At 51.2% G+C, this 70,791-nt stretch overlaps 1 protein-coding gene across 3 annotated transcripts; it reads right to left on the bottom strand.

The window, feature by feature from the left end:
* Positions 1–4,875: 4,875 nt before the first annotated feature.
* Positions 4,876–47,288, bottom strand: LOC144180266 (thyrotropin-releasing hormone-degrading ectoenzyme-like). 3 transcript variants are annotated; one of them, XM_077708645.1, is made up of 13 exons: positions 36,805–36,992; positions 36,676–36,741; positions 28,920–29,083; positions 27,858–27,952; positions 27,636–27,766; positions 27,005–27,060; positions 25,307–25,454; positions 23,485–23,564; positions 23,173–23,286; positions 10,360–10,533; positions 9,828–9,971; positions 5,375–5,447; positions 4,876–5,236 (listed from the first exon to the last, which is right to left on the bottom strand). In XM_077708645.1, the coding sequence occupies exons 1-13, from the start codon at positions 36,883–36,885 to the stop codon at positions 5,087–5,089; spliced, it is 1,476 nt and encodes a 491-aa protein (XP_077564771.1). In that variant the 5' UTR covers positions 36,886–36,992; the 3' UTR covers positions 4,876–5,086. The 3 variants fall into 3 exon arrangements, with proteins under 3 accessions (XP_077564771.1, XP_077564770.1, XP_077564769.1); XM_077708644.1 differs by lacking the exons at positions 4,876–5,236; positions 5,375–5,447; positions 9,828–9,971; ... (6 more) ...; positions 27,858–27,952; positions 28,920–29,083 and adding exons at positions 40,443–40,556; positions 42,042–42,199; positions 42,321–42,444; ... (1 more) ...; positions 45,356–45,511; positions 46,384–47,288 and having other exon boundaries at positions 36,521–36,741; positions 36,805–37,106; XM_077708643.1 differs by lacking the exons at positions 4,876–5,236; positions 5,375–5,447; positions 9,828–9,971; ... (6 more) ...; positions 27,858–27,952; positions 28,920–29,083 and adding exons at positions 40,443–40,556; positions 42,042–42,199; positions 42,321–42,444; ... (1 more) ...; positions 45,356–45,511; positions 46,384–47,286 and having other exon boundaries at positions 36,521–36,741; positions 36,805–37,106.
* Positions 47,289–70,791: the final 23,503 nt, after the last annotated feature.

Genomic DNA, 70,791 nt, shown 5'->3' on the forward strand with positions numbered 1-70,791 from the left:
TTTATGTCCTCGATTTCACAGTGCTCCTTGGGCCTACGCCCTCTGAAGGCGTTCCAGTCGACCAGTTTGTGCGTGTGTCGTTGTATTCTGGGATGTTTATTTCAATTATAGGATGGTCGCTGCCAACCTCGGCACTTGTGTTGGCCCAGGTGATTACTCCTTATGATCGTTCTTCAAAAACGAACGTGAGGTCACGTGTGGTATCCCTAGAAACCGAGTTCCGATCCGGGTCCGTAATGAGCGTTTAGCCGAGGTCCGTGGTCTTTTGGTGCAGGTCCTTTCCCTTACCTGTGTGCTTCCTGTAACACCCTAGCAGGGTGCATCCCATTGAAGTCGCCGCACCCTACGAGCGTGTTTCGACACGCTGCAGTGTGACGTGAACGGATGGTGAGGTTGTCTTTACCAGCTCAGAGAGATGGACGCAGGAAAGCCGTTGACGGTTTTAACAACACATACATTTAAAGCACACTCAAAACAGCCCTAGCGCAAACCACTTAATAAATCAATGGCACAAACTCGATAACAATCAAACCTCAAACTAAATATCCCAAAGTTCAATTCAAACCAAAACTCCAAAGTCTCTACAACAAAGTTCTACGCAATTAGTCCAAAGGCCCTTATTACATCCAGTCCTAGTTAACTCCTCTGGTACCACAACTCCGTAGTTGTGTCCTTTACTACTGCGTCCCTACTGGACTGGCCTACCCCGCTGTCGTCGGCGCTGCGTGTCGCACCCGCTGCGTGGCCGCGACTCGGTGGTAGCCGTCCTGGCCTCGCCTCGGTGCCGGCGTTCGATGCGCGCGGTCACTCCTTGGACGGCGTGGGCTCCGCGCATCCTGACTTGTTTCCTCGGTGGCTACCCCCTGGTAGCCGCTGCCGCTGGAGATCCAAGGTAGGCTCGGCACGACGGGGCCGTCGAGACGAACGTCGACGGAGCGTGGACGTGGCCACTGGTGCCCGACCGATGCCGCTGGGGCCACGAAGACACAGGTTCGTGGTGCATCTAGGATGACGGTGCCGATGCGAAGTCGGCCCGCTCCCGCCCAGGCTCGGATGGCGTGGTCGATGGCCTGGCCGTGTCCCCCTGGCTCGCTCCGTGAAGCTCACATGCTCCTGCCGCCTCCTGGTTTCTTGCCTCTTGGTTTCTGGCCTGTTCCGCCATCACGCCACTGGTCTCCTGCGCGGCGTTCTCTGATTGGATGACCAGTGCGCTGCCATATTTTACCATGATGCCTCGGGGTTTAGGCGCTGGCGTTCTCGCGGCGGTGGCGGTGACCGCCGCCACGGGGGAGCTGAAGACCGCGTGCAGCGTGTGCGTACGGGGAGCGAGCCAGGCGGAGGAGGTGGCAATTGCCCTGGCCCTGAGCGCCCCGGGTGTGCACACGATCCTGAGCGACAGCAAGACTGCAATCCGCAACTTCGCCAGAGGAGCGGTGTGCGAGGCTACAGCGAGGATCCTGAGAGAGGACCGGGGGACGACGCCGGTCACGCTCAAGTGGTTCCCGGCCCACGCGGGCCGAGACCTGACACCAGACGCACCGAACCGCAACGAGGAGGCGGACGCCGCGACCCGTGGTCTCGCCACGTGCCGGGACGCGGCGGCCCTCGCTTCCGAAGAGGCGGCGACAGTAACGGCAGAAGAGGATCCCCTGACGGACTACCGCGGAATCCTCAAGTGGCACCGCGAACAGCGACGCGGCTTCCCGCCCCCACACCGGGACTTAACCAGGTGGGAGGCGGTGAGGCTGCGCCAACTACAAACAGAGACGGTGTTGACCCCGGCGCTCGCGCACCACGTGTGCCCGGAACTCTTCGAGAGTGAGGTGTGCAGCATGTGTGCGCGGGCGACGGCTACCTTGGCCCACATCATGTGGGGCTGTGACAGTGTTGAGGACGGTGCGTACCCGCCGCGTGTGAGACAGTGTATGGGCTCTGCGGAGCCGAAGGACCAGAGATGGGCCGTCCAGCAGCTCGAGGCAGCTCTGGCCCTGCAGAGGCGAAAGGGAACCCCTAGAGGGAGCCCGAGTAGTCCGAGCGGGGCCGGGGCACGGTAGCCTCGGGATCTAGGCCCGACACACGCCTATAGGACTGTAGACGTAGTGTAAGACGGGGGAGCACCGCGCCCTGCGTGGCCGGATTTACTCCCTCCCATGCCGGACGCTTTGAATAAAGTATTTTCTCTCTCTCTCTAATTGGTGCGCTCCTGGCACGCACTTCAAATACCCATTCCTTTGTTATGTTTTTCCCCTCTTCTGGGGGTTTTGACGCATCCCCTCTCGGGGGGTGCCCTGACACGTGACACAGTGCAAGCTCCGAGAAGTAGCGTCTTGAACTTGTGTGTCCTTTGTGATGGTTTGCTGTATATGTTGAGAATGTATAGGCTTCCTTTCTTCCTGTGGCCGGGTATGATCTCGGTTAGTGTGTGCCGAATCTTTACTTGTTCTTGTTGTAATTCATGTTCGACGAGCGCGAGCCCCTTTCTGACCAGGGCACAGATGCCACTGCCATCGGCGGGGCCCTCGTGCACTGTCACAAAGTTGCCATCCGCTTGCTGGCAACCAGCTACATCCGGGAAGGCGTCCCCGAACCGGGCTCCGTCGCCTCCGTCATGTGAGGTAGCGTGGTGAAGAGCAGCCAGCAAAGATCGCAGCCTTGGAGATGACGAAAAGAAACCGAAGGCAAACTTATCTGGTTTACTGCATGACGAGAGATGAGCCGAAGTAATACAAGAACAATACTTTTCCGGTCGAGGTAACAGTACAGGACTCGAGCAGAGCGACAGCATGAATTCACTGCTCCAAAACCAAAGCGGTTCTGAGCTCGGGCCGCGCGTACTTATGCCCCAAGCACTAACGGCCAAACAGTATTCCTAGTGCTTTTGCACACGCCGCGAACATAGTACAGACACACACAGCGCTCCTTTCAGAGTTCGTGAGGGGTTGTTAGTAGCGACGCTGGCTGAGTCTGAAAGGGGAGAGCGATCTCGGCTGCGGCGTCTGCCCGCCGAGACAAGTCACGACACGCTGCGTTTGCAGCCGCCGAAATTTGAATCACGCCGACATCGAGGAGCCCGCGATCCGGCCGTTCCAGGCACGTTACAACTTGTCCGAGGCAGGCTTGCACTCGCAACTTGCACGACGCACGAACATTGTAACGGCGCGCAGACTCTTAACAGCACTATAGCCGAGAAGAGATGGGACGTCGGTGAGTGTGTTTTTAAATAGCAATACATCTGGCTTCCTTGTGATGAGAACCCGTCTCGGTACGGCGCCCCGTACACGGTCGGCGCACCTGCGCATGCACCGAGCCAGTCTCTCCCCCTCTGCGCACGTGCAGGGGCACCGCTGGGCTACCTGGTACCGTACCGGGACCGGTTCCCCGCTCTGCTATAACTCTCCTCTAATAAGGGTATACTCGGGGACAAGTTAAGGACGGCAGCTTGTGTACAGTATTACTACACCGCCTAAGCGACGGACCCGGATGTCAACGGGCACGCGCGTTTTGAAAGGAGACTGCTATGAATGCGTGGTATCGTCTTCCTTTCTTCACGTAGTTTGTCTGTCGTCGCTGCAGTAGTTTATAAGCATATTAAGTCCAAAAAACAACTAAAGCGGCTCGTAAGTCGTTCAAAATATTCCCAGTAACGCATTGCTTGCGCTGCAGTGACGAGGCACAGTGGCAACTTCCGTTGCCGTTCTTAAGTTGTCACCGAGTACAGCATCCTGGGCATGTTGGTACTCCATAGCAAAAATATAATTGCGCAAAAAAGGGGAGACACGGACGAAGTAAAGAACGAATACACACGGTGCAAACTTGCAACCACATTTATTGTGCCTCGGTGGGCACTTCATGAGCTTCACCAGGCACGAATGCGCATGCGTAAGCATAAACAGATTAATTTATTGTAGGGTTTAACGCACCGACGCAACGCAGGCGATGAGACGCGCCGTAGTGGAGGGCTCCGGATTAATTTTGACCACCTGGGGATCTTTAACGTGCGCCGAAATCTCGTACACACGGGCGTTTTTGCTTTTCGCCTCCATCAGAAAAGCGGCAGCCGCGGCCGGGAATCGATCCCGCGCCCTCGGGCTCAGCAGCGCAACGCCTTAGTCACTGAGCCACCGCGGCGGGTCATAAACAGAGATTAGACGCCCGGTGAAGTGGCGACGAAGAAAGCCAATTCGTTACCGGTGAGCGCAAGCGAGGACATGCTGACACATTTATCTCCGAGTCTTTCTATCGCCTCACCTTCCGTAATTTCTCGCAAAAGTTGCGTCCGGCCACGGGATAAAATCGTACACTTCTCAAACATCGGTTTACAGCCGCACCTTAAACAATGTGCAGCCAAGAACCCACCAGTGCCAGATTTAATGTTATGGCGGTGTTCGCGTAACCAGTCATTCAGGCAGCGCCCGGTCAGCCCAATGTACTGCCTGTTACAGTGGAGCGGCAGGCTGCACACCACCCGGCTCGCGCAGGCAACAAACCTCTTCTGGTGCCTCTTGTTGCACTTCTCAGGGGTGGGGTGATTGGGGTTTGTGAGTTTACTCAGCTTCCCAAGCTTGTTTCATTTTTATTGCATGTTTCTTTATTTGAGTTTAGATTTATTTGCCACTGCGTTTGGCTGCGCCCTTCCCGAACCCGAACTACCCGTATCGTTTTGGATACCTCGGTTTCCCAAAATAGCCACCAGCTTCAACTTTAGCGAAAATAGTTTTTATGCAATTTCTAAACAAGCAAAACACCGCCACATTTTTTTTTTCGCGTTATACAAAATAGACCTCGAAATATGACCTTCGTGTGAAGTTTGGGCATGGACAAAAGAACAGTTTTCTCGGGAAAAATGTTCAGAGAAGATTATTTATTGTAGCGGCACTTTGTATGCATCAACGTTAACAGTTTTACAATTTTCCAGCGGAATTTTTAGAAATTTAGTAATTTCATCCACGTAAAACAATAGTTTTAAGAGAGCGACTCTGCTTTCAAACCGCGTACACTTTTTTGCGAAAAGTATGCCCTGTCTTAGTCACTTCTTTTATTCTTGCGAGGAGCGTTGTTTCGGATGTTACCTCCGAAAAACAGCTGCCTAGTACCCATTTTCCGTAAGCCATTTTGAGATCTGCCTGTACTGAGAACGCATCCAAGCAGTCCTGGCTGCAACGCTTCTGTCCACTTGCTGGAAGGCCCAGGTCACTTCGGCTGACGTGCCATTAAAGTTGTAGAACAAGTTTCGAACCTACGAAGAAAAAGGAGGAACGTGTTGGGAACTTTGCAGCAAAAGTAGCAGCTTCGTTTCGCCTTCCAAGTAAGATTTTAAGACGTAGCAGCTTCGTTTTATTGTCCGAGCAAGATTAAAAACAAAAATTGAACTTGCTTGATCGAGTTCCTGGTCGTTCACAATGTTTTCAGCAATGCGGATAAGAATCTCCAGGAACCTTGCCCGCCACCTGCGTGGAGAACGGTCCAACCGTGAGCTTTGCGTAAACCCACCCTGCGCATGCTATAGGGCCAACGTACAAACCTACCGACGTTTAAAGGGACCCTGCAACACTTTAAAGCAAAGCTTTACTACTTTCGTCCAGCGATTTCGTGGAGGAGGCGCGAATGACCTTTTGACCGGAGACCCACCCCTGGCGACACACCCCTCGAAGCGCATTAAGTGATTCGCCGGGCCCGCTGTTGGCGCCTGCGGGCGCCGACAGCGGTCGCCACCACCGCTGCGGCCGAGGCAGCCAACCACCCCCGTAGCCTCCCATGCATGCGCCGCTGGGTCGTTTCGGGCAACGTGACTCGCCTAGCGCCCGGCGAAGAGAACGATGCGTTCGCCATGAATGAACCCCGCGTTCTCCCGGCCTCCTCCTGTGAGAGTTGCTCGGAACCGAACGGCTTTCAGACATGGTCGGAAATACAGCAAAATCAAAGGTTTAACCAAGCAAGACCAAGACTCAAGCAGGCCAGGCCATGCTTTTGCTTTGCATATCCACGGTTAGCTGAGCTAAGCCGTTACCATTTTTTCAACTTTTTTTTTGAAATCTTACATGCTTGCAGGACGTAATCACCCAATACGCACAGTACTTAGGTTAGGGGGTCGCAAAGTACCTAATCCAAAAATTACTGTTCTGTGCTCATCAGATAACTTGGAAACTCACTCAAAACATTTTTCTCTCTTCCTCGGTCTTGACGTTCTTTGATGGCCCAAATGACGTCACTGAGGCCATATAGCGGCTGTTGACCAGTCTTCCTTCAGTTTCAGCAATGAACGCTTTTCGATAGCAACTTTAAAAATAAATCCACAAAAACAACGCATAAACAGAAGGCGTATCTGGTGCGGCGAGCGAATCACGCAGCGCCGCTCCGTGCTGGCGATAACTGCAGCTTTCGCAATGCTTCCAGACGCAAAGGAAAGAGTGAAAGCATTTATTGAAAGTGTTGCAGGGTCCCTTTAATCGCAGTAATACTCACAATCTAGATGAGCAGCCCGTAATAAAGAACCACCTTCGCTACCCGTCACCCAGATGGTTGTAAGTCAGTGCCCGCGTTCGTAAGTTTCTTGATCCCTCTGTCCCGTTTCTTTGCGTTCTGTTTTCCACTTTTTCGTTCAGCGCGAGATGCTATCCCGTTACGGAGAATTTCGCATTTAAATAGACATATTTCGGAATACCCGTTCTAGTTTTATGAGGCACGAAAAGATTTAATGACGTACTCGGCGGAGTAGAGAACTGATGCGACTGACTGCCTACATGAAAAGCGACGGACCACATAGCGACTACATGAAAATGAATGCGGCGCGTAAGTAAACGTATACTATAGATCAATCTACAGTCGAACACGGATATATGAAACTCCAAGGGGATAGCGAAATAATTCGATATATCGATAGTTCAAAATATAAAATATGCCCATCTGAAGCTTATCTGAAAACTCCGCACATCACTGGGAGCTTTTCAAAGCCGCAACAATCGCTAGCTTACCCATTTCCTCCTCACAACATAAAAAATCCGAACCACAGCGCAACGATTACCCCACTTAACATGACACATGTTATTTAACATGAAAAAGGTGAGATTCGCTTGCTTCTTCTGAATGATAAAGTTCACCAGACTGTCTTCAAGCTTACTAACGCCGTCCAAATGAGAAAATGAGAAACACTGGCGAACCTGAACACTGACGCAAGCTCGGCTGCAACAGGAGATTGGGAATGTCGTTGTCAGGGCCGCTGGTAGGGTATCGGCGTCATCACTTGCGAACTCGTGTGCCGTTGTGTCATGGAAAATGACATGTGGGAATGCTGACAGCTCTCTAAATTCACTGTCGAGGCACTCGGTGCCGTCGCCTTCAGTATTCGAACACCTCTCGTCTGGAGCCACCCAGGGGTTTATGCAGAATTTCGATTTTGGGGGGGTGTCGGTGGGATGTTTGGGGGAAGGGGGGGGGGGGGGTGTATAAATCCCTAGGCAGGGTGCTTGTGGTTGTGGAATCTTTTTTTTTTTGGGGGGGGGGGGTGGGGGGTGTTGGGGGGTTGTTAGGGGGGGGTGTATAAATCCCTGGAGCCACCCAATATAGCCGCTTCTCACACGACACGCACCGGAACGGCCGGGTGGGACCGCGCGGCCTTCGCCTTTAGGTGAGGTTTGATGCGCCGTTTCGCGCTCAAAAATGCTGCGAGAAATGTAGGCGATATCTTTCCCCGGCTTGTACACGTCAATTAATGTCTGTTTTCGTCGGTAAATCGAAATTCTTCCGTCTGAAACATGGCTCTGAAACGCGTGTAGAGGACAAAACAAACGTGTACCACGCCACATAGGCGCCCCTGCGCGAGCCACCACTGATAACTGCTCAAGCACGCAGAAAAAATGCCAGAAACCCAGCGCTTGCGGTCGGTTTCCCCTGCCATTCTATTGCCTTTGCATCTAATTACTTCCCTCGTACTCGCTCGCTTCCATGCGGCTGCCCCCCATGGTATAGGGACCGGGCGGCCGTTGCATGGCACCACCGTCGTTTCAGCGAACAGCGCCGCCCGTGGCGAACCGCTCGTCAGTGGAATGCCGGTGGCGGTCAGCGCAGCGTAGTTGTGCATGGCTTTCTGTCGTTTTTCTGCGGTTCGGCTTGCAAAGTGAACGTAACCCCACGTGCATTTTCAGATCGGTAAATCTTGAGTGTAGATGTGACGTTTACGAGTCATGCCATGTGTGTTATTTACGCCCATACTCAGTATTTACAAATAGCAGACGACGCTCAATGCGCCAAGCTGGAAGTCAAGCTGGAAGTGAAAGTTCATTGCTTCATGCAATTTTTTCATGCCTGCATGCAGTTTCGCGAATCGAGGAGTATATTGCCGCTAAATGCTCTCACAAAGCCGGTGTGTGCGGCCGATCTAGGAATGCTGCGGCGCTGGGCTTTGCAGTTGATGACGAAACGGCGCCGACGTCGTGCACAAGCGAAGACAAAGTTGGAGGGCGTCTTCGAAGATTTACCTCAAAACAGAAATTGTGACGGACGACGCTTCCGTATTTTCATTACCTACGGCTGAAACGTGTTTAATGTCATAGAAATGCTCTTACTACAGTCATCGGGAATCGTTGATAGAATAAATACCGCATGATAGTAGAATGTCATTACTTGTCGTGGAGAAGCATTTCTTTACATGAATTGCAATGGTTGCTGGCTAGTTGGTAAATGGTTTTTCAAAAACCAATTGCTGCGGGGCTGAAGGACGCAAGACAGGAGGGTGCCCGAAACCTGTACACAGCTTCACAACTGAATGCTGCGGTCGGTTTACAAGCTGCCACCTACGCTTGAAAAATCATGCACACCTCCGTCTAACGACGATGATAGTTTATCGCAAAGCTCTATCGTATGAGTTTCCTTGGTTGCCTTCTGGATTTAATCTTTGACTAGTTGAGCGTCGAATATGACCAGCACGCAGTTTGGTCTTTTGATCGCAGTGTCTTTGACTTTGACCATTTCCAATTCGATTTCGCACGAAGAAAGCTTTGCGTTCAACCATCATAATCATTAAACGGAGGGCTAGATGATTTTGCTGTTTAATTTTGAACTTCCATGCCCCCTCTCCAAATCTAAACTTTATCCAGCGTGTCGGAAATGTGTCTGTGGTGGAGGACTCGGGCTCATTGGGGATGTTCAGACTGTTGGATAAAGACAATAATTTGATATATCCGTGTTCGACTGTATCACCGTTTTATTGCTTCACCCTACCAAACAATGTAAAACGTTTCACTGCGGCCACTTTTCTCGTGAGTGCGGCAACCAAGGAAAGTCAAGGCAAGGCTTATTTGGGGTTAGAATTTCGTTTGGGCCCAACTAAAGTCTCAATTCCAAGGTCATGACATTTATTCCCCTTTTAACAGCACACGGCCAACTAGAGCGAGCGGTACTTTTGAGTCGCTCAATTACAAAAGCCACACAGAGATGGCACTGCGTCCTTTAAAAATTTGCATTTTTTAACAGTATTATCAGCCTGTACGGGCTGGTCGGTGACGTCGCCTGGTGACATCAATCAGCGATAGTGTTCATCGAGGTGCCTCCACCCTACCTTCAACTTTCCTAACAATCTAGCTTAAATAAACGCATTGCTTAATTTGACATATAGGCAATGTTTTATGCTGTCCTTAATTCGTATATTACCTTCTTTCGTATTCTTCACATGGGATGCTTGAAATCCGTGCTTGAATCAGAGCGCTCCCTTTTTTTTAACATCTTCAATGTAAATTCCACTCGTGCACGTGACATCTCTCACCATAGTGTTGCGTAATAAGCAGGACGCCGGAGGGCGCCGATAAAGTACGTTCAGTCAGCAGCACACGTACATGAAGAACATGGACGCCCAATTCTTGCGAATGAATTCCAGCGCGAGGTTCCTTGCCTCGATGCTTCGCTCTGCCACAAGCGTGAATATGCGGACGCAGTCGTCCACGCTGAACGCTTTCTCATTCAGCGTCTTCTTCAGGAGCCTGCGAAACAAAACGGGCACCCATGCAGAACGTTTGCACCCATCTGTAACTGTATACCCCATGAAGCCACCAAGAATCCGGGGACAGTCCTAGGAGCTTCACAAGAGCACAGCAACGTGGTAATGAGGGTCGCTTCATCGGAGCGTTCTCCTTTTCGAAATGGCATTTTTACTCCAAGGTTTTTGTTCTTGCTGCGGACGGCTGCTTTTTCAAGCATGCTTAGCGGCTTTACTAATGCATATCGTCACTTACGCCTTCACTGCTTGCCTTCTCGGACGAAGACAAAGACACTTTCAAAACTCATCGCGTGGTTCGCAGTACGAGGACACACAGACGCGTGCAGGCGTCGCGTTCGCTATCGCAGACCGGCATACAAGGTGCTACTCACGTCCTGGTGATCCTCTGGTTGGTGGAGCAGGTGAGCGCCCAGACGAGCTCAGAGCGCTCGAATCCTGGCTCGCGCACGTGCTCCAGGAAGCGGTCCCAGACAAACTTCCAGTCCGTGTAGTCGCCCCGCTGTACCGCAGTGCAGTACACGAAGCCGCGGTGGTTGCGCGATATCCTGCGCACACCGACGCACAAAGTTGAAATGACGCCACCTCGCAATCTCAGAATTAGCGCTACTTTGCGGTCTTCAAGCTCCGCATAATCTCTTCTTTTATCTCCCTCTGGAGGACGCTGCGGCGCATACAAGATAAAAGCGTGCCTCATATGTAACAAGAAATACGACTTCCACCAGCCTATAAATATTTTGTGGCTCGAGTAAAGCTATTTCGCGTCCAAAGTTGTGCATGCAAAGCAAAGTGAGTTTTTAAACAATCTATCATTGGTTAGCTATTACAACCTTTCTCTTAGTGGGGGTGGTGGGTAGAGTTTAACAGATTCACTGAAATGTACTATCGTGCCAAATGTACTGTCACACACGCTTCACGCACTCATGGCACCAACGTGTTAAATACGCCCGCACACCACACGCCTGAACGGAGATCAAGAACTTTTCAGCAGAGATCTCTCAGTAAAACCTAATGATATATTTGAAAAATAAATACCCCTATTAGCTTTAAAGGGCTGCAGAAGAGCTTTTCAAAAAAATGTGTTGGGGCATTACTTTAGTTTTCCTAACGCTTAATTTGAAAAACAAGTTTATTTCATGTGTACATACACCCAAACCACCTTTTTTTCGTTAAAACAAACTACCCCTGGCCGGGGGGCGTGGTCAAAGCCCTGGCTGCCTTTCGCGATTGGCCGGCGGTAGATGACGTGATATTCGGAAGTGCCGGCGCTGTGGTGACTGCTCGGCCTGAAGAGCCCATTTTGTTCCCGTTCAGATACACCCCAGGAAGTCCTCTGGGGAATGGAAGAGTCACAAAATATTTCTTTAGAGTAGGAGAGCTTGAGGAAATCATAAGCGGAACAAGTTCGCTCGCGGCAAGCTTTAAAAGAGGGTTTTCCTCTAACGACTCATGGCCGACTTCGGTTTCTCGGATGCAGGGAATTTGTACCGATACTGGATCGTCGCGTTCACTACCAGCCCTAATAACAAATGTTAGCACAACTTTTTTCAACACACCATCATCTCCTTCCTTGCATGTGTAACTTTGTTCTCACATTAGGGCAGGCGGTAACAAGCTGTGTGCAGCGGCCAGCGTCAATTTATGCGCCCAGACAGCAACGATGCGGCCGCCGGTCACCGTGTCGCAAGTATGTGCTGGTGCCGGGTCGCTCCGTGGCCGGTCAGCGGAACGTTAGGCTTGGCAATGTTGCACATACGCAGTTTTAGAATAGGGGAATGCAGAGTGGGGTTCCCCAAAAAGTTAGAACCAAAACGCAACACACTCGCGCGCGACGAGTTTAGAAGAGCGTCTTCCGCAACAGCTCGCATGTTTAAAACTTCAGGCTTAGCATCGAGGCAGACATTTGGTCGCTGCTATCACTACACTTGCGAATGACAATCCTTATTCTTAACACAGTTTTTCACCACACTCCCCTTTATCTAATGTGGAACTTTATTTTCACGTTGATTGTCAATTTAGCAATCGGTGTTCATTCTTGAGAGCAGGTAGCGCCATCTTTCAGCACTTCGCCGCATCGCATGCTCGGGCAGGTGCACTTGCCGCCGTCGCTCACCAGCCTCCGCGGCCGTTCGGCGCAGGGCAGTGTAGGCTTTGCATCGCGGCACAAATTTGATCACCACTTTTACAATAACCTCGGCTCACAGTCCCTAGCACAAATTTTCACCACATTATCATCCACTCCCTTGCATGTTTCCCTTCTTTTTCGCGATTCCTTTGATTCTGGGCAGAAGCAACCAGCGATTACTGCCACGGCCTGCGCAGGTTCGAGTAGCTTCGTGGGCCGTATGTATGGGCATGCATGGCCGGCGTGTGCGCGGTGTGCTTCCGCGTACAGAAAAAAAATTATGCTTTCCAGCTTCTTTTGATTTCTTGCTAACGACGCTCGAAATCTACATAGTTAGCTAACCTGCCGTCATAGCCCACAATATTGGCCGGGAAAACGAGCAAGATATTTGGGAAACCCAGAGCGTTGCGGTCCCCTAAATTTTCGGAACCCGGCCATTCGGTCCCTCCTCGCGGCTGCAGCGGCGGAGGAGCCCCGCCCGGTGGTGACAATCGGCGCGCGGCCTGGGGACGTTCCGGGAAGCAAGCGAGCCGCCCGCCGCAACTACGCGGACGCCCTGCGGGCAGAGCCACGGAGGCAGCCGCGGGGAAAGGGACGGCCACCACAAGGGAGAAGCGAGAAGGTGGCCAGCTCCCGTCGGGACCCTCCCGCTACCGTCGGAGGAGAAAGCTCAGTTCAGTTCAGTTCAGTAAACTTTATTGATGGGAAAGGGGATAAGGGAAGGGGAAGTGGGGCTAGAGAAGTGAGTGGAGCCCTCTTTCCAGGGCCCCAGTTTCAGCTGCCCCGATTTTCGCTCTCCGGATCAGCTCTCGCTGAGTCCCGAGGGCGGAGTTGGCCAGGGCTGCCTCCCATGTCTCTAGTGTGTTGGGTTCGTGGGCGTTCTCCGGGGGCCATATAACGGGGCATCCCCAGGATGCGTGGAAGAGATTTGCCACCTCTCCACATTTTTTGCAGTGTTCGTTTGTGGTGTTCGGGAACATCAGAGCAAGTCTAGACTTGTGGATGAAGGTGTTCGTTTGAATTTTCCTTAGTGTTTGGCTTTCGTAGGTGTTAAGGCCTTTGTGTGGAGGGGGAAACTTCTGCCTGCTGAGACGACGGGAACCGGCGGAGCGAGTGAGGAATTCGCAGGTGGCGCTGCGAGCTCTAAGAGCTGCCCACGCGAGGACGCAAGCGGAGCGCGGCCTCCTGCCGAGGCGGCCAGCGGCGGAAGCCGTAACCAAACCACACAGGACGGCTGGCAGGAGGTCGTGTCGCTTTCTAAACGTAAGAAAGCGGCACGAAAGCTTCGCAACGAGGGGAAAAAGCTTCCCCCATGCCCCACAGCCCTCGGGACAGTCCTTTTTCGACCGAAGGAACCGAGGGCAACGTTCGCGAAGCTGGCGCGCGACGCAATCGCTGGGCAGCTCACGACGCAGCCTGGTGTGTTGGACGTGCGAGTGAATGCGCGCCGTAACGTCGTGGCGGCGGACGCGGGCACCGAGGAGGCCATGGAGGCGCTCCTGGCCATTACCACCATCTGCGGCATCGACGTGAGCCCGCGAGAGCCGTCGTCGAGCAGCACGGGCGTCATCGTGGTCGACGACATGGCGATCACGGCCGAGGCAATTGCCACCGGCCTCGAAACGCCCGTGCCGGTGCAGTCAGCTGTTCGCAGGGGAACTGCAGTATACCTGCGCTTTTCGCCGACCATCCCCCCTGCGAAGGTTGCGCTGCACAAGCTCCGACGGCCGGTGAGACTGTGCCGACCGCGACCACTACAGTGCGGCAGGTGTGGCAGGCTGGACCACGCCACCGCGAGCTGCAATCGCGAGAGGAGGTGCTGGCGATGCGGGGGATCCCACCTGAAGGCGGCGTGCAAGGCCGCGAAGCCTTATTGCACCAACTGCGGGGGCCCCCACGTCGTGCTCGACCACTCCTGCCCGCGCTGGCAGGAGGAGCGCCGTGTGTGTGCAGAACTAATACGAGCCCCGGCGCCTGCCTCTCGCTTTGACGTCCGTGCGGCCCTGCGAGCGGCCACCCAGCCACAGCCAACGCCTGTCGCTCCCGATACGACGCGCCAGCAGCCAGGCAGCAGCAGCAATGCCGCCGGGACGCAGCAGACAGCCCAGCGACAGCCCAGCAGCCAGGCAGCCTCGGCGCGGTCGAAGCGAGGTCAGAAGAGCGGATGCAAGCAGCCGCGCTCGCGGCCACACACCGAGTCCCCCCATGGCTAGGAGCCGCCGCACACAGCCACTCGTGCCTACAGTGCTGCAGTGGAACGTCAATTCTCTGCGACCGCGTCGTGCGGAGTTGAGTGCGTTTCTGCTGCAGCACGAGCCCCATGTCGTGGCTCTACAGGAAAGCTATGTGCGTGCGGGAAGGGTCGGCTCGGGGGGGATTCGCCTGCCGGGCTACATCGGCTATCACAGCCCCACGGCGTGTGACAGTGCCCAGTGCTCGGCGGTGGTGTGTGGCGACCCGTCCCACCCCCCAGGAACCTCGCGTGCCTCATTGTTTGTGAGGAACGATGTGCAGCACGCAGAGCTGGATACCAGTGCGGTGACGACAGTTGTGCAGGAGTGCGTGGCAGTGACGTTAAGGCTGAGTGCGGGTGGTGCAGACATTACAGTGTGCAGTGTGTACGTGCGCCCTGGTCAGCGCTGGGACGCGTGCCTCCTGGATCGGCTGGTGTCCCTGTGCGCAGCCCGCCATCTCCTCTGTGGTGACTTCAACGCACACCACACTGCGTGGGGAGATGGCCGGATGGACGCTCGCGGTGAGCATCTGTTGGACGCCATGCTGCGCCTCAACCTGTCTGCGCTGAACACTGGTGAGAGCACTTTCCGGCGTGGCAATTCCGCAGCCACCGCCATTGATCTCACCCTAGTGTCAGCCGGGGTTGAGGCCACCTGGAGGAGGGAGCCCAGCACGTGGGGCTCCGACCACTACCCACTGCACATCGCACCACCCGACAGGACAACCAAGCGAGCCGCACTGCACCACGTCACCCACTGGGACCGGTTCCGGCGCTGCCTCGCCGAGCAGGACCTGGGGGAAAGAGCCGAGCTGTTCCGGGGCCTGGTTTGCTGCGCCAGGCAATCCACACAGAGCTGCACAGTAGCCGAGGGGGCCACCACGCCGGACCTGAAGCTGCTGCAGCTGCGGGCGGTGCGCAACCGTGCGGAGAAGAAGGCCCAGCGCTCGGGGGAGCGGGCGGACTGGACGGCGTACCGGCGAGTGGATGCGGCGTGCCGCCGTCACGCCAATCGCCTGAGCCGGCAGCGCTGGGCCGAGCTTTGCGTCAGCTCGGAGGCCGACCCACGCTGCCGCCGCCTCTGGGGCATCTTCAACTCCATCCTGAAACCCCAGAGAAACCGCAACCCCCTGGCTGCCATGGCCATCCGCAAGCAGGCCAGCTTTGCGGAGTTGGCTGACCTCTTCGCTGCACAATTCCTGCCGCCACACCAGGCGGAATCAGGGCCCGCTGCTGCTGTTGCTGGGACGGGGGAGGTGCACCACCCCCTGAACAACGCCCCCATCACAGAGACTGAGCTCCGCAGTGCCCTCCGCAGCTGCAAGCGTAAGTCGGCGCCAGGAGCGGACGGCCTCACCTACCAGATGATGCGCAATCTGGATGAGGTGGGGTTCCGCCGACTCCTGGCCGCCTACAACGTCATATGGGACACGGGCCAACTGCCACCTGAGTGGCTGCTGGCCATCTGGCGGCCCATACCAAAGCCAGGCAAGGGCCTTGTGGCAGTCACGGCGTACCGGCCTGTGGCCCTCACATCCTGCGGCTGCAAGCTGCTCGAACGGGTGGCACTGCGGAAGATGGAGGCCATCGCTGCGGAGGAAGAGGCCATCCCCGAGCAGCTGACGGGCTTCCGGAGGCACCGAGCAGCCACCGACTCCATCGCCGACGTCGTAGCGGCCCTTGAACACGCCAGGGCCACCAAGCAGGTGGCGGCCCTGGTGCTGCTGGACGTGAAGGGCGCCTTCGACAACCTGCAGCGTCATGCCATCTCCCTGGCCATGGAGGAGGCTGGCATTGCGGGCAAGCTGCGGGGCTTCGTCGAGGCGTTCCTGACGGGCCGCACAGCGCAGGTGCAGGTGGGGGACGCCCTGTCGGCTCCCCGGCCGGTGAACGTGGGCACCCCACAGGGCTCTGTCATCAGCCCCTTCCTCTTCAACCTGGTGATGGCAGCCCTGCCAGGCTGCCTGCCCAGAGGAGGGGGCCACCGAGTGTACATTTCGGTGTACGCCGACGACATCGCCCTGTGGGTGCTGGGGCCGAAGGGTCAGGGCCGAGCCATTGTACAGCAACTGCAGGCGGCCATGGAGGCAGTTCGTGCCAAGCTGGCAGGCGTCGGCCTACAGCTGTCGGCGACAAAGACCGACGCCATGCTGGTGCATCCGGATGCCGCCGCCCGTGGATGGACCCGGCGCCTGACCATCGATGGCGAGGAGCTCCAGTGGAGGACCAGGGTGCGGTACCTGGGGCTCACCCTGGACCACCGACTGAACTTCCGGCAGGCGGCCAAGGAGCTCCGAGCCAGGGCGCAGCTGGCCACCACAGCAGTGCGCAAGATGGTGGCCCGGGACAGCGGCTGCTCGCAGCGGACGGCCCTCCGGCTGTACAGTGCCTCGGCGGTGGGTCTCCTTATGTACGCGCTCCCACTGGTGACCCTGCGGAAACCCACCTGGCGGCAGCTGGAGGGAGACCACCGCAAGGGGGTCCGCGCTTGCCTCGGCCTGCCCCAGAGCTCGCCGTGCGAGAAGACGCTGGCCGAGGCGGGGGCGTGGACCCTAGAGATGACAGCTGACTTGCGGGCACTTGGCCAGATTGACCGGCTGAGACGCGCCGAGGGGGGCGGTCCGCTGCTGCGGCGGCTGAAGAGCCACCACCACTCGCGCATGGGGCGCATGCTGATGCTCTACGAGGAGGTGGTGGGCCCCGTGGACGCGGGACCTCGTGGCCCCGCTCCAGCTCTGGCAGCTGACGTGCGGCTGGACCTTCCGGGGCTGCACAGCAAGCGGCGGACACCCCACTGCGGGCAACTGCAGCTGGCCCGGGGTGTCGTCTGGGGCGACCTAGACGGCCACGCCCTAGTATACACAGATGGCTCGGTGCGGGAGCAGCAGGGGTCAGCCGCAGCGGCCGCCGTGCTGGGAGAGGCCACCCGACAGGCGCGGCTGTCCTATGCCTCTTCCTCGGCCACGGCTGAGCTGGTGGGGGTCGGACTGGGCCTGGACCTGCTGCTGGAAATGGAGCCCTTGCCCGAGCGCTGCGCCCTGCTGTGCGACTCCCGAGTGGCCCTGGTGCGTCTTCAGGACGGAGACACGCACTCCCTGTTGGTGCGTGGCATCCGGGAGAAGGCGGCACAGCTGGCGGACCGGGGCACTCAACTGTGTCTGCAGTGGGTCCCCGCCCACATTGGTCTGGATGGCAACGAGCGGGCGGACGAGCTGGCCGCCGGGGCACACGCGCTGCCTCCGTCGGACATGGTGGCTCAGGCGGCAGCGGACGACGCCCGCCTGCTCATCCAGCGACACATCCGGACCAAGCATCCGGACCCGCGGCTGCGTGTCGGAGGGGGCCTACCGCCTGTGCGGGCCTCACGCCTGCCTCGACGACTGCGCTCGGCCATCCTGCGCCTCCGAGTGGGGGACGTGTGGACGGCGGAGCGGAAGCACCGTCTGGGGCGGGCGACCAGCCCCTCCTGCACCCACTGCCGAGCGCCCGTGCAGTCCCTGCCGCACGTGCTATACGAGTGCCCCAAGTTTGCGGCAGGGCGGGCAGAGCTGCTGGTCGTCCTTCACGGAGCGCGGCCACTTGAGGACCTGCTTTGGCCCCCGGGCAGTGCTAGGGAGCGAGACAAAGTGCTCGAGGCCCTGGGTACATACCTGCGGGCCTCGGGGCTGCACAGCGCACTCCACTACAACTCTGCCTAGCTGCCCAGATTGTGGAGGAGTGCTGCTGCTGAAGCAGCTTCTGTACTTGTGTGTGTGCGTGTGTGACCCCTTTTACAAGTGTGCTGTGTCCTTTGTAGATTCATGTGTTGTCTATATCTGTAGTGTTTCTCTGTAATGTTAATTTTCCCAGTGTGTAGCCCTTTTTTTTTCTCTCTTCTGTGTTTTATATTTACCCTTATTCCCCTTTTTCCTTTTTTTTCTCTTTTGTGTTTTATATTTATCCTTGCGCGAGTTACATGCATTGTAATGTCAACCTTCTCCCCCTATCCTCCTATTCCTATGTATTCTTTTCTCCCTATCCTCCCCCTCCCCCCCTACACCAGCAGGCGTTCCGGTGTCCGCCCCCTAGGCGAGACAAACTACGCCTGTTGGTGGCTTTTCCTTTTCCTAAGTACAATAAATACATACATACATACATACATACATAATTGATTGAGAATTTGGGGAACCTACGCTTTTGTTTGAGCCCGTCGCTTCGCGTTAAAGCCCAGAGCGCCCGTCGACACGGCCGGCCCGGACTATTCGTGAAGGCATTGCAGTAGCAACGGGCGCTCAGATAATTTCTAGGACTCCTTTAAGGAAACCACTAAAAACACAGTAACATTTTTGCTAAAAACCCTCGCGGGGAAACTCAAGACAACAAAGGTTAATAAAGTGTAGATTACACGGCTACTTGATTCTGAACATCGCCCAGAAAACTGGGAAACAGCGAAGCGGTGGCGCAACGTCGCTAGCTGTCTTCCGAATATCGCTTTACTTCCGGTCGCTGCTTCTCGGCCTCTTGCTCTTCCGGTGGTGGAGGAGTGAGAAGTAGGTGCGGCGTACGGTCAAGTTTATCGACAAATACCGCTGTCCCAAAGCTAAAAATGCCCCAAAAAATGTTTACAGGCACATATTGACCAACGTATTAATTGCAAACAATAGATATTTACCGAATTTTAAAAGCCCTTCAACGCTGCTTAAAAGGGGTCATTAAGGCAAAATACAAGTTGATTTTATTCCGAAGATTTGTTGTTTGGTAGCGCCCTCAGAGCTAGTACGGCAGCAAACGACGCTAAAATATTTAAGTCAAAAGTTTCAATTCTCCCGCTGCATCCTGTATTTCACGACGTTGATAATGATGTATCCAGGGCACGTATTTAAAAGGAATTTTGACGAAGGCTGCCGCCAACGGCAAAAACAGGTTTTTCGTTAGACTGGTTACCGTCTGCCTTCGTAGATGGCGTCACAATACCGCTCCAGAATCACTGTCCGCACGTGGTTACTTTTTTTACCGGACTTGTACGTGGCTTATTTCTACGGTTGATAGTAATCGTTCGAGAAAGACTGGGTACACGCTCGACAAACAGGGTCACTTAAAGGGACACTGAAGTAACTGGTAAACATTGCGGGATTCATCAGCAGCAGCAGCAGCAGCCTACTCAGGTCCACTGCAGGACAAAGGCCTCTTCCACTGACCTCCAACCACTCCTGTCCTTCGCTGCTCGGGTCCACAGTTTAGCCCCGAGTTTCCGTAATTCATCTCTCCATCGTCTCATCGGCCTTCCCCTTCTTCTGGACACATCTGTCCGTATCCACTCTGTTACCCTAATTGCCCACGGGTTGTCGGTTCATCTCACTACATGGCCAGCCCAAGTCCACTTCTTTTTATTTGAACTGATATCTCCTACTCTAGTTTGTTAACTCGTTTCCTGTCTCTGAGTGTTATTCCTAACAGTGCTCGTTCCATGGCCAGTTGAGCTGACCTAAGTTTGTTTTCTAGCTGTTTAGTAAGGTGCCAAGCTTTAGCTCCGTATGTAATCACCGCCACTGGTAGTGGGTAGATCTTTCTTTTGGGTGATAGAGGTAGCCTACTTTTGATTATTTGGGAGTGCTTGCCAAGTGCTCCCCAACCCATACCTGTTCTGCGCCGGACTCCTTTCTCGTGGTTGGGGTCAGCACTAACCATCTGTCCGAGGTATATTCTTTTACTTCTTCTGGCGTTTCGTTTTCTAAGCTGAAGAGGACGTTTTTGACATGATTATTCCACATTACGTTAGATTTATTCATATATATTTTTGGCCCCAAGGCCGTGCTTTATGATTGGAGATCCCAAACCATTGTTTGCATGTGTTCTACAGTCTCACTCAGCAAGGCTATGTCGTTCGCAAACCTCAAACGGCTCAAGTATTCCCCGTTTATCCTTAATCCTATGTTTTCCCGGTCAAGCTTTAAATACCCCCTCTAGACATGCTGGGAATAGTTTTGGAGAGATGGCATCTATCTGCCTTACTCCCTTTCGGATCGGAAATTTATCCCTTAGCTTGTGGCGGGTTCTCCTACCGTGCACTCCTTATACAGGGTGATCAAAGTTGAGTCGACAGGTTTTTTTTTTTTTAATTAGGCGCTTAGATTTACTTGAAGGCCACCTCTACATTGAGGTTATGCGCCCTGAGGGACACAGAATGAGGTGGTAATTATTGATGTTGATGGGTTAATTAACTTAAATTTAATAATTAACTTTTTATTGGCTGCAGTAGCAGGCGTGCTTGTATTGCAAAGTTAGACGCAATCATGTTTCCACGCAGTTTCATTTGGCAGAATTTTTCTAGCGCATCCGTTCTCCGAGATATCGAACTGCGAAGTTTAATTGCCGTTCGCACGATTACACATGCGAGACAGTGAAGACCGGCGCTTTGTTAGTTTGTAGACTGCATCAAGCTCTAGGTCCAAGTCGCTGCACACTAGTAGAAAAACGTAAGGCCAATTGAAGGCGGCAGAAGAGTCAGCGAAGTTAATATAGGTGCTAAGAAAATTAAATCAACCGACATTTTTCTCTTACAGCATAAGACCAAGGTGCGAGAAGCACTTTTTGCGCTGGGTGAACTGGCACAGTGGTCAGCAGCATGACCATACATCTGCGAAAGCTTTTCCGCCTAAAGAATGCAGTCGCTACAGGTGAGATATTTGTGGAAATTTGTGGGACGCTTACTGCACGAGCCCTATTAAATAAGTTTATGTAAGTTGCTTAGAATGCTAAAACTAAATGAAAATCTAAACTGGCTATACATTATATACTCTATATTTCCGCCCCTGGCAGCTCTGACTTATGCCCTCGGCGTGGCTGATTCAGACTCCGAGCTGCATGCAACGCGCTTGCACGGGGCTCGCGAGCTCTCCTGGAGTTCAAGACACAGCAGCAAAGAAGATGAGACTCAATCCGAGAGCTATTTCCGGGAAACACTGTAGCCGACTTCCACCGAGAAATGGCTTTACTCAAGAGCTGCATTTTCTTCGTTTCCCTCTATCCCGCTAACTTCAAACTTTGTGTAACGACACAATCGCCCTGTAGTCAATCTCGCTAGCATAAATTTGACAAACAATTTGCGTAGCAATACTCCTCGACTGGCTCACACTTCCCTGGCAAAGCATGCTGATCCTTTCCTCGCATGATACCCGAACGCGTGTTGTTTATGTATAAGTGAAACCATGTTTTATTGCACTCTGAAACCGCTGCAATCACTCGATATGGCTCTGTATATTTCTAAATAAAGTTACTGTTACAAAAAAGATGGCCAAGTGGTCTAGGCCCGTTAGTTCGCAATTCGCAAGTTCGAATCCGCTACAGCGCATTTTTTAAGTTTTCATTTGTTTTTGGGCAATGTTTTCTATCCTCAATTCACAATTTTTGCGCTATAACGTTCAATGTTCCGCGAGCGAGTTCGCAGAACGTGTGCAGACTGACACTGACGCGCTGGAAAGTTCTACTTGACGTGGTGTTGCCGTAAGCACCGACTGCTTGCGGGAACAGTCCCGAATCAGCCGGGCCTTGGCCTGGTGCGAACACGCCTCTTACGATACAGGTACGAGCCAAACGAGCTCCAAGGGTGGGGGAAAGGGGCATCGAATTTGAGCGTCTCCGGTGACGCGGAGGGCGTTCATCCACTGCGTACGCCTCCGCTAGTAATTGTTACGATTCCAAGCCATGCTGGTATGCTTAGCTAACTCATTTTACAGCTGACAACATGGCAGAAGATGCAGTATGCTGATTACTGAGATATCGAGAGTTCCCACCCAACGATAACGTCGGATGCTAAGCACGTTGTTTCACAGAACCTAAACTTGTTTGGGGTTTAACCTTGGACATCGTCCAATCCCGTAGACCCTGGTATGAACGTCACTGATTTAGTTCGTGCAGCCGCCGCAGACCGCGCTTTGTAGTTTTTGTTCTTTCGGGCTTTATAAATACCGCCTTATCGACCCGATAAACGATGAAAAGTGTGCCTGTTTGAGCCAGTCTACGCAGTGCAAGCAAAAACAGGAGCTTGACTAATCCACTTCATTGTCCCTTTAAGTGGCGATGTCGCTTATTCTAGTTGGTCAGTGTCGTGTAAGACAGGCTCAACGTGTCTGACGGCTGTGCAGCGTTGGCCGGCATAGTGCGCGGTGCACGCATTAGTGTATAATGTCTACGGGCTCGTCCGTAACTTTCATTGTTTACCCCACGATTCTTACTGCTATAAAAAGAATGTGCACTAAATTTAGGCGCAAATAGCTCGTTCTGCACGCTTATCCCTTTAAATGTGAGTTGGAGGCGATAAACTGCCCATTATACGTCATGAGTTCAGTGCGGAAAAGTCGCTAGTGAGTCGCATGGCTATTGTCCGTTTTCCTCATTATACAGTTTATTTGAGTTAAGTTTGTAATAATAGGGGTGTCAGTGTTATTCGAACGAGGCCATCTTTCGAGTGAACCAAACTTGCATACTGTATTTATGGCCCCTTTAGAGTTTGCTTCACAGCAAGCAGTATCTTATGCAGGCAGAGCCGCCTTCAAGGGAGCTCTTATCTGCATTAGTAAATAAAATGTTGCCACCGGTTCCTGCGAGCATAAAAGGCTAAAGCTGGCTGTACTTGCATATGAATCGTTCCGTCTCATTTGACAAGTTTTGTAAATTGCAAAGGCACCAAAGGGCCTCGGGTTTGCAAAGGCGTGCCGCGTAGTGCTGCTGTGTTGGCGCCTCCCGGTGCGTGCCGAGCAGCAAGCCGCGTCGTGCACGGCCCAAGCTCTTTGCGTTCGCTCGCACAACGCACACAGAGTGGGTGCTTATACACGTCGTACGATACTCAGCTTGTTTTGGTGGTGAGGGGCGCTTTTGAGTGCCTTGAAATAATTCACCGCATTCGACACGCAGGGGGCGTAGTCGTAGCGGCAGGCCAGAGCGTAGATGTCTCTTCGCAGCAACCTGCGAGGCTACTCTGGCGTCAGTTCGGGAACAACGTCCAAGTGAACGGCATTTGTTGTGCCTCACGGAGCCTGCATATTACTTTTCTGCCAGAGTAACATAACGCATGCAAGCATTTTGGCATTTGCGTCACATATAAAATATTTTTGCGCGTTTTGCAAACAAATAAGCAAGCTAAAGAAATGAAAGGACACTTACGTTTTCTGGACATCATCAGATGGTTTTTCTTCCCAGTTGAGCGCAGTGTACACGGAAGTGATTAGGCGCACGACGAAAGCCTGAAGAAAAGGATAACGAATGATACGACACGTCCCCCTTTTTCTCGCGTAGATGGGAGCATTCTAGGACAGTTTTTTTCTTCTTTTTTTTATATTTATCAGTGGTTGTACATGAGAGCGTGCGCGCTCGTAAAACATTTGTATCCCTGCCACCAACTCGAGGATGATGCGCTCTTTTTGGAGCTTGCGTATGCCGCGCGAAAAAGCAGAATTTGCTACATTGATTGATTTGGGGGTATTACACAGCGATGTTTCTCCTGAGCCATGAGGCGCGCCGTACTGGAGGGCCCCGAATTAATTCTGACCACCTGGGAACCTTTATCATCATAATCATCATCATCATCAGTCTGTGTCTACTGCAGGGCGAAAGCCTCTCCCAAAGATTTCCAGCCACGCTTATCGAGTGCCAGCTGAGTCCATGATTGATTTTCCCCCAAATTTTCGTAGCTCATATCGCCAACGAGTTCTCGGCCGACCCCCAGCGCGTTTGCGGTCTATTGGCAGCCACTCTGCCAAACGGATGGTCCGCCTGTTGTCCCTCATTCGCATTACGTGACCAGCCCATGCCCATTTCCTTCGCTTAATTTGAACTAGAATGTCCTCCACCTTGGCCTGTTCCCTAATCCATGCGGCTGTTTTCCTGTCCCTCAACGTGACCCCTAGCATTCTGCGTTCCATGGCCCGTTGTGCCGATCTAAGTTTGGTTTCAGGTCGTTTGGTGAGACCCCAAGTTTCTGCCCCGCAAGTCATTACTGGAAGAACCGATTGATTAAATACAAGCTTTCTGAGTGACAGGGGAAGCTTACCAGTCAGGATGTCGGAGTTCTTACCAACGCAGCCCAGCCCATGCTTATTCTGCGGGTAATTTCCCGTTAATGGTTTGGATAAGCAGCTATGACGTGTCCAAGATATACGTATTCAGTGACTGTTGCGCTTCATGCGCTGCAAATCCGTGCGGTTCTGACTGAACAGGACAATGTCATCTGCAAACCGTAGGTGGCTGAGATATTCCCCATCAATTCTCACCTCTCTTCTCCTCCACCTAAGCTTTCTGAACACACCCTCCAGACAGGCCGTAAATAATTGTGGAAATATTGCATCCCCTTGCCGGACCACCTTTTGTATAGGAAATTTACAAGTTCTGTGATGGATCCGTATAGTTCCCGTACGTACGTCGTATATATCGCTGAATAGCGCAATGTATGCCTCGACGACGCCGTGATCACGTAACGTGTTTATTACTGCTGAAGTGGGCACTGAGTCAAATGCACTGAGACAAAATGCTATAGGAACCTTGAACGTGCGCCTAAATGCAAACACACGGGCGTTTTCGCCTTTCACCCGCATCAGAACAGCGGCCGTTGCGTCCGGGAACGGAACCTGTAGGGTCCTTGTGCTCAGCTGAGCCACAGCTAAGGCGGGTCAAGTAAACTGTAGAACACGTAAAAGTCGACAATCCGCGCACAAGCCGCAGCAGAAAAAGCGTGACGAAACTGGATGAACCTGTACAAGGGGTCCGGCCACAAGCTCCTGCTTTGCAACCCACTATGCAAACACCTTATTTCTCTCTTTTTTCCCCTGAAAATAGTTTTAAAGGAAATCAGAAAAAAAAAGTGGTCAATCCAGGCAAAGCCAGTCGGCCATATTTAAGTGCCCGTTCTTTTTTGCGGTGCATTGCACGTTTTGAAGGCTCGCGTCGCTTTGAAACAGACGAAAGCTACAGCAATTCGATTGCCTCGCACCTTCCAGGAGCTGTAAATGTTTGTTCCCGCAAGGAGCTTCTCAATGCTTCTCCAGGAATCCAAGGCCGCTCTCCAGGGCAGAAATTCTCTTTCTTTGGTCAAGTACCGGCTGGCAGAGAGGGCCAGACTCATCTGGACAACGCCCGATCTGCGGACCGGAGGACACGCGTCGCAAAACATTGCAATTAAAAACATTGTCCTGCAGTTAGAAACCCCATTTGTGTGCGCAGAAAGCGTACCATTGAGGACAAGAACCTATTGGGAGTGAAAGCTGCGTTGTAAAGTGCAGGTGCTTCCTTGTGCAGGCACCACGCCCGTCCAGTCACATGTCCAGCTGCCACTATCTGCGGAACTTAATCATTATTAAGTTCCGCAGGTAGTGGCAGCCGGACATGTGATTAGCTCGCCCATGAAAAAATGCAGGCATGGAGTCCTTGCCCGTATTTTCATGGGCGAGCTAGTCAACCATGGAGAAAAATAGTTTGAAGAAAGAGATGTACGCACAACAGCAGGCGGTACAGGGTGCTACTAAGAACTTCATTGTCATGGTATGACAAGGCAGCGTGAGGACAGGACTGAGCAGGCGGGCCCACACGGCGTCGTGTGCACCCTCCTGCTCAACTGTTCCGTCAAGATGGGCCAACGGCTCAACACCGAACTTGTTTACGTTCACTGCCTTTCGCGAGGAAATACCGAGGGTTTTAGGGAAGATGGAAGCAGAGATTAAACCAACAATTTCTATCACTGACAGGGCACAATTTTTCTTCGACTACAAAATCCACTCAAGTCGTGACAGCCAGTTATAAAGGCCCAAACCACATTCAAAGGTGGTTTGTTTTTGTGTATTTTATTCTTTTAAGGACGATAGTCTTTTTTGGGCTACACAAACCCTAGCATTTTAATCCATTCGTGCGTCCGTCCGTCCATCCGTCCGTCTGTCTGTGTCGGTCCCTTGATTCAGCCGCCCGACAAAGTTACAATGAATTCTTGAGAGAAAAATTTACACAGGGAAAACCTTTACAAATAACTAAATCTGGACACACAGTTCATACTTGTCAACATTGTTAAGCAAAAAGGAAACATTAGGCGTATTTGAGGCAGAACAATAGATAACTGGTATTTGTAGTGTTCTTTTATTTAAAAATGCATGGCTGCTTGATTTTTGCCATAGAAAATAAAAAAAATCCGGGCTGAATACACTATTTTGACCCAAAAATTACAAAAAGTGCTCGCGGCGCCATTCCAAGAAGTCCAGCAGTACCAAAAGGTTCCAGCAGGTGGTGCGTGAACTATAAAACGCGGTAAATATGAACTGACGTGAGCAAACCTCCACCATGTTTACAGTGTGGTGAGTAAAAGATGAGCGCTTGAGAAGGGGTACGGGAGAGAAGATAGTCATTAAAGGGGCAGAAGCGCAGAAGACTGTCGGCTTTCGACGACATGTGCAGCGAAGTGAGCAGGTACACGGTCTTTTCATACGGGTGAGCTCGCATAATACGCGGCTCAACTCGTCTCTGTTTCGCCATGTGGATGCCCTGATTTGTGGCACTCACCTAAAACTGGCACCGTTTTTGTTCGAAATAGATATTTTGTATTTTCCTAGAATTCGGTCCCAGTTTTCCGCACAAGCTGACGTTGCAACGCGATAAAGAAAATAAACCTTCATCCTCTTGGCCGGCGTCAAGAGGTTCCACTTACCGGGCGAGGTCGTACACGTCGTTGAGTATTTGCGCCCTGTTTTCATGCGGTATTTCCTGCAACATAAACCACTGCGTAAGAACTCACGCAGCTAAACAAAAAAAAAAAAACGAGAAGCCTTCACTCAAGTACAACCACATAGTGACAAAGAAAACTATCGCCACTGTTTCTTATAGCGCGGCAGTTGCATTGACATTGACAGTCGTCCTGACAAAAAACCTAGACACGGAGCCAGCTTCAGGTTGTATGAAAGCATATTAATCGATAAATGGAGATTACAACTGACGTACGTAGAATATTGCAGCACGCTACTCGGTTGTAACCCCCAATTTAGGTTCTGAAAATGTATACCTAACCAAGCTATGAGAGAAACGCTTAAGATCTCATGGCATTGTGAACGGTTTTTTTTTTTTTTTTTTCATAACATTCTACAAGGATTTACGCCATAGTTGGCTTGAAAGTACCGCAGCTGCCGCTCAGCTCGTAGGTATTTTGCCGCAATGCGGCAGTGGTCCAGAGTTTTATTCCTCAACAGGGACATAATCTTCACTAGAAGAACACTGAGAAAGTCGTTTCGCATCCATTTGATGCAGCACATGGCACGTAATTTAGTGAACCCATCTAGACGCACCAAATGGCCTTTCTTGAGCTGTTCGATGAGCATCATCCAGTTTTTTCTATCGTAGTTCACACGATAGAATCCCATGGCCCTGAGGTTCAGCAGGAGCCACGTCCCGTTGTTAGCGATGTCTCTCAATGTCCCTGGAACGACAGCAGTTGCAAAAGCCAGTGAAAATCTCCCCAGCACCAAGCTTAGCCTTGATTTTTCGAAATGAGACTGCGAAATGCACACCTTCAGCGTTGGACAGCCAGAAGACGGGAGGGTGGTCCCTGAACTGGGAAAACCGACCACCGTTGGCAAATGTGATCGGGATGTGCCACAGATTGCTGTAAAATACGAACGTCACCTGAGGGTGCGGTTCTTGGAACGACGATCAAATTGAATTGGGACTTCGTGGGCATTTTTCCTACCAACCTGGTGTCGTAGTAATCTTTTTGCAAAATCAGAAAGAATCTCTTCCGATGTTAAAAAAACCTTGCGGATGTACAGCCGAAGTTTATGACAGTAAGCAGGGAGAGCGTGTCGCTAAGTGCATACGAGGCGGTGTAGCGATAGTATGGCGAACTGTCATATTTCGTACATTTGGCGAATAGCCTCCCTGGCAACGGTTGATTGCGCTGTTGTCTGCTGCTGTAGCTACGTTACATATCTGGGAACGATTCCAGAGAATAGATGTGCCGATGAGGGGCTTTTTATCAAGCGTGAAACGGGGCGAACGCATTAAAACGTTTTGGTGATTTATCACCAAAACGTGCCCGATTTCGTGATAAATGTGTTATCGTCGTGACGTAACTAATGCAGCAGGCAGCCGCGATAAAGCGCTTTCAGGGGGTGCGCCCGCCAACCGCACAAAATGCGAGAGCAGGCCATCCTCTCACCAGAGCGCTCTGCATGTATTGAGCGGAAGGCCCTCCCGTGTTTTCTGTCATAAAGCTTTCTACTGTACTGCCCTAGCTGTGCTCCACGATGCCATTACTTTCTTTTTCATGAAGACGGTTGCCTGCACTTCTGCGGTCAGTATGGGTGCAACACACAAATGTGTAATTTCTAAGCACAGCTTTACTTCGCTTCTCAAGTTAGTGAGCAGCGAGGTTAAACCTCTGGTCGTTCGGGTGTTTATAATTGCCAGCTGGCGAGGTCAACTCTTATCCGTTTTATGAGGCTGCTGATCCGTTACACTCGATCACCTTCGTTCCACGCACAATAGCATTCCCAGGCCCCACACACTCATTAAAGCTACACGCAATGAGATCTTGAAGGTACGGCTGTCCGCTCTGGAGCGTGGTGAAGCACCTGCTTTCCACGCGAGGTTCACTGAGGTAGTAGCGGCTCTGGGTGAGCTTGGCGGTACCCGAGGCATAGAACCTCTTGACGGTCACCAGTGGGTAGCCCTCTTGCTTCGTCCACGAGTGCATCACCGAGCTCAGGTCCATCGGAACGCCCGAGACGTTCTCCACCTGTGGCAAGGCGTGAGGCCATACGCTTTGACGTGCCGCCAACACATGTGCCTTGGCTGGCACCAACCCCTCGCTACTCCAACTTCAAGTGTCAACAGTTTAAGGCGTCAACTACACGAGGTTTGTGAGCAGGTCCTCTGGCACAGCAAGGATGTCAATGCTTACGGCCCCCATCCTTGTTTTTCATTTTTAACCTGTTAGCGAGCTTATTTGTTTTTGAAACGCCCGGCTTTACGCTCTTGGTAAGAGGAAGAAGAAATAGCAAAGGCGCCCAACAGTATCCTGTGTCTGAGTGTAGTTGAAAACTCAAATCTGTTGCATTATATTTCGGTGATTTTATTTACCCTTTCCTCCTTTACTCGTGGAATATTCCAGTTGTAGGCTAACAAAGTCATCTCGCATCTGCGATGCTATGAAATATGAATGACCCCTCTTTTCATGCTGGTAAGCTGGTTCTTGTATTTGGAAGCACAATTTAGGTTTCCCTGGCAGCGAATGAAGTCTATGCAGCTTTCCGTCCTGTTTATTTTTTATTCTGTAATTAAATGCGATAGTACAGTGCGCAATACGCTGGTCCGAAGATCATCTATATGTGAAAATTGGTGAGGCAAATCTCTTCGAACAGGAGGCTCGGGACAGAAGCGGCCGGGTTGGACTTCAGTTTTAGCGGACGGACTGTCTTAACTGCTAAATGCAGTCTTAACTACTGTCTGCTACCAAGGCAGCGAGACATTCCGAGTGCGAGAAGCGATCGGTCCTGCTCAAGGTTGTTACCCTCTGTACACTTTGCAAGCCATGATGGGAGGTAGGGTACGGTACAACAACTATTGATAGTGCCTGCAGACGCTTGTCGCCCTGGTCTTGTTAGGGTTCTTCGCCGCGACGCGACCTTAACGTCGTCTCGGTTGATGTCGCCCGTACTTCTGCCGCGGCCCTGCTACTCCCTCGGGTCGACCTCGCCTGCCCCTGATCTGGGGCGGCAGTCTTCCCTTGATTTCGCTGGGTCGCTGCCTTTCGAGTGCGGCCGAGACCTACTGGACGGCCTGGGTCGCCTTTTTGTAGCTCCTCATCGCTGCTTCTAGCCGCGGCGGGATCGTCTTCCTCGTTGCCGCTTCGTGTGGATTCTTGCTGCCGTCCCATAGAATGTGAGACCTCGTGGCTCTCTCCTTCTGGCATGTGCGCCATAGATCACTCGTGTATACGTCCGGGCACTCGTGCTTCATTAGTACTGGGGTAGGTAGCGTCCCCGTTCAGAGTTGCCGATGTGGCACCGCTTCCTCCCTTGTCAGGCCCGGGTGGGGCGGTGGCATTGTTTTTATCTCGTGTCTGTACCACTTCGTTATTTCGTTTTATGTGTTCATGTTTCTTTGGTCTCCCGCCACGGTTCGACGGCGGCGGTTGCCGCGGCGCGGTTGGTGAGTTCTCGCTCCACTGCGTTCGCCGTCTCGTTGTGGTTTGCGTTCCCTGTTTCCGTTACCTCTTCGCTTATGTATGCTGGGAACCATTTGATCGCCACACTGCGGATCTCAATCTTTGTGCTCTCAGTATCCGCGCGGCTTGGCTGCTCACTCTTCCTGTGGCGTAGTTGCGTATTTCCGTTCTGGAGTCACTGAGTATACGATCGTGCACCCGGGGTCGGCGATGGCCAGGACGATGGCCACCTCCTCTGCCCGATGCGCCTTCCGTGTGCGCACGCGCACTGCTCCCTTCGTCATCCCGGTCGTGATTTTGACTGCGACTGCTGCGTAGGCTTTCTCGTCTCCCCGGTATTCGGCTGCGTCCACGTGTATGGCTCCCTCGTCCCTGGAGTGGAGGTCGACGACTGCCCAGGCCCTCGCCTCTCGCCTTTCCCTGTTGTATTCCGGATTCATGTCAGTATTGGATGTACTCGTTGCCTTCGTCTAATGTCTTCTGGGATTGTCTCTTCTATTCTATCTTGTTCCCTCAGGATTATGCCCAGGTTACTTAATACTTGTCTACCCGTTCTTGTTTCCGTGAGGCGCGCTAGTTATGCCGTTATTTGCGCTTCTGCTATTTCCTCCAGCGTGTTGTGCACTCCGAGGGCCAGGAATTTCTCCGTGCTCGTGCCGTCGATGAGCCCGAGTGCCGCCTTATAGGACTGGCGTATCAGCGCGTTGATTTTGTTCCGCTCGCGCATTGCTTCCAGTCGTGGAATGCTGTCACGTACGTTACGCGGCTTATTGCAAAGGATTGTACGATTATCATGAGGCTTGATCTCCTCCTTCATTCCTGCTTTCTTGTTTGACACTCGCTTTATGAGTCGTATGGCCGCGTTGACTTTGGCCGTTAGTCTGTTGACCGCTTCGCCGTTCATCAACTTTCGTTCGAATAGCATGCCAAGTACCCGAATCTTCTCGACCTCAGGGATCGTGTGGCCGCTTCTCGTCTTCATCCTGATCCTTTCTCGCTTTCTCTCGAGCTTGCCTCCCTTTGTACTTCCGGCTGTTCTCTTCGGTGGAATCACCACTAGCTTGGACTTGCTTGGGGAGCAGACGAGCCCGGACCCGTCTAGTTGCTCTTCGATGGCCTCGACTGCCTCTTGCAGCGGGCTTTTGATGTACCCGTCGGTTCCTCCCGGTACCCAAAGCGTCACGTCATAGGCGTATATAGTGTGTCGAACCTTCCCCCCCCCCGACTTGCGAGAGTGTCTCGGCCACCCCGATCATTACCAGATTGTAGTGTAACGACGAGATGACCGACCCTTTGGGGGAGGGTGGGGGGGGGGGGGGGGGTTCTGACGCTGCCTAGCTTCTCCGGTAGCCGCAGGTCACCGGCGTTGGTCTCAGTGGTTCTGTTCGTCAGGAAGTCTGATGTACGCATACGCTATCCTGCCCATGTTTAGCTTCTCTACTTGCACTAGGATCGCAGGGTGCCTCACTTTATCGAAGGCGCTCTGGAGGTCGAAGCCAGGTATGGCTTTCTTGTCTCTCATTCCCGTTGTGTCGTCGAGGATCTCGTGCTTTCGTTGAATGTGCAGAGCTTGCTCCTGAACCCGATGATTGTGTTGGGGTAGAGCCCTCCGTCTTCTAGGTACATCTGCCATCTGTTCACGAGGACGTGTTCTAGTGCCTTGCCCATGCAGGACGTGAGCGATACCGGTCTGAGGTTCTCTCTGCCGGGGGATTAGTCCGGCTTGCGGTTTAGGATGGTCTTGGCCGCCTTCCATTGTGGGGGAAGCGACACTGCGCGCCAGCACTTGTGGAAGTAGGCCGCGAGGTTCTCGATGGCCGTTTCGTTTAGATTTTTGAGTGCTCTGTTAGTGACGCGGTCGGGTCCCGCCGCCGACTTGGTGTTCAGGCCTTGTAAGGCGGCCCTGTCCTCCCACCCCTCTATGTCCCGGTCTAGACACTCTTTCTCTTCCCCCTGGTATTCCGGTTGCGGTCGGTAGGTACTTGACGATTTTCCTTTTCGTCTCGTCTTCCCCTTGCTCCTTTCTGGCTTTATGGATGATCCGGGCCAGGTTGTCGGGCTGATGGGATTCGGTTGAGCTCTCGTTTAGGAGGCTTCTCAGCAATCTCCACGTCTTGCCGCAGCGCATTTGGCTGTCGCGCACAGTCGCGCACTTCGTTCCATTGTTGGATGCACAGCACCCTGCTGTGTAATTCTATCTCCCTGCTGAGTTCAGCCACCTTCTTGCGCAGTCTCGTGTTGGTTCGCTGCGTCTTCCACCTTGCCTGTATCGACTGTTTGGCTGCGATGAGGTGGGCCAGTCGGCTGTCGATTCTACCGACGTTGACTTTCATCTCGATGGTTCTGGTGGCTTCCTCCGTCTTCTCCATGGTTTCGGTTGTCCACGCCTCTATGTCCGTAATTTCCGTCTGCTCAGTGGGTACAAGCTTTCCGAAGGCGTCCCAATCCCTGTGTCGTTGCTTTCGGTGGCCTCCTTCAGTCTCTCCGTTACACTCGATCGGGATCGTGACCTCCACGATGTACCTGGGTTGCTGCCCAGGTCGTTGCCCGTGTTGCGCCACTCGAAGCCTGCCCCGTCGTTTCTGCCCTTTCTGACGAAAGTGAGGTCCGGCGTTGTGTCGCTGGTGAGCGAGTTGCCGGTTTTCGTGGGTGTGGTCGGGTCCGTGATTAGAATTATTCCCCCGTCCGTGGCGTCTTGCAGCAGGTCTCTGCCCTTTGCTAATGTCCTTTGGTACCCCAACGATTGATTCTGTGCGTTGAAGTCTCCGCATATTATCAATCTGTCGTCCGGTCCCGCGATCTTGCTCGCCTTGTGCAGTAGTGCTTTGAATTTATGCTTCCCGTGCGACGGGCTGCTGTATTAGTTTGCTATGTATACGTGCTTTCCTTGTCCCTTCCCGTTCCAACCTCACCGTTGTCTGCTCTATCGTGCTGTTCTTGAAAAGCTCGTGCTTGACGAACGTGAGGCCTTTCTTCAGCATGGTGCAGACTCCTCTGCCGCTCCTGCTGGCCGTTCCCTGTTTTTTGGGTCAGCCGGCGATGGATCGGTAGCCCGGGAGTCGGGCATTTTCGTCACGGGTTTCCTGCAGCATGATGACGCCCGGCTTTCTCGTTACTTGTCTTAGGTGTTGTTGCAGTGCCGCTTTCTTTGGGTCGCACCTGTTGCAGTTCCATTGCCAGGCCAGGAGGCCTTTCGCTGTTGTTGCTGGTGCTGCGGTTGCCCTGCCCATGCTTGCTGGAGGTTAGCTATTTGTAGTGTTAGTCCTTCTACTGTCGTCATTAGTTGTTGGCACATTTGCTCTAGTGTCGCTAGTCGATCGTTGAATGCCTTGAAAGATGCTCACGTGTATTCTTCAAAGCGGTTGAATCTGTCTTGCAGGTTGTCGATCCTGTCGCTGAGTTTGCGTTTCTTGAGATTTTTTATTGCTCTTCTTTTTGGTTCCAGTCCCGCCGCTGCTGTCACTCCCGGGTCACTTTCCATTTGTTTCCTCCTTCGTTGTTGTTGCTGCTGTTGGTTGCTGTTGCTATTGTTGATGTTGCTGTAATAGAGCTTCCATCCTTCTCAGGTTCCCTTCTATGTCCTTGCTGATCTTGTTGATCTTTTCCTCGAGCTCCGCGTATCTCTTTCTCCACGCGTCGTTTCCTTATTTGAGGGCTCGCATCATTTCCCTCTCTCCTAGGTTTCTTGTCGCGCTGTCGGGGCGTTGACGCTGCTGCTGCGTCCCTTTGGTTGCTTCCGTTTTTGTTGCGTCTGCCCAGCTGACTCGGTAATTGCATTGGGATCGGCGTTGACGACTCGCACGGTGCGTTTTTATCCGCTCGCGGATAAAAGCGCGGAAAAATCTCTTGATTGAAAATCTCTTGGTGTCGTCATCAGCGCCGGGGACGCGCTCTGGGCTAGCTTCTGTCTCTCCTGTTGTTCCGCCATCTTGCGTTCCCGTTGTCTCATCACTGCGTAGGGGGTCTTGTACTTGTTTTTGCACTCCCTGCCGCCCGTTGGGGGCTTCCCTCCGCACAGCTTGCATTTGGCGTTGCATTCGCTGTCGTGATATTCCGTCGGGTTGACCGTTCCGCTGTTGAAGCCCACTTTCGCATCCGGGTCGGGGCAGACGTATGGTCTACCTTGCCGCCTCGCTTGCGCATATCAACTTGCTCGCAGTACAGGCTGCATCTCGTGATTACCGGGCCGTAGCGCACGTTGTTTGGAACCTTTTGCCCTTCGGAGACCATGACGACCGTCGTCGACTTACCGATTCTCGGCGCTCCTCTCGCCAGTGGGTTCCTCAGGTTGACGATGTTTCGGTCGATTTCCGCCGGGCTGTCTTCGACGGGGATGCCGCGTATGACTCCCTTGGCCGTGCCATCTGGTGTGGTTTGGTACGCGCCTACTTCGTAGGTCTTGTCTCCGATTCGTATCGCTTGGAGTTTGGCATCGGACAAAGCTCTCCTCCCGTCAGGAGTACTCACCACCATGATGCTTTGGTGGAAGTTGGAGCAGAAGGTGTCCGCAGTGCCGTCTTCTCTCGCAACCCTTGCCGCCGCCATTATGGCCGAGGCTACGGTGGTCGTTCGTGCCTTTGCAATGTTCAGCCCTCCTCGTGCAATGTTCAGCTCTCCTCGAGGCCGAACAATTATCTTGATTTTCTCGCTCGGTAGCGTGTTCGGCATCATCGCTGCCCTCGTCATCGTCGCGATCGCCTTCAATCTTAACAAAAAAGCTCGTAAAAGGGTAGTAACGGCTGTATTTACTAACTCCTTACGGAGTTTACTACCCCCCAGAACGGTAGGTAGGCACGTGCTACCACTAAGTATGGAACCGTTAGTAGTCTAGACCATGCACTTAGTAACTGCTGCTGGTTTGATACTAACATTCACTGAAGTAACAAATTCTATGAATTATTGAACATAATAACTACAGCTCTTTTTCCACACCAAATCACGATTAAAAAGGTTTTGCAAGTTTTGTATATGCTCACATTAAAATTCATAATTCTAAAATTATCGCTACAATATTTGATTTTTATGACAAGCCCACCGACTCTCTCAGGAGACATTCCGCTGCTAGCTATAAAAGCAAACAGTGCAGATGTATTTGTAAGGTAACTAAGTAATACTCGCTCTCCTCGCGCTTCCCGTTGATTTTCTTGCTCAATTCACTTGTTCATTGCCCACGTGTGATATGTGCGTGATGAATGTCGACGTCGCGCTGCGCACTCAGCAGATCCACATTGTTGCGCGTAGATTTTTACTAGGTCATGCATGACGCAACTAAGTACCTAGTCAATACTGGGACAAGTAACTGGTTAGTGTTCTGTTAGTAAGTGCGCCGACCTTTTTTTTTAAGTGTTCCTTGCGGCATTGGCTCTTGTTTTAGGCCTACTCTGGCGAGTGTTAGTGGTTGCGCCTTCGCTGCTCGCCGGGGTTCTTACTCTCCTGCCCTCGTGTGACCACCCGTGACTTTCATTGAACCCTTCTCAAGAGATCTCATCGCCCTGAACTTCGATGCGCACTTGCCCGTCGCTGTTGCTGGGGGCTGGGGTCGCGGGTACTTCTGGTGATGAAGTCGTCGTCTCTATCTCCACCTTGTTGCCTTGTTCCATCGCCACAGCGGCGTTAAACCAAGCCGGCCTAGGCTTAGCGGCCGTACTCCCCGGCCACACGGTTAGGCTTAGCGGCGGGTCGCCGTTTCCGCGGGAATAAAGTCCTCGTATTTCTTAAAATGAACGTGCCGCTTGGTCGAATCAGGTACCGGGCGATGCCCCGTACCTTCACGGACACAAAGGTGCTCATTACATCGCGTTAACTGTTAATTAGCGTTGCAAAAATTAGCATAACAGCCGGAGGCGATGTGAGCACATCCTCTCTTTTCGGCGATCGCCATGGTGGGAGGAATAATTAAAAAGCGTGAGCGTGCGTGTGTGTGGGATAGCGTATTGCGAAAATGAAGAAAAAAGTATAAGAGGGGGTGATGCGGCAGGCACTCTTGTTTCCATTTATTAGCTTTCTTTGAACAATTTTCCACCCTGTTCAACATGACATCACCTGACCTTCGCGTTCTTTTCGAGCACTGATTTGTCTTAAGTAAAACAAGCTCCCGTTTCACAGGCCAGAAATAATCGCGATACAAGCGTGTTCGGCAGCGCCGCTGTTGTGCCCCGTACCTTCTCAAGCGCCCGCCAGATGTCATCCTCGTGTATGCGTTCGTGTCTGTACGACTGCAAGAACTCCTGCAAAGACAAAAGCTGCAGATACGGCACTGAACGTCGTGCACTGCTGAACAAGGCGCTTACGGTCAGGCCTCTTCTGAATGTGCCATTGCTTAGAAAAGAGTCCAGCATCCGCACTATGGCGAGGCCCTGCAACCAGACCATCGTTAACGGGATGATAAGCCATTCGCGCAGCGTTTTGCATCACGATCGTCGTAACTGAAGCGCACGAAGAAAAATATTCGGCTCGCCTTCTTCAGGTTGACGTTGACAAGGGGGTTCTCGGTGTTGGCGTCTATAGAAGCTTCGTCCGACAGTGCGTATCGCGTCCCCAGGCTGTCCAGATACATGGCCTCGTGAACGTCGTACACCAGCTCCAGGTCCAGCTGATCAATGTAGAAGAATAAACAGCACAGCTGACCTCCAAACACATCGCAAAGCGCGTATGCCGCGCTTGTGCCAATAATAAACGAACTGCTTACCATAATCGCCATGAGAATGTACTGAGAGCCCAACTCTGGGCTTAGCTGCAATAGCTTGCACTTTGTAATGTGTATTTTTGTTTCGCTCCCCATCAAAGACCTCGGAAAAGGCCGTTTTATGGACGGGAAACTAAGAGCGCAGGCGTGGCTGTCACCGTGCATGCCCCTCTCCTCCCCGCTCTGACCGACGTAGACCCCTGTTCCCTCATTTCTCTTGACCGCAGGATGAAAATATCTGCCTGGCTGCGCCGAGGAATCCGCCTCAACCATGTCACGATGGTATTTACGCCACGCACACTCCATGAAGGCCTACTGGCTGATGTCAAAAAACTTTGAGGAAGGCTTTCAAGGTTTTATGCAGCTGCCAAATATCTGAATTGTTTACGCCCGCTAGTACACGGGTTCTTGAGAAGGAGGAGTTTATCCTAGTATACGATACTGCCTGGGATATGACGGGAAAATGCTAGGATATGGGGATGACGTCGGAAAAATTAATCCACACGGACGTACGTACGCCGCGGTGCATTTTTATCGTCATCGGCCCAACACCCCATTAAAGGGACCCTGCAATGCGTTTTTCTTCACCTTCTTTATAAATCTGAAAGGATTTAAGAACGTCGCGAAAGAGCTCAATCACGTTTTTTTTTTTTTTTTTTTGTACTTACAGCCCTAGGGGACTGAAACCAATCGTCCACATATCTGCTTGCTTCGTTGAAAATATCGTCGAAATACGGGGATTCAGCCTTCTCTGCCACGTTAACTACCGTTCCTCTCATCCTCCTACCTGTCATGTTCTTTTCCGCCATTTTTTCCCTCTCACACCCCTTCCACGAAACTTAGGCAAGAAACAAAACAAGCGCGATAATTTGTTATCTGTGTTCTAACTTCTTGTTTTTAACTACTAAGTACAGTTAACCCTCGATGCAACGAACCCCTATGTAACGAATTCCTGGATTTAACGAAGTTTTTCAATTCCCCGTTGCAACCCCAATGAGGCCCACGTGTTTGCGACGTCTATGTAACGAAGGCGTTGCGGCGGTTAACCTGGATGTAACGAACTCGCTAAGCTTATCAGTCATCGTTTTTGCGCTTTTACTGAAAAATCGTCCAGAGAAATGCACTAACTTACAGAGTACTAGTACTATTTCAAGAAGCCAGCAGCTACGAAAACAGTGATAATCGTCAATAACGAAAGTCGTCATGATGATGAGGATGATAAACAGATCGGCTAGCGCAATCCCAAAGCAAACGTAGCACTAACTTTAATCTTTTCTTGTGTAGCGGGACACCTGGTGGAAAGATTAACTACATTTCAATTTTTTTTTCTCCCGCACTGCAAACTACCGCGCGCTTCCCTCTCAAATGCGGTGCCGGTTCGAGACGGAAGTTTTGAGGTGGTAGGCCTTCCGGTCGGCGTGTAATTGCGCTTGTACTCTTCACTGCTATCTGTGCTGCAGTTCGCCAGTGATGAGTTCCGCTGCCGTAAAATAAAAATTTCACTCTTTTCGAGGCAAGCTAGCATTTTAAAATGCCGTCACCACCCGGTACAAAATCCAAGTTAGCACCATCAACGATTTCGGCTGCGAAAAAGTGCGTCGACCAGTTCACGAAAAGGCGCCCTTTCATCACATGTTTGTTTTTGAAACTGTTTGGAGCCGAAAATGGTCGAAAGACAAAAGTGGTACTTAAGTTACATTTGTGGACACGGGGGTAAGTGACCTAGCTTATTTGGCGCGCTCTGAATTGCCTCGCAATGCACATGATGAATACATTAGATGTTTCTTCAATTCAATTTTCCTGCGTTCGCATAACTCGCACGCCATTTTTTAGGGCAGCGGGCGGCATTTTTCGTAACAACACGTCTCCGCTAGGAGCCCATGTCCTTCGTTGTAAAACTGTGGCTGGTAGTTATTCCCGACACCTACAGAGATAAACTTCACATGGGTGAGGGGTAGTAGTTTAAGCGCACCCACGTCGTACAGTTTGTTTCGGGAAAGTTCTGCGATAACACCAATTCCGCCCGCTTTCTTAACCAGACGCCTCCGGTAGGAGTTCGCGTATTTACAGTTCCTCACTGTGTAGAACTCCACGGGGGAAGAGGAGGAGAGAAACTTTTATTGGAGCGGAAATCGCTGCTGTGGGTGGCCTTCCTAGTCTGCATAGCCGCGAGTCGTGGCAGCTGCTCTTGCCCGAGACACGAGGTTAAGCTGCGTCTCTAGCAGGCAGCTGGTCAGTTCTCCCGCTGCTCCAAGAAGGGGGAAGGGATGGGGTTTGGGGGATAGAGTGACGAATAAATCAGCGTGTTATACCTATTGGTATATTGATCCACCCGGGCGACGCTGGGTACTACCGGTAGTCCTCATTAAAGGAAAAGTGACCCGTTCATGTGAGCGGTATCACGCTCGTGTACGGCGACTCTCGAGCGTAGCGAGGCGGTGGTGGCGCCATCCCGAAGAGGAGCTCGGAAGTGCGATCCGGTGCCTCTTGAGAACTAGGTTTTGTTCCAGCACCTTCGTTGCAGCGCATCGGTCGTGCAGTTTTGATGCAGAAAACGCCCAATGTTGCCCCTCGGTCAAAGCCCGCGAAGCTTGCCCTTGGTATTACCTGGGCATTGATCCGACGCGGAGCTTCAAACTCACTTTAAACGACGCTTGAGTAGGAATAGTAGCGGGAAGAAGGCAAACTTTATAGGATAGTGTGCACACCCGACAAGGACAGATTCTGCTCAAGGCTGCAATCGCTCAATCGAAAAACTAAGACATGAAAAACAATTACCAGTTCCTTCGCGTACGCGCATCTGCTTTTCTTCCAAGCTTCGTAAATTACTCCTGTTAACTCTCAGGCATTCCGCATAAAAGACAATTTTTCGTATCCAAAGGGGCGCAGAATATATGAGGCACGTACACGAAACACTGCCATTTAGTCGCATAAACGATCGAGGTCAAATAACGTATATATTCTCCTGTGAAAAATAATACCAGGGCAGGTCTCAGGTGGCACGAAGGCTAATAATAATCCCTAGTTTGACTTCCCTTATCGACATCCTCCTATCCATGTCAAAAGATGATCTCTTGCGGGATTCTGCTCTGTTTGATGGAAAAGTCTCTCGTGCTTAGGACAAAACTAATGTGTAGAGCATTCCCGCAAATGTCTAAAATCCACTGAAAAGGCAATGCTTGCTAAACCTCACTGCCTTTCAGCGTCAGCAACAGTGGGCAGTTTATGAGGAGCAACTCTCACGGTGTTCCAGTAGCTGTCGACCTTGTGCAGCGCGGCGTACTTGTGCAGTTCCGCCATCGCTCGGCCCAGCCAGAGGTTGTTCCATCCGGACAGCGTCACGTGATTTCCGAACCACTTGAAAGGAGAACACAAAATCCCAGGTGCGGGGTACTGAAGGCGACTAAATTAAGGCTATTACTGAGTGTCAGAACACTGATGCGGCAGTGTGCCGCGAGGCGATTTATTCTAATGCAGCAATCACTCGGGGTAAATCACACGTGCGTCGTCTTGACGCTTGCCGCGGCGCTTGACTCGACTGTCAAAAACACCCCATGGGGTGTTTTTGACAGTCGAGTCAAGCGCCGCGGTTACGACCCTTGTTCGCAAACGCTGGAAGATTCGCCCATGAAGCCATTGCAGACGGAAAACTCGTAAACAGCTGCAAAAAAGGGTGGTTGGGGATACGCAGGAAGGCTCGGGGGAGTACTGGTATATTTTGAAGCGCTTAAACGCCAGAATCTCTGCCCTGGTGCGACTTTTCTTTCTTAAGAAAGGCCTTCCTCGAGCATCGAAGTCTTTGCCACCCCTTATAGGTCGAAATACTAATTGATGATTTCTCTTGGCGAACCCTACGAGTAACTTATTCTCGTGTTGTTAGTTAACTTGCATGCCCCTGGTGCATTTGGCCTGCGCAGTACATATTGCTCGGTCTGTTCTCTAAGAAGTGGCCTCATCCGAATAACGCGATATAGCGCGCAGCCGAGAGCATTCGGTGTTTATACTGCTGCAGTTTTCTGCGGGACTATGTCGCCTTAACACATTGATAAATTTTCGGTAACGTCTTCGTCTTCGTTCCTTTCTGCTTCCGTTCAGGGAAACTTAAACCTGTACTTTGGAAATGGCTATTGCGGTGTCAATTCTTCAAGAAATACCCACCGGCCGAATGTCGTTGCCAAAACTTGTGCGTACAATCGTCCAGCTTTTCGACTTCGTGAACTAGGCTGCTGGTTGCGCTACTGCTTCCATTCACCAGTGAGCAAATATAATATCTCCCAAAGCTAAGTTTCTTTTTTTTTTTTTCCCGCTGAAGCTTTACCCTATATAGACCCGATTTCATTAGGTCGAACGATCGCATCATCACCGTAGTAAACGGCTGTAACGAATAATATATGCCATCTGGAGTTCGCAACGGGCTCTCAAAAATAGGAAATGAACCGGGTATGCCAGGGGGGGAGAGGAAGGGAGGGGTAGCGGAGCATCACCTTGGCCACAACGTCACCGCCATGTGTAAGCACTGAAAGTACTTGGATGATTTCAAGCTTGGCTTGGTAAAAGGAAAACCATACCTAAGGTTAGGCGAAATCACTATATCACTCTATCACTCTCAATTGGAGCGTGGCACGTGTTACACGTGGCACGTGTCGAGGCACGTGTTACAACACACTGTCGGGTAACATCGGCACAGGAAAAACGACGTGTGTAGCAGTTAAAGCGAACAAGGCTTCAACAGGAGGCATGGGCCCAGCCACGGCCTCCTCGATACCAGAAGGATTGGCCATGCGTGCAGCCGGGAGACGGTGGCCACGATCACTGCAAATGGGCGCGCCTCTCAGAGCCCACCTGCGCGGATATGGCTCGTGCCAGAGACGACAGCCGGCGCACGGCGTCCTTGGCCACCGCCTTGCGGGGGTTCTGCAGCACGAACGTCGGCTCCTTCGCGAAGATCAGCCCGAAGTAGCCGGACGTCAAGGTGGAGCAGTTGGCGAGCAGCACCACGTCTGAAATCGAGACCGCGCTGATCTCACATCACCAAGAGCTGCCTTTGTCGTACGTTCCAAGTGCACTCGCAAAGGCGGAACGCAGAAACAAGTACTCGCCCGTAAGCATAACAGTGCTCACCCAGCTTCGGCATGGGGTACTTGGTCTCGTAGTAGTCCTCGTAATGCTCGAGCAGTTTGGGCACGATGTCCAAGGCCAACTTTTGCGCCAGATGGGTCGCAGAAGCACGCGTCCAGACGCGCATCTAGACGAAGCCGCATAATGAAAACAGGCAGCTGTACGCCCTACACTCACGGAAGCTACAAGGAAGCGATGCCCTTCCAATTTACTCTCAAACCAAAACCAACGACGAAGCTTGAGTTCCTCGGCATCCCGAGATACGGGACCTGTCAAACTGCAGGCATCAGCACAAGCCCGGTTTACTAACATTTGCCTTTGCTGCGAGTATTATTACATCTGAAAAATGTATGTAAAAAATAGAATCCTTTTATTTTTGTTTTCGAGGTTCCATAAATCTAACCCTTCTATAAACATCGAGATGCGACGCCTACATTACGTAGAGTGACTACACACCATACGTCTATCAATTCTCTAACTCTGCAATACGAGAAGTCTCCTCAACCTGACACCTCACCGTTTTTTTTTTTTTTTTTTTTTTTTGTAAGGATGAAAGGAAAGGAAACGTTTGGTGCTGAAATTATACTAGTAAACAAGCCCGTTATGCGCATGCAGTCACACACGCTCTCATAGACATGTCTTCACTCCAAAGTAAGACAGGCCCGCAACAAACGTTAATTAGGTGCATCTGACAAATCGATTTTTCTAGTTATTTTTCGAAGACACGAGTGTTACCAAGGTTTGTAATGGACAAATTTTTTCTGTGACAGGTATTTCAAAGTTGCCATTACAAGACAAAAGGAAGCATCCCGCGCACGTGACCACGTTCTCCTTTTCCTATTCCCTTGCAGATCGTCAGTGAAACAATCGTTTGCGTCGTTTACCAAAACAGGCAATGTACCATCCAAATTGGCGAGTATGTTTTTTTTTTTACACGCAAGATTTATTGTTGCTAACAATTATGACATTCCGCAAGAACCGCCTCCTGTTTTAGTTTTGTATCTAATTTCACACTTGCAGACAAATTCTGAAACGGCAAGTGTCGCCCATGCTTGCGAGGTCAACAAATCGAGTCCCTGATTTCCCGAAATGATAGAAACTGGAGCTCACCGCACTCACCGTTCCCTTGCCAAACGACGGAAAGTTGTTCAGTGTGAACGCAATGAGCAAAGTCGGTATTTTGGGCGTCCTGGCGAACGTGTCGGCCACGAGTTCTGACGTCCTGAACAAGAAAATCGGAAATGGTGCCGAGAAAGTGGATACGCTAATCACATCGTGCGTGTAATCGTTTTCGAAACTATCAAGTAATACTACATGAAAGGGACCCTGCAACACTTTTTCAACTTTTTTTGAAATCTTAAATGCTTGCAGAGTGTAGTCACCCAACACGCCCAGTACTTATATTAGGTGGTCACAAAGTACTTCAGCCAAAAATTACTGCTTTATGCTCAAAATATAACTTCGAAACTCGCTCAAAACATTTCCCTCTTTCCCGGTCTTGACATTCTTCGACCGCTCGAATTACGCAATTAAGGCCACGTAGTGGCTGTTGGCCGGTTTTCATTCAGTTGCAGCAATGAACGCTTTTCAATAGCAACTTCAAAAATAAATCCACAAAATCAAATCAGAAACGGAAGGCGTATCTGGTGCGACGAGCCAATCACGCAGTGCCGCTCCGTGCTGGCGATAACTATAGCTTTCGCAGTGCTTCCAGACGCAAAGGAAACAGTGAAAGCGTTTATCGAAAGTCTTGTAGGGTACCTTGAAGTTCTAGAATAGAGTGCCATATATAGGAAATCTTGAGATGGGAGGGCCCAGAGTGAGGGTGCAATCAATGGGAAAGGTTGCTGCCACACGCTGGCGCCCGCCAACAGCTTGATAGGCGTGTACTGCCGTTGCAGCGTCAAGCGCAAGCATTCCGTGTGCGCACAGCACCGAATTGTTGGTCCCATTCCTCAAGTGCTCCCGTGTTCGGGCATAATAATTAGCCGGGCAGTGGGGTAATTGAATTACTTCACCTAGTAATTGATCAATACACTCATGGGTGAATAATTTAGTTTATCTATGTTTCGGTGAACACTGCACTTATAATAGACCGAAATTTCATACCCGTTCGCCCTAAATGCCACCAAGCCAGCATCACACATATTGTTGGAACACACAAATTAACTCACCGAGCGACAAAATTCGCTCCAGTTTTCTTCGCTGCTTAATTAATTATGACCGCCCCGTTAGAGATTGTGTTATGTTTTGTACCAAGGCGGCATTAGGTAACAGCAAGGAGTGTATGACGTTACTATATATTTACTCGCAGTACTCCTGTTTTGCTGTTGCATTTTTTTTCGGCGCCTATATCTCACCGCATCGCGTAAATTACACGCTATGTAGGCAACACTTTTGAAAAACTTTTTGCGTCGTTGTCTATGCCCTTGCCACGGATCCAGAGATCTTTCATTTTTAGCGCTAGCTCGTATATAGTTATCCCGGGGAAAGTATGAGGCTTTTGCATAGAGAGCGACTTGACTAAAGCCACCTGTGGAAACTTTCTGATCATTATCGCGACACCGATGCGATTGTCATCATCGGTGCCCGTAATCTCTCGTGACCAGCTCACACTCGAGCTGCTTCATCTTCCTCCCATCGCCATCTTGTAAAATAGAACACCATTATCACCCGGACGTCGAGGCCTTTGGTCTCTCCTCTAAATTTTATACCACCTTTATTACGAAACCTTATGAATTACGATAATAACTTATGGCCAGACGAACTTTGTTTTAATGCTTTCATTGGTGGTTGTACCGAAGCAATAAATGATTAAGCTTCAGGTAAAAACCCTATTAAATAATTGGTTTAAAAACCGTAAGGAATGTGCGGTTCCAGAAATGACGTGTCTGCGCGCTTTCCCTGTTTCGAGATTGCCTTTTTTTTATCACGCAGCAATGGAACTGATCAGGCTGTTCTTTAAGCCAGTTTTTGGGATGTCATTGCATTTGAAGCCATATGCATTGACGGGGAAACGCTCAGTGAACGCGTCGTACCGTCTTTCCGTCCTGTAGACCGGCATATTGGACAAGGCGTTGACGCCCTTCCTGTGCACGATGGTGATGTCGAAGCTTGCAGTGACAGAAGGATCGTCAAAACAGGGGAACACCCTCCTTGCGTACTTGGGGCGCATTCTGGTCAACAAAGCCCACCTGCGGCGGCGAAATTAAGCGACGACTGAGGCTCGCCGACGAGCTCCTCCGCTCCGGCTGCGACAATGCGCCGGGGAGCGGCTCCAGCGGCTGCTCGGAAGCCGGCTGGTTCAACCGACCACCCTAGACATCGCGTAAGCATGTCTCTTTGTCCACACAGCCGGAGGAATAGATCTTTTTGTCGAAATTCTTCCAAGAAAGTGATACAAATATAGTCACTTCACCCCCCTTTTATGCAAGGTACTCCTCATGCAGTGTTTCAGAATTCTCTTATTACGAGACAGTTCGGGAGCAAGATATTTTTGCCCTGCGGTACATGGCGTTTTGGCGGGCTCGGGGCTCGAATACCAACGGACCCTCAATGGACGACCATCAACCTGGTCCTGTAAATAAACCCCATGGAGTCCACAACATCGTTACGGGGCTGATGGGACACGTACTGGATTTATTCTCAGGCTCAGTTTGGTAGCCGTTCGTTGAGGGTCCGTGCAAATTTAGCAAGCCGCTTCCTCCTCCTTATCTTCGTCACCCGGGCTGCAGCTGGCGGGAATATTTGATTATGGTTCCGCGTATGCCATACCATGTTCTGCAGCGCAAAAATGTTAACTTCGTTTACTGTCTCGTGACACCACGAACTGTGCAAAACGCGTGAGCTTTTTCTGTCCAATTGAACCAACTAAACATCGAACGATTCTATTCTCGGAGTACGCGCGTTGTTACGTGAGTTAGCGCTTTCTTAGCAATGGCACCAATCTCAAGCAACTGAATTCTTCCCATTGATTAGTTTCGAAAGCGTGTTGGCACAAAAGACAAGCTTGCTTTCATCCGGTAAACGTGCATAAGCTGATGCCGGCCACCATCGCCAGCGGTACCTGAGGCCCTTGCTGTGTGCGTCGGCGTAGCTGACCCGGTAGAGTCCCTTGGGCTCCGTGCCCACTGTTCCGGCGAAGCGCAGGGTGAGGTTGTAGCGCACGTTCCTGTGCAGCTGTTCCCTGAGCCGCACCAGGTACAGGTCCTGCAGAGCGCTGCGCGACGCGTTCTCGACGCGCAGGGGCTTCTGCGCGCTGCGAAAGGCGGCCGCGATGCTGAGCACGTCCACGGCCAGGCCGGCCGCGGCGTGCACGGCCACCTTGTCCGTGCGCGTCCTGCACGCGAACGTGATAGTCACAGTCCCGTTGAACGTGAAGTTGGCCGCTTCCTCGAGGCTGGGCTGGATCTCGAGCACGTAGTGGACGGGGGTTAAGCCTTCCAGGCTGCCGCGGCGCCCCCGCGGGGTCGGCGTCTTGGTCATGCGCGGGCTTCTGGAGTCAACTTGGTCCTTCTCCGCTGCCAGTGCCGGTGACGCCGCTCCGGACGCAAATTCTTTGTTGCCTTCGGTAGAGACAGAATCGGTGGTCGCCAGCAAGCCAGCCTGGTAGACGTTCCCCCTCTTCAGCGGGTGCCACTCGCCGAAGGGCTCGCCAGGAGGCTCCCAGTTCTCGGTCCGCAGCATCGGCAGCACGTCCCGGATGCTCGCGTTCGCCGCGGCGGCTTTGGCCGAAGCTGGCCCGATGTCCCACCACGTGACGGTGCCTCCACGCTGGCCTCGTGTCGGCGCAGGCGGTGGCGGACCGTGCGGCGGTGTGCTCATGACGGAGACGGCGCCGAAGAACATCATGATGGCCACGCTGATCACGAAGCCCGAGACCAGGCAGATAAGTGGCCAGGGTTGGTGTTTGACTACCGACGCTGGTGCGCTGTCGCTATCAATAGAACGGAAGGGCTTGCTGCTTGAGCCGCGCTTTGTCCTGTTTGCTGTACTGCTCGGCCCAGCAGCTCGCTGCGTAGATGACGGCATTCTATCGCCTGCCTGATGCTGTTGAGGAATTTGTGAACGGTTTTTAAGTTCCGACGAAGCCGAAAGTTGCTTTCCTGGTAGTGCGATGCCGTGAAATGAATTGTATCTCGAATGAGTAGAACACGGTGCGCATGAAGCTGTGATCTAATTTTCCAAGGTTCAGAAACTACTCGGAACATTGCTGGCGCTAGGCGGGACAAGGACGACGAATTGCACACAACTGGAGCGCACTCCAGTGCGCTCCAGTTGTGTGCAATTCGTCGTCCTTGTCCCGCCTAGCGCCAGCAATGTTCCGAGTAAGAAACCAACTAGCCCCATTTCAAGCTCTGGTTCAGAAACTAGTGTACGACAACAGCTGCGTGTCCTTATTGGTGTCGCGAAGGAATTGCGAATACGTTTTCTTAGGCACAATTATGCATTCTCACTTCTCATTTTCTGTGGCTCTGATTCGATCCCCTAGCATATGTCAGGTTATTATGGGAAGAACCTTCACTGACCTCAAAGGACGTGCGTCCTCGTTCCTCGCGGTCTTCTTCTTCCTCGTCTCATGGTGGAGAATGCACGCGCTTACTCCCCGTTTCGTTTGCTTCTTTTTTTGTCGTACGTTTGCCCTCCGCGTGCTTCCATGTGCCTTTATAGAGCGACATCCCGCCTCATCGCCCGAACCTGTCCACCCCCAAGACTAGCAAGCAGACAGGTCCGGTCAAGAAACATTTCCCCATGTTTGCTTCACTGCGAGCTAAGCCCAAATGCATGCAATTACATGCGTGGGACGTCTTTCCGATAATGTGCACTGCCGGACTTTACACGGCCTCTCCGCATCGTTTCAGCTGGCTTCTGTCCTGCCCAAGGAGGTTAAAAAAAATTGCTGGAGTGGAAGGGGCGCCCGCCCGTAAAGTGACGCCGCCACGACGCCATCTTGCTAGGGGAGAAGACGCGTAGTTGTTGCAGCGCGCGTTCCTTGCGTGCACGAAAAAGTGTTGTTGATTCGTGTGCGCGCCATGTAACGAGATCAAAACGAGTATGGTTGGTTCGTGTGTGGCTTACGGTTGTACAAACAGTGTGAACCCGGCCCCGGGAGTCGCATTGCGCACGTAACTTGCACGCGTGCAAGTTGATTCCAAACTGCGGTTATGCTCGTTGCATTGTGTCGCGTAGTATGAGCCTTCAATGTTTACTTTCTTTGCTGCTAGGCTTCCGAAAGATGTTGAGTCACTGTCCTTTGTCAGTGTCTTTTGTTTGCCATTTGATTGTATGTTTTAGCAGTTTAATTGACGTCTGGTATCATAAGTCTGTCTTTTTTTCAAAAAATAAACACTTTGTTTCCAAAAATACAAATTGGTTCATCTTTTTTCGGTAGTTCATGTCACTGGCAATGTAACCTCATGGTGTGATTTACCAGAAAGATTGTTGGTTCTTTTTTTGCAGTTTATTTGTGCGTTAGGTTGGGCAGCAATGCAATGAACGTAATAGCATTGGTTGCTATCATACACTCATGAAAGTTTTTTGTATCGGTTTTTTTGTCACTCCATTACGTCTATTATCACAATAATTCTGGGTGTTTCCTGTTGTTTTTCGGAAGATGCTGCATTTTCTGGTCATGATTGCTGTTTTTCACATTACAGTTGTAACTCTATTGCTTTTTTTTTGTTCTTGGAACTTTCACGATCAATTTCTGCATTTGAACAGCTTAGAATAAAGAAGATAAACGAGTTCTTATGTATTTTTTACTTTGTGACAGCTGCATATCCGAGCCATAAGGTGAAAAAAACAATGTCCCTGTACTCGGAGATCTGACTTTTAACAAAATTTCTGTGGTAGAAATTAATACGGAGACGTCGGACATGGCTCGCAGTGTTGAATTAGAGCATGAGAATCCGTTACGTAATTTAAAACCGCTGGGAAAGTCGGCAAATACTGCTGCAAAGCAATCGGCATCTGGTTTCTTTCCCCGAGCAAGATGGCCGCCGGCGGCTTCAGCCGAGCCCATTGGTTGGTATAGGTGACTTCCACTCCAGCAATTTTTTAAGTGCAATGCACTTCTTAAGCGACCCTGAACCTGCGTCCACCGGCGATGTCCGCGCACGTGGAGATGGGCGCGCGCAGCCTGGCCGCTGACATGGCACATACCCACGTGGGGGATTGGCCAGGAATCTCCTCGTCTTCCTTGGCAACGGGGGGAGATGGGCGCGCGCTGCCTGGCCGCTGACATGGCACATACCCACGTGGGGGATTGGCCAGGAATCGGGCGTGAGAAGGGCTAATGCACCCGCTTAAAGGAGTACTGACACGAAATTTCAAAGCTGAGATCCGCTCTAGCAATCAAGTACAACGACAACACAAATAGGTGTCTGTGAATAAATGCATCTTTCTTTCTTTGTAGTTGTGTGTGTGTGTGTGATCTCTCTTTCGCGAACATTACCGAACCGCGCAAATTCAACTCGTGCATTCGCACTTTCACATTCTTCCCCTCGGGGAAATGCGGGGAATTTTTTTTTAACTTCCTTGGTCCTGCCAGGACTCTCACCTACATGCTTCAGGTGTCGATTATTCTGACCTTTTTTGCTTGTTAGGTGGATTATTTTTTGTGCTCCGGCAATTGAGGCTATTTAAAGCAAGCCTCAGCGTGAAAAAAATATGCATTCCTCGTCCAGAAGAATCTGAGAAAAACCCGCGTGTTTTCCTACCCGCTTAGCGTCTGCAGGGCTCGCCATACCAGGAGTTTTGCTTATCGCAGCGCTTCAACCCTTAACAGATTGTCGCTCCCTAGTACGCACAAATGTGAGAAAAGATCCCCGCCGACGCATAGGGAGAAGCAATGCGGAATGCGAAGATATAGGATCCTGCAGCAACCCCGGTTAATCAAATGACGAGCCCCATTAGGTGCCGGGCACCATTCCGGAGCCGAAGGCTTTATATATGAGCTGCCAGGCAACGTTCAGCCGAACCCGCCCTGGAAGCTTGCCTCGGAACACTCCGAAGAAGTACTGCGGGGGAAAGGAGGCGCTTATTGGTTGGCAGCATGGCCAGAACTGCGGAACCTTTACATGTGCCACACGTCTCTTGACTCGTGCTTTTAATGCATCGAAGTAATGGCGCGGTTTTTTGAAAATCCGTAAAAGTCCATTCATTTTTAACTGTTTACCCACCATTTTCTGCGCAGACGCAGGCTCGTTCCCGACTGCGTCAGCGGTTTTGCCTATGAAGGCGAAAAAAATTACACTATCTTCCCACGTGGGAACCCTGAGGGGATGCAAAGCCGTGGAGTAGTATAGCGTGTTAATTGGTTGTTAGAGTAAAGACACGTGTAGTAGCGTATTAAATGTCTTCTTTATTTATCGAGTAGTGGGGAACGTTTTGCGGCTTCTCGTTCTCGAAGCGAGGAATCCGCTGTTCGACGCTGGCGTTTCGAAGCGTTGTCACGTTGCCGAACGCCATCTGGATCAGCTACTCGCCGCTGGCGTTTCAAAGCGGCTTCTCGTTCTCGAAGCGAGGAATTCGCTGCTCGACGCTGCCGTTTACGTCCGGCGTCGCGAGCTCTCCTGTGTGCAGCCTTGTCTTCGGAGGCACGAGACGAGCCGAGCGGCGAGGAGGAGAGCGGCGTTATCACAGCTGGCGTGGAGAGGGGGACGAGGAGGAGATGTGCGGACGCCGGACGCCGACGGACGACGGAGGGTCGACTAAGAGATGCTTTTGTCAGCTAGGTCGTGGCTCGAGTGAAGATCGAATGGAAGAAACTAGGGTTTGAGAATTTAAAAGGTTTAATAATAGAGAAAAACTGAGGTTACAGTAGATCAGGACAAAGGAGCACGGAGAGAAAACGTCTGACGCGGTGCACAGGCGTGGGGCGACTCCCTGCGCACGAAGTTCAGTTTACCCTCGCAAGCGAGGGTCCGAAATCCGAACCACACGCACACAGCACGTATAAACGCGGGCGCCGCTCGGGGCCGCGTGATGGTACTTATAAACACTGGCGGCGTCTCGGGGAGGCGTTGGCGGCGTAAGCTGTGGCGGTGTCGTAAACGCTGCAGGGCCGTCTTCTCCGCTTTCGGTTCGTACTTCTATTTTCTTTCGTTCGTCGGCCCCCAGCGAATTCTTCGTAGCCCCTGACACGACCTCCCTTTAGAAGGATCTGTCCCCAGGTCCTTCACCGAGTTGGCGCCCCATGGAGCTATCCGCGAGCTCTGTGGGTGTCCGCGTTGTTTGACGTCCGTTCGTATCCAGAGACGCAACTGTGCACGAACGTTTGCGCACTTGCTCGATGCTGGCGTTTTTTTTTTTGTTTTTTTTTTTTCTCATTGCTCCGGATAAACTTCGTTTAGTGGGCGTTCATTTCGAAGAGGTCGGCGAATTTTAAACTGACTTGATTTTTGCGTACCGTGGGATTCGTTTCGTCGGACGTGAACTTGGGAGCACTTACGGCGTTGCGTTGGTCACGTCGCTTCCGTCGGCGATTGAGTCTGTGTAGCTTCTTGCGGGTTTGATGCGCGTGGGAACGTTGGCGTGCGTTTCGTCTTGTGGCGAGATGCGTTCCGTGAAAGTCGCGGAGTTCGGTGCGTTGAGGGCGTTGTTTTGCTCGAGGTGTGCGTTTCGTACGGTTCCGGAGCCGTTTGTCCTTTAGTTCAGCCTGCGGTGGCGTGGCGTTGTCGTGAAGTGGCGCGGCTGATCGGACAAATTCGTTGCGACTCCTTGCTCGCCTTCGCCGTGGTTGCCCTCGGAAGCGAAGCTGTTGTGGGAAAATGGGCGTAGTTCGCCTCGTCCATTCGGTCCCACAATCTTTGGCGACGAACGACATCGAACCCGGATTGGTGGAGCTCACCACCACAGCCGAAACGAACAGCGCACGGAACGCACCCGAGCTGGTACGCACGACAACCATCGCACCCGCTGTTCCAGTCCAGGGACCGCCGACAAACGACATCGTACCCAGACCAGAGGCGCTGACCACGACCAACGAAACGCCCGACGCACGGAACACGACAAAGCCAGCACGCACGGAGGAAACGCTACATGTCAGCTAGGTCGTGGCTCGAGTGAAGATCGAATGGAAGAAACTAGGGTTTGAGAATTTAAAAGGTTTAATAATAGAGAAAAACTGAGGTTACAGTAGATCAGGACAGAGGAGCACGGAGAGAAAACGTCTGACGCGGTGCACAGGCGTGGGGCGACTCCCTGCGCACGAAGTTCAGTTTACCCTCGCAAGCGAGGGTCCGAAATCCGAACCACACGCACACAGCACGTATAAACGCGGGCGCCGCTCGGGGCCGCGTGATGGTACTTATAAACACTGGCGGCGTCTCGGGGAGGCGTTGGCGGCGTAAGCTGTGGCGGTGTCGTGTACGCTGCAGGGCCGTCTTCTCCGCTTTCGGTTCGTACTTCTATTTTCTTTCGTTCGTCGGCCCCCAGCGAATTCTTCGTAGCCCCTGACACTTTGCATCTAAAACAAAGGCAATACGGTGGTGTGTCAACATTTCGGCGCTAGTTTAAGACCCGAACGGGGTCGAAATTAATATGGACCCCTCCACTACGGCGCTCCCTGATCCAGAGTCGCAGGATCCCGGATCAGGGAGCAAACTCGAGTAGAAGATATGCCATAATTCAACTTAAGAAGAAGCCCACTTGGGCTGGCCGTGTAGCGAGACGAACCGACAACAGGTGGACCACGAGGGTAACAATGGATACCGAGAGACGGGACTAGAAGAAGGGGAAGGCCATGAACTCGACGGAGAGACGACCTAAGAAAATTCGGAGGCCAAGAATAGACTTGGGCGCACAGGACAGGAGCGTGTGGAGGTCACTGGGAGAGGCCTTCGTCCTGCAGTGCACCTAACCTGAATAGGCTGTTGTTGTTGCTGCTGCTGCTGCTGACGATGATGATGACGACGACGACAATTATTGTGAGGATGATTATGGTTATGATGATGACGATGATGATGATGATTATGAGGAGTAGGAGGAGGAGGAGGAGGAGGAGGAGGAGGAGGAGGAGGAGGAGGAGGGTGACTACGGCGCATCATTCCATCGCCCAGGTGTCATGAACAAATGAAACGCGAACACGAAAATATGAACCAGAACACACAAATAGCGCGATTTCTTTCCATGCAAGTCAACTTGCATGGCGCATGCCTTCGTTACAGTAACGAAGTTTAGGCAAGTATCTTCCGAAATATGCCACTAGTGGGCAGTTATTTGGTCTCCACAATCCATATTCTTTGATTTTGCGCGTTCTGATTCGTATTTTCGTGTTCGTGTTTCATTTGTCCATTCCTTCGATGCCTTAAACACCCAAACTTCTACTTCTATTTTTTTTCGCTTCCCCGCATAGACAGTGCGTTATCACAACACGAAATCAACCAAGAATATGGCAACGCTCCTAAAACGTTCCGTATATACGGAATAATGGGAGTACGAAATTTTTAATTTTGCTGACACACCACCGCAATAAAAACAGGGATATGTATCCGCAGCACTTGATAATAGAGTACGGTACTACGTTAAAAAGATATGACTTCGGTTTTATCTTTGTGCGACCGCCAGAAGCGCCAAATCATGGTACGTATGAATCCCGTATGAAGGAATTACGGAAAACATGCGGAAAACATATGGTGCCGTATTTCGCCCTTTATTTTCGCTTCGCCCGGCGTGCCCTGCTCTACAGGGGAAGCGTGTTCGATACGCCATCCCAGGAATGCACTAATGAGTAGCGATCCTTTTTGTCGGGTATCCCCCTCCCTCCGCGATTGTCGGGACTCTACCGTCACAGAGACCCGCTGTTGTGCGTCGTCTGCTACGCTGCCCCACAAGCGTCCCGTGAAAGTCGCCTGCAGTGCTTTTTTTTATTAAGACAGACCTATTCTATTCTATTCTGACCAATAATTTGATTCTTTTGTTTTTGAAAACAACATTCGCATTAGTTATACCTGCAGGGTCGGTATGAATTACGTATTCCTATAATTCCCCACACATACGGAACGTTTCACTAGGAAAAAAAAAACAATGTAAACGAAACAAATGCGCAGCATTTTTTGGTTGGCTAATTTGCACCCAAGATATTCTTAAGATACGATTTATAGGACCTGCTAAACTGCAACTGCTCGTAAATGGTACCAACCAGTTAAGGATTCCTTTCACTTTGCGCACCAAAAACTGCCTTTCCTGCGCCGTCCACGTCTAATTTTTTCAACTAAAATTCTGCCGCTCAAGTACTGTATAGCTATTGTACCAACCAGTATTAAAGGGACACTAAAGAGTGGTAACAAGTTGGCCTGCATCGATATATTACGGTTCCGAGAACCTAAACATACCATTCTCGCATTAGCAGTTGCTCAACAAGACAAAAAATTCCAGAAACGTGCCCCCTACACTTTTGGGTACCACGGTTTGTGACGTCACAAAAGTGGTCAACGGCGGGAGCTTATTGGAGAGGCATCTATGGATGTCTCCTGAAATAAACAGCACGTGAAATAGATGTAAATCAAAGCTTTCCGTGAGAGCTCACCGTATCTGCGAGGCGGCTGCTGCCCTCACTATTCAGTCAGCCGCCATCCTTTCAGTTTCGTTTTGGAAAAGCGGTGGTGCGCAACTAACGAAGTCAATAACCTACGACGGTGAGCGCCCGAGCTGCTGCAAGCGATGCAGCCACCAGGCCGGAGCTGAAGTCTCTTCACTGGAATCGGCAAAAGGAACCAGGTGCACTGCAGGTGGCTAAGCGAGCCGCCCGAGCTTCCAATCTCCCGTTCTCCGGACGCTGTGGAGGAGGAGGAGGAGGAGGAGGAGTAACCCTTTATTTAAAATGTTGCTATCGGTAAACTGCGCCCCGTTAGAACATACTCGTCCCTGAAATTAACTTACTGCGTGTGGTTAGCTGACCGATCCGCCCGTTAGCCTCGTGCAGCCATTGTTAATCCGTAAAGCGCGCGTCGCACTGCGCGGGCAACGACGACTACTGGACACGGCTGCAGTGAAGAAGGTTTATTTCACGCTAGGCTCGCGCTGCGCGAGAAGGGAGTTAGTTGTCAAACAATTTACTCTCGCACCTCAAGTTGCCCACACACCTATTTTTAAGCCCGGACTTCTGTATGTCGTGCTTCCTTGCGCAATTGCAGTGTTGCCCAAAAAGCCGACTACCGAAAGCAAGCTGCGCGGAGGAGTACGTGCCATGCGGCAAAGCCGCCTTTTTTATTTGCCTCAACGGCATGGTTTTACAAAACGAAGAAAAGGGAGACAGTCGCGGAGGGGATGAGGCCGCTGGCCAGACTGCACGAAATGCGCTGTCATTTGCACCGGCTGCGTAAGTTTCCGCCGATCACTGGAGGGTGATTCCACGAGAGAGCGAACATGCGTGTACACGCACATTATTTTTTCACCATATTTTTATGACTTATGCGCAAGCCAGAGAATCGCTTAAAACTGCAATTCATTCCTATAGCGTGCGTACTTCGCGGGAAGAAAATTTGATAAGGTGGCGCGGGTGGCGCGCAATTTCCGGCGGCTGCAGTTTTTGCAACTTTGAGGCTTTGCGCGCGGCAAGGTTTCATCGTTCTGACTAAAGTTTCCTTTAAAACAAAAACCACACCAAAATGAAAAACAGGTCAAAACAATTTTTTGCGTTCGGCCGTGAACAAAACATCAGAAAAAAATTGTGGAGTCGCGCCCGACGCCACATTGTCGCTAACTTTGACACCCCTATCTCCGTATCTGTAACTGAGCAACTTGTCAGTGATAGGTAATCTCAACCAGATATTTTTAAACGTACCCCTAAAATATAGCTTGTCTAGAAAAAATAGAAATATACTAAAAAATTGACTGCTGTGCTTTTTCTATAAATACGTAAATATAGAAATCAAAATTACAATATGCCGGTCTCGATTTCTCTAAAAATTGGAGAAGAAGACTCCTCAAGAGGGTTAACAATACTGCTGCAAAACATGTTGCGTCATTTTGTTTGTACCGAACTGGATGAAATCACGCTTTCGAGACGCATCTCCGCGCCGTGCGATATCCCGCTGCTTTCCAGGCTAAGCGCTTTGATGAAATCTACCCTGGTGAGGCCCCATTCGACTTTTCAACCCTTGACGTCATTCTAGAAGAGGAATCCGCGTTTTTAATCTTTTATATTTGCGATGTTTCACTGAATAGGCGTCAGCACAGCGACGCTGGTGACCAAGACACACCAAAAAGCCCGCCTCTGCGGGCATGACTTCCCTTTTAGCAAAAACAAAAAGCAAGGTAACAAAACAAAGAGTTTTTTTTTTGGGTTACGACTGCCGTAATTCACCCAGTGCCGGGCAGGTGAAACAACTGATCTGCATTGATCTCCCGGTGGTAACTATAATGAAAAACTCACTGCCTCTTCTCGATGGGTGATCGCATCATAGCAGTGTCCCGTTGCAGTGATGGAAAGCCATGTAGATGGATGTTACTTTGTGTCATAGTCATTTTGCAATCACAGGAAGTTTTGAGAGGTGGACTTTTTTTTTTTTTTTGTGGGGGGGGGGTTGAGAAGTCTAGGAATTTCAAATTTCCTTCACAAATGTTGGCCCACTCTGGTCAAACACGAGGCATTGCGGGGCTGCCGCGTGGTGAAAAGTGGAAGCTCCTAAACAAAATAAGGAAGTGATAAGCGCAAGCATTGACTTCATGATTTTCACGCAGCTGGCAATCTGACAACTAGGTAAAAGCCGCTTGTTGAGACTCCTTTTTCACTTGACTGGACGGTGGGAGGTGCGGCCCCGTGCTGCTGGCGTTGATCTCCCACAACGACCGTTTTTATTTCCCCAGGCGCGCATTCAAAACTATTCATCCCATAATCGTTTTGATTCGCAAATTGTCGTCCTGTCGCGTTTCGCGTTCTTGCCAACTTAATCTGCCCACCGGTGTGGAACGTTACTGATGCAGCTCTCTCTCTCTCTCTCTCTCTCTCTCTCTCTCTCTCTCTCTCTCTCTCTCTCTCTCTCTCTTCAAAAATATTTTTCCGGCTCTTACCCCTTTCCCTGCGAGCAGTGTCTCTGGGTGTACTTCCAATCGCGCGATTACTTTTTTTGTTGTTTTCTTTATGAGTGTCGTGCAACAGTATTTCACGTTTGTTATTTAAATTGTTTTAATGCTAGGGTGCATTCACGTTGCGCTTCAGGGTGTGTGCAACGATTTCTTAGCATACAGATGCAAAAAAAAAGGGAAGGAAGGAAGCATTGTATGCTTAGCGCAGTGTGAGCAGTGGAGGGGGGTCCGTCCCATGAGCTCATCACGGGCACTGCAAAGTGGTCTTAGCAGTCTACAACTCTCCGTACCTCTCCCTTGCGTTCGGTGCACTGCAGTGCCAACAATCGGTCAGTGCATTTGCCTCCCAGTAGCTTTACTTGCGCTCGTATGTGCCCAAACTCGCGTGAGTGGGATGTTGAGCGAACGCAGCAAACACTGTTTCAGTACAGGATGACGATTATGGCGTCAGGAGTACGAAATAATTTGTAAGCACTCACTCATGTGTACTTCAGTACTCATGAGCACTTGGTACTCGGGTGTGTGTACTCACTCGCCCGAGTGTGGCTCACTGTGTCATGGGTACATATCAATAGGTGTGTACATATCATATCAACACAACCGGTGGTTGTGTGTACATATAAACACAACCACTCGTATACACCAAAATGAAAAACAGGTCATGAACACTGACACTTGGGAGTCCGCACTCACTTGCCCGGGTACGACTCGCTGGATCGCAAGTGCGCATCGAGCGTGCGGGCAGTAAGTAGTGCAAAATCACTCGCACTCACTCACTCAATAGTACCATTTAAGCTGGAATATAAGTCGACCCCCTTACCTTGCGGCCGAGTAATTGGGAAAAAAATATTAGGTACACGACATCGTTTTATTGAGGCTACAAGCACTTGTTTTGTCTAACGTTGCTCATTAGAGCCGTCTGAAATCTTGTCGGGCGACGGCTTCTTCCGGGCTGTCTTCCACTCAGCAGGTCGTCCTCAGTGCAGTCCAGGGAATTGCTTATGGAGCACTTCTTAAACACTCACAAGACCATGCCTCCAGGAAGCGAGCACCAAGCGTTGGGACACCAATGTGCAGACCGTCGCGAGAGCCGGTCTGTGCAGGCAGCCAGAAGTCGTCTTGCGGCATCCATTCGTAGAGACCTCGCACGATGCTCACAGGCAAAAGTCGCCACGTTGTCCTTCAGTTCCAGGTGCCCACGAAACGAGGTATTCCGGGCGTAGCATACCGAGAGCTGCGCCTTCAACGTTTGTCAGTAGTGTGCACTCTTTTCGGTGACACTGAAATGGCGCTAGTCGGACATCTTGCCATTGGCTTGGGCATTCTATGTGACGGTTCTTTTAAATGTTGTGGTGAAGTGGTGCTGTTGTGTCGCGGGCGTTGACCGACGACAAGGGCCCGGCGCTGAAGCGGGCGCAACGTGTACGCCGGACGCCGGCCCTTGTCGTCGGTCACCGCCCTTGACACAACATCAGGGCGACGAGGATGTTCTTCGCCTCGGTTCCGGCCGCGGCAGAAAGAACCCGTGAGTGCGGTCCCGTTACCCCCGCTATTTTGTGACTTGTCTGACGCGTCCGGCCTAGCAAGGGAAAGCTGCTACAAGCCATCAGAACAAGGATAGGAAAAAAGGCAATGCCGGCCACGTGGGAAATGAGCAGAATGAACTTAGTGTACAAGGGCAAAGGAGGCGGGACTAAACCGAGCTCGTATAGGCCACTAACCGTCACGTCAGTGCTGTGCAGGTTAGCAATGCAGGCAGTGAAGTTCGAACTAGAGCAGTGGGTAGAAGAAAATAGGTCGAATTTCAAAATGTCTTTTGAAAGGACAGAAGACTAGACGACAACTTATTTGTAGTAAGCCAATGCATAGAGGTGGCGAAGATGCAAAATCGACCTTTGTGGTTAGCCTTTCTGGGCATTAAAGCGGCGTATGACAACGTAGGCAGGGAGCAGCTTTAGAAGATCCTGGAGGACGAGGGAGAGGGGAGGGGGCAAAATTTATTAACTCACTCAGTGAACTATATACCAGGAAAACTAGGTGCCAATAGTGTGGGAAAGGGTAGCATACAATAGGCCGGTATACACCTACAAGGGTTTAAAACAAGGATGTCCTCTTTCTCCACTGCTGTTCGTGATCTACATGGCAGGTTAAGAAAGGAAGCTACAGGGCAGTAGGCTGGGATTCAATTTGTCGAGAAGCAGTATTGATCTCACTCTCCATACCAGTGATATACAGATCCAGTGTTGCACAGCGCTCGACCGTATGGGAAGTGACCACTTCCCCATCTTCATTAACGCTGCTGGGTTTCACCACAGTGAAGTGAAAATTGCCTGTGTTGTCACTTTGGACCGGTACAGAGAGGAGCTGAGTGTCGTATCAGACGATATATGTCAGAGAGCAAAGAGAAGGCAACAACAATCTGTAAGCTCCCATGCCACTTCCCAGCGCCAGATTTGACCGGCAGCTTAAGCGAAGAAAGGGTGATTCAACACTGCTGAAGACCACCTACAACAGACTAAACTCCGCTACCTGGCGCTATACAATCAGATTAAGGCGCTCCCAATGGGCTGCGTTTTGCTCTTCCTTAAGCGTATTCACACCAGTGCCTCGAGTTTTGGGCATCGTGAACTCGTTGTCTGGAAAGTCACGTTCTATAAGGACATTTGCGGCCTTGACATTACGTAAGGATGTTACGATCTCCCAATTGGCTGAGGAATTTGCGGACGCATACACTTCGACCATGTATGGGGGACTCTCTTCCCCGTTAGCCTCCTTGCCCTCCTCGGCGTTGGATGCCCCATTCACGCTTCGGGAATTCGGGAACGCGCTAAGTTCCTTACGCAGATTATGTGCACCAGGTCCTGGTGAAATCACCAATCAAATGCTGTTTAATTTTCCTGCAGAACGCAAAAACGATCTCCTCCGGTATTTCAACCAAATTTGGGAGACAGGTGCCATTCCTTTTTCGTGGAAACTCGCCTGGGTGGTGCTGGTCCTTTAACCTGGAAAGGACCGAACGACGGTGTCTTCATACCGGACGAGAACCGGCGTATTCAGCATGGTTTTTAGGACATTAGTCACATTTCAAAATTGTGAATTCTGAGACACAATCTACAAAATAGTCCGTCAAGCACGTTAAGCCACGCCAGTGTTTTTTTTTTCTTCTTTCTGCCCACCTCTTTCTAGGGATGTTTTCCCTACATCCCCGACCCCTAGCAGAGAAGCATATATGCGATTGCAAACGCCGCCAAAACTCTCTGCTTATTTTAATAAAGATCCTTCTCTCTCTCTCTCCCTCTCTTCATACCGGCCTGTTTCCCTCACATCCTGTGTGGCGAAGTTGATGGAGAAACTGGTTTGTGCGAGACTAACCAGGTGGCTATATCGTTATAAAAAACTACCATACTGCATGACTGGGTTTCGACGACGCGCCCAGAACAGTGTTCTGGACTTTATAAGCCATGTCGAGCATAACCGAGTGCATAAACTGTCAACTATAGCTCTGTTTTTTTTTTTGACGTTTCAAGTAGTTGCAAGAGACAAGCAATAGTGGACAGACTGCATGCAATGGGGGTGTCAGGAAACCTCCTTCGCTTCGTTCACGGCTTTCTCACAGACCGGTACATGCAAGTACGGTTGGGGAGTGTGCTAAGCGAAAAAAGAAGCGCCACAAGGGTGGGTTCCCCAGGGTAGTGTTTTGTCTCCTATTTTTTTCATTGTGGCTGTGGCTGGGCTACCTGCAGCACTAAAAGAAGTTCGGCAACGAGCTCACGTATCCGTGTATGCTGACGATGTTTGCATTTATTTGTCCGGATATCAACATAAGCAACTGGCAGTGATGGCTCAAGGGAGTGTTCATACCATGCAGAAATATTTGTCCTCCGTCGGACTGACACTCTCGGCGGAGAAGTCCTGTTTTGTTCTCTTCCCTGGGAACCGGCGATGGTCCACCAGTGTTAATTTAACAGTGGGCAGCCTGGCTATCCGTCAAGCCACTCACGTGCGGTTCCTTGGTGTCACCCTGGACAGCAGACTGTATTGGCGACGGGCAGTGGACATCACTATTGCTGTTCTGCTTCCCCGTGTGAACATTTTGAGGAGAATTGCTAAGCTAAGCGTGGGAATCACCCGGCGTTCATGATTAAGCAGCACCCAGCACTGATTTTAAAATCGAGTCGTATCTGATGAACGAGCTTTTTCGCTAACTGCAGAGAACCTCATTTCTACGCTGCAGTCCGTCCTCACAGACTGAACTATACATACAACAGTGAATGAGGATCAGCCGACGCCCGATATGCGCCTCCTTAAACTCTGGGCAAAGCGCCGAGCAGAGCTCCATGCTAATCGCCACCCGACACAACTCTACGGTCGTGCCACGGCAAACCGTATCGCGACACAAGCTCGACGCTACGAGAAGCCGTTGTCACGACGCCGGTGGCACGACTGGTGCGCTGGTCTTGGCTCTGGTACAGGAAACAAGGCCTTATGGAGAACCTTCCACGCCATGGAGCGGGGTGGCAGCGTGATTGATCCATCAGCTAGCATTCGCTTGGCTCTCAACATCAGCCCAGAGGAGTTTGCGGACGGAGCGGCAGTGAGTTTCTTTCCGAACTACCGACAACCTCTGGCCGCCCCTACCTGTGTTGACGTATCGGACGTCTCAGGAATAACCGACCCATTTACGATGGCCGAGCTCATCGCGGTCATTAAAGAATCCAAGGCGCACTCCTCTCCAGGGTATGATGAAATCCCGTATGAGCTATTCAAGAACTTGGAGGGGGAGGCCTTGGAAGCACTACTGTACTCGTTGAATGATGTATGGGCTAAAGGTGTCATCCCGCCCGAGTGGAAACACTCAGTGGTAGTGTTAATCCCCAAGCCAGGAAAACCTCCCATGGGTATTAGTGCACTTCGGCCGATTTCCTTGGCACCTACAATATGCAATATATTTGAACGAATAGTGGCCACTCGGTTATCCTGGTGGCTGGAGCACAATAGAAAATACCATCCCGCTCAGATCGGATTCAGACAGCACCTGGGTACCGAGGACGGCCTGTCTGTTCTGGCTGACGATATTTTGCATGTTTCACCCCACAGCCACCTTGTGCCAACTGTTATGGCTACCGACATTGCCAAGGCTTATGACAACGTGGAACACAAAACAATACTTAGAAACATGGAGTTTTGGGAGGTTCCACTTCATGTCACCAAAGTGGTACATTCCTTCATGTGCTCAAGGACGTTTTCAATACGAGTGGACGGAAAGCCTGTAGGCCTGTTCGAATCGAACCGTGGGGTAGCGCAAGGTTCCGTGCTAGCGCCTCTACTGTTCAACATCGCGTTTGCACCATTGGCATGGAAGCTACAAGACATCCCTTGTGTGAAATTGCTCATCTACGCGGACGATGTCACACTGTGGTCTACAAACCGAGACCTCGGCTTGCAGTGTCGTCATCTGCAGCAAGCCCTGGATGTTTTCCATGCCTTTGCGCAATCAGCCGACCTGGAAATTTCAGCTGAGAAGTCTGGCTATTTACAAGTGGCTAATAAGGCGGGGAGGAATTTAGCCTCCAAGGCTAACTGTCAACTTAAGATTGGTTCAGCCGCAATACCAGCCAAGGAAGAGCTGCGGGTGCTCGGACTTCAGATCCACCAGTCGGGTTCGGGTATCCATTGGCTCCGAAAGGCACGGAAAGACCCCTCGACGACCTTGCACTTGATCCACAGGATTGCAACGCGGAGTGGAGGAGCCCGCACGGAGGTGGCTCGGAGACTTCTACGCGCCGTTCTACAGCCGCGCTTACTCTACCAGGCACAGTTTCACAGACCGACAGCACAACAATGGGCGAGGCACGGCCGCTGGATGAGAGCGCACGCAAGGTGCGGCCTGCCGCGTCGCCCGGATTTCAACGGGCGAGGGCGTGAGTGGCGGTGGTTACGTTTGCCGCCGCTTGACTCCCTCGCGGCGCTAGCGTTCGGGGACTGGTTTCGGGACGGAGCGGGGCGGTCCCCGTAGGCGAGCGCTTGCACCGACTGAGAGGGACAGCCAGCGCACGGGTTTTAAAGATGTGGTTGTCCTTCCTGGGCTACTCAACCGCGAAAACTGTCTGTCCGTATGTATGTAAGTGTGCCAGTCTGTCGCTCGATCCAGCCGCCCGGCCGTGACTGAAGCAGCCAGAAGCTATAAAATAATTCTTGAATGAGATATAGGCAATACATTTTAAATCTAACAAATCTATAAAGATGCTCCATATTCGACAACATTGTTAAAAAAAGATAATATTCAACAAAAAGATAACAACCACCGGTTAGCTTTGTACAAAGCGTCTCACACACAGCACGTAAACCGCGTTGCACAGTTTAAAGCCGCAAGTTCATTAGTTACAGTTCAAGCGGCAGGTATTTGGTGGGACTTTATTCGTCCGAAATTTCAAAAATGTCACCTTTTCTCGGGAAACGCGGTGTCGACACACGGGAGAGCGTTGAATATTTGCCGGCGACGGATTAAAGCTTGCCTAAAGACACTTCTTCGCAAAAACATATTGGCCGGGCGGAATGCGCACCTCATAAAACGAGGACAGGCGATAGGATGATCGAAAAAGGATTTGAAAAGACTAGACATTTTGCTATGCGTGTCTTTTTTTTTTTTTGATACTCTTATACTGGCCCGATCATGTCTTGCCGCGCGTAGAGATTTGGGTTGTTTTATTTTCGCAGGCACGACAATGCCTTTAAACGCGCTATGAAAACTTGATTACAGCTCGAGGTTGTATAGAAAGAAAAATAAATGCACCGTGCTGTGTTCAAGAAACAGTGCGTACGCGGTCCACGTTGCTAAGCATTTTTCAAACTTTGCGATGAGAACAAGCGCTATATCCTCCGTTATTTCACCGCCGATTTAAACCCATACGCATTTATCCCTGAAGCTAACGGCCGGGCTCGAGCAGCACCAGTATGCGCTCAAATTAGCGCGCTCTAAAGACGTTGCGCTAGTTTTGATCTGTGAACATACTGCGCTTCAATTCGAATTAATTTTCGTAGCGTAAGAAAATTTTCACATACGTTATTATTACGTCAGCTTTCTTTTTTGAGTACCCTAGCATAATCTCTACGTAATGCAACAAGTGCAATGCCTTGTATCTGCACAAATAATGTGTAATTCACGCAGTTAGAACAATTAATAATTATGATATTCAAGATGTACAATTGTTGGTTTAAAATAGCAAAGAAAACAAGAAAACGTGAAGTGGAAAAGCGGTGTTCGAATGCTTACGCATTATTAGGCAATTTTTGGAATTTCTGTACAATTTTTTTTTTTCGTGTCCGGGCAAAAATTTAGCTTGCCAAGCTCGCCAAATATTTTTTTTTAAGTTTTTTGTCAACCCGGAAATCCCATCTGCTCTCCTTAATTTTTTGAGAGGCTACAGGGAAGAAGTAAAAATATCAGGTAGAAACTGGAATCGCTTTTCATTCAACTGTATATATATATATTATCAAAATAAAAAAGGGCCGACATGATATTAGTATTACTTCATAATAAATAACGTGTAATCAAGTCATATGTGCCGTGAGATTAATACGAATTGGGGTGTTTTATTTAGTGCACGAGGAAAAACCTACATAAAAGTTGGTTACGTCTTAAACATTGAGAAGTGTTGGCACTCATAAATAACAAGCGCCGCCACAAAAACATTGTTTCTGCTTGTCGGGAATTTTAATATATTCTCTGCAGTCGCAGCTTGCAGACAAAACGTAAATCTCTGCCGTGCGTGACGTCACAAAGAGCATGCCGGGCGACGTGAGACACAACGACACAGCAATGCAAGACAGAAGGCACACTATCAACGCGTAATGCTGCTGCTGTGAATGGAATTTAACTTCCACCTTGACCAAATTAAGCTCGGCCGCCGCTAATCGTCTTTGTCTTTTGACAGGCGTAACATTAGTGCTGGTAAATGCCTTATGCGGAGCGTGGAACGCCGATGATAAGCCCACACTTCGAAATAAGCGGCCCAAAAGCCGGCGTCCCGCGGGCTGCGCTCGCCGCAACCAGTCCCGGAACGGTGGCGCCGCCGCGGCAGCGATGGGTACTAGGCACCCTCACGCCGGTTTGGGAGCACGCGGCAGGCCGCACGTCAGTGCGCCTCTCATCCAGCGGCCGTGGGCGAGGCATGAGATTCAACAGAGAGGCCATGCGCACCATCGCGGCACTCCCTCGTCTCACTCCGATTCCTATCTTACAGGAGCACGCTCAGCTCAATACTATCACGGAGCTTGTCAATCAGCGTGAAGAAGCAAGAAAGCTCAAGCGTTTTTATATACCTATGGTCGGAGCGCTCCATTCGTATTTCTGTAAGGGGCCTCCTGTGACTTCAACCATAGACGACATTCCACCATGGTGCTATACAGCAATAACAACCAACAAGACAACGAAGCTTTGTCGCCGTGAACAGCCAGCGCCAACCTCAGATACAACAGTTCCTGAAGGTTACTGTGTATTGTACACAGACGCAGCCCTTCTCCCGCACGGAGGACAAACCGCTCTCGTCAGTTCCACACACTCAGAACTGAAACGCTCGCGCTATTATTCCACCGACACGCCAGACCCGCAGCTACTGGAGCTCCAGGCTGTATATGACGCAATCAAAGCTGCAAGTGCCCTCCCTAACATCAAAGAGGCGCATATATACACAGACTCTCTCAGTGTTGTGAAGCACCTAAAGCAAGTGAAAAAGACTCCTCTGAACTCTCCTGCCCCACCTGAATCTGAATCCGCCCCTAGCCCTCTTCCTAGTGATCCACGCTCCCACCTTTTAGCAATGAAATCTCTTCTGAAAAGGGATACACGTGCCCTAATTCCCCCGTGTGTCTGCTCCTTCCCCCCTAATCTTTCCCGGGTGGAGGAAGTTTCTCTCGGGAGGCATTGGGCTGGGGTGGCTCTCACACCTTCAGTCACCTGGACTTGGAGACCCGCACCAGAAGACCCAGGAACATGTCCCAAGTGTCCGGCTCCGGCGGCTGAAGCGGATGTCCAATCATCTCTTGTGGACGTGTACAGGAACCAGAACAGCTCGGGACAGTGCGCTAAGAGTGGTTGGTCTTCGGTAGGATAAACCGGGGACTTCAACCGGTGGGTGCACGAAGACCGCTACTGCAGGTCGCTGCTGAACTTTTTACACGAGACCGGACTCGATGCCTACCTTTAGACTTGTACAGGGTCATCAATTTCCTGACTACCTGTTCTTCTGTACCCCTTCTCTTTATTCTACCTAGTATGTTATCTTTTCTTCATATGTCGCTTGGCAAAAATGCGAATTAAAAAAAAGAGTCGTATTCTTTACTACTTGCCTCTGATCTCCCCTTCAGAATCCCAGTATGAGCACCTCGAAGCGTTGCATAGGAAAGGGCTGAGGACAGCAATTGGAGTTATTCAGGGAGCGGCGAACGAGAAGGTCATACGGGAGAGCCAGTGTGCTACACTCTGCTTGATGGCGTCACAGAGGTTAGTGACGCAGGTAATGCGTCAAGGGAAACCAGCGCTGGAAGAGCGATAATAAGGCGGCTTCGCACAAAGACGGCCTCTCACCCACACACTGTTCTTAACACGCTGAGATTTTTGGGTCATCAGTGGCCGGGGAAACTTCACACCTCAATGCCACCGTGGTCTTAGGAGGGCCTTCAGTGTAGGGGCACTGACACAAAAATTTAGCATCTTGTTTTTTTCGTTGCGATAAGTAGCTAGTGACCTACTTATAACCTGTAGAAACCTCATTTGCTTCAGCGTGCGACGTTGTTTAATTAGAGGGATTTTAAATGCGGCCAGTCGCAGTTTCGGTTTCAGCGAGTGCCGTGAAACGATGGATTTTGTGGATTTTCTGTGAACAAAGCTGACCACGTGACCGTCGGAGGGATATCACAGAGCAGAGCCGCCGTAGCACTGTCGAATCCGCATCGACGGCAGTTTCTGCGAATGCCCCCACGTACTGATCTCGTGAGGCGCTTAATTAAAAAGCGACCGTGGATGTGACGCAGGCGCTGCGAGTGCAAATGCTACTGCGGCTAAAGAACGACGCGCGACGCTCGAGACGGTGGGTGGCAAGACGCGCGCTGGGAGCAGCCGGCCGGTCTGCCTACAGGTCCGCCTACAGATGTGTTCGCTCAGCACTGCGGCGGATATTCGAGTGCCGCTCTCGTAAGCGGTGCAGATGACAATTTTTAATGCAACCCGCCATCGCATCATTAACTCCTTTCTCATGTAAGCCACCATGGTCGGGACTTGGGGACAATTTCGTGCAGCGGTAACAAGCTATCACTCGAGCTACCTGCGCCGGCCTGGGCCACTTCGCGGCCGTGGCCGCCGCCTGCACAGCGACCGTGCGGCTAGCTCAGTGGGCTTTTCGTGCCTCCGGCGCGTTTTCGCATCCAATGGTAATAAACAGTAATAGAAACAGAGTGCCTGGAATCGCTGTAGAACTTTGGTCGCGGCCAGCTGCCCGATTAGCTGACGAAATCACGGCGCCTCCGCCGCCAACGATCGGGTCGTTCGTTCTCGAGAGCAGAAGCTCCGCCCTCCGGCCCTCCGATTGGAGCGGCGAGCCGGGCGAGCCCGCGTAAAACGCCGGTAGTGCGGAAGCGGCAAACACAAACTCGTGACGTATTTGGATGTTGTTTATTTACAATTGCGCGTGGTCCTCTGCTGGCTGCTCGGTTGCCTGTCGCACACTTCAAAATTGATTTTAAATATGTTCTAGGCTGTATTCGCCGCTGATATTTTGCAGATGATGTATATGTGTTCCCACCAATCTATCTCCGACGTTATCTCGCCTTCAAAATTTTGTGTCAGTGCCCCTTTCAGTGTCAGCTTCATGCTCCTCACATGAGATTCAAGCGAAACACGGCAATGGAAGCAAACAGATTTTTGGTTCTTGAGGATTTGGAGAACTCTTATTCCAATCACCTTCAATTTTTTACGGATGGCTCAGTCAATCCGCACAGGGGGGTTAGTGCAGCGGCGTATGTCATTTCTGAAAACCAGATTTCCTGGGCTGCACGCCTGGATCATGGGGTGTCTTCCACCGAATCCGAGTGCATTGCCATCGCGGTTGCTTTGAGAAAACTACAGGAAGTTGCAATTCTGACTAATTCAGAAGCAGCATTACAACTTTTGCAGCGTGAGATCCCCACAAAAAGGGTCTTTCAGCGTTCCTTACGGTTTGTGCAAGAACTCAGCAGCAAGGGTTTTAATGTGCGGTTTCAATGGATTCCATCCCATGTTGGCGTCAAGGACAATGAGACAGCTCATCAGTTGGCACGGAATGCACTGAAATTTTCACCGACTGTTAAGGTTTCCGCCGATCACTGGAACGACTTCAGGCGAACGGTCGTCGAACATATTTCAAGTCCTTGGGAGATCCCTATCATCAGCCTTGCGTCACAAAGGGACTTACGAGATCGGAGGCAACATTGCAGTACCGCATCCGAACGGGCTCAGCGAAGACCCCAGCATGGCTATTCAAGGTGGGCCTCGTGCGATCGCCTCTGTGTTCGTCATGTCAAGTGATAGGGGATGTGTACCACTATGTAATGTGTTGCCCAGAGCATGATGTCGAACGGACTGCAATGCTGCAGTGATTCGGGCGTTGGCCGCTTCACACAACACCCTGGACCACATCGTCTTCCCAAGAGGTCATTGAATACTGCGCAGAGACGTGTCGCGCCTTCTACTAGCTTTCTTCAGGAGACGGAACTGGAAAACTCGTGGTCAAAGGACCCTAACATAGACTAATTAGAAGGAGCTTGGGCGGGATAATTGCCGGCATATCCAGCCAAGCTAACCCTGCCTGGTCTCACACAACAACCCCCCCCCCCCCCATCATACATTAAAAACGGACAGGTGGCGGTACAGCTAATCCGAGAATTAATGTATACAGACGACATATTGTTGATGGCGGATGACCGGATAGGTATACAGCGCTTGATACATATAAGCGGAGAGGAATCGACGCACCTTGGGCTATCCTTGAGCAGAGAGAAATGAGGGCATTGGCGGGAAGCGCGAATTAACACGAGGACAAGAATAGAAAACAACAACATATACGATACGAAGCGCTACTATCAACTGAAATTTTATTTTGAAACAACACTGCTTATATACAATAACATGGTGTCACTGAAACACAAGGAAGATATCAAGGAAGATACCTGATTTTATCAAGGAAGATCTTGCAAAAATCAGGGATCATGGTCTTCAAGGATTACACGAAGCACATATCGATATCAGTTCAACAAGAAGAAATACCACGGGTAAATGAGTATAAATATTCGGGAGTATGGCTTAATGGCGGCTCAAATTGCACGCATGCGCATGGGGCCCAGCTTAAAACAAAAGGAGCACAGAAAACGGCTATGATGAAACATTGAGCACTGTGTGGCTACAACAAATACGAGGTTACGGTAAGGGGAGTCTGGAAGGGGGTCATGGTACCAGGATTGACTTTCGGAAATTCAATGGTTATATGCATGAAGTCAGAGACCAAAGCGGGTGTGGAGGGCGGTATGCAGGCTGGCCTTAGGGGCCCATAGCAAAAAACGAATGAAGCGGTACAGGGGGATATGGGCTGGTCGTCCTTTGAGGCAAGGGAGGAGCAAGATAAAATTTGAGGAGAGACTTCGTGACATGGAGGAGGAAAGATGGGCCGTGAGAGTGTTTAGGTACCTGTATTTGAGGAGCATGGACACGCGTTGGAGACGGAGGACCAGACAGCTGACCAAGCGGTACGAAAATTCGGTAGGGGAAAGTGGGTATATACACAACAGTTAAAAATCAGGTAAAAGCAGCAGAGACGACGAATTGGGTACAGAGAATGGAAGGGGAAAAAACGAAAGAAACAAACAAAGGAAGAACAAAATGAAGAAAGGGAGAAAGGGAGCGCAAGGGACAGCATGCACGCAGTAACACGTCGTATGGCGCCATCGGGGATAAATATCACGGTATGTATATGCGTGATGAAAAGAGGCTCGATCGGCGGCGCGGAATTTTCCTAAGCGTGAGTTTTGCGGTTCACACACATACAGTCTTGCATCACGCATAAAAGAAAGCGAATGTGGGTCTTCTTGACCCGCTTCACGCTTGGATGAAAAGAAACAACGCGCATTTTGAATCATGTGGGGCTCAAAACGAAGTTTGCAACGCCAAGGAGCGTGATCACGCTTACTACGCGTGACCAATGTTAGAGTGTAGCCCAAGACGACTCAGCAGCGCATGCGTGGGAGGCTGCGGGGGTGGTTGGCTGCCGATCAGCTTATCGGCCGCAGCGGCGGCGGAGCTGTCGCCGCTCGTGCTTGCTAGAACGACTGAAAACGCGGCCTTGTGCGCAGCGCCGAAAGCGGACCCGGCGAATCACGCAGTGCACTTCGAGGGGGGGTGAGATGTCCTGTCAAAAGG

The sequence above is a fragment of the Haemaphysalis longicornis genome, unplaced genomic scaffold (assembly GCF_048455015.1).
Source record: "Haemaphysalis longicornis isolate Haplotype H1 unplaced genomic scaffold, Haemaphysalis longicornis Haplotype H1 scaffold_4, whole genome shotgun sequence".
NCBI classification, from domain to species: Eukaryota; Metazoa; Arthropoda; class Arachnida; order Ixodida; family Ixodidae; genus Haemaphysalis; species Haemaphysalis longicornis.

Excerpts from the sequence above, each read along its gene's own strand:
- LOC144180266 (XM_077708643.1), bottom strand. The coding sequence starts at position 47,168 with ATGATGTTCTTCGGCGCCGTCTCCGTCATGAGCACACCGCCGCACGGT. Across the intron at positions 43,540-45,355 it reads GTCTACAGGACGGAAAGACG|GACGTCAGAACTCGTGGCCG; the intron begins GTACGACGCGTT and ends TTTCTTGTTCAG. Across the intron at positions 42,445-43,427 it reads GCAAGGGAACGGTGAGTGCG|ATGCGCGTCTGGACGCGTGC; the intron begins GTGAGCTCCAGT and ends GGCTTCGTCTAG.